The sequence below is a fragment of the Apodemus sylvaticus genome, chromosome 13, assembly GCF_947179515.1.
Source record: "Apodemus sylvaticus chromosome 13, mApoSyl1.1, whole genome shotgun sequence".
Taxonomy (NCBI): domain Eukaryota; kingdom Metazoa; phylum Chordata; class Mammalia; order Rodentia; family Muridae; genus Apodemus; species Apodemus sylvaticus.
The window spans coordinates 73,742,883-73,812,587 of record NC_067484.1 but is presented as its reverse complement, the minus strand read 5'-3'; the positions used below and the strand labels follow the sequence as shown (position 1 = coordinate 73,812,587).

Below are 69,705 nucleotides of genomic sequence, written 5' to 3'. Positions count from 1 at the left end.
TTCTGGCTGTCCTTGAACTTTCTCTGTAGACCAGGCTGGCCTCAGACTCAGAGATCTGCCTGCCTCTGCCTCCTGAGTGCAGGGATCAAAGGTGTGCACCACCATGCCTAGCTGTTCATCTTTAAATATAGGTAAAATAAAACAGTAAATCCACCACCCTGTCCTGGGCCTTATTGTTTTAAGTGCAATAGTCTTAACCTCACTGCTTGCTATAGATCTGTTTATGTTATTTATATCTTCCTGCTTTAATTTGTTAGATCACATGTGTCTAGAAATTTGTCTGGTTTTGTAAACTTCAAATATATTGAAATATGCACTTTAAAGTATTCTTTACACTGCTCTTCCAGACGTCCTGAGTTCAATGTCCTGTAGCCACATGGTGGCTCACAACCATCTGTAATGGAATCCAATGCCTTCTTCTGTGTGTCTGAAGACAGATACAATGTACTCATGTACATTATATATATTTTTTTTAAAAAAGCATGTGATATTAAAGTATCCTTTAATGCTCCTCTGTATTTCAGTAGCATTTATTATAATATCCCTTTCCATCTCAGATTTCATTAAGTTGGGTCTGCTCTTTCTTTGGTTAGTTTGACTAAGTTTTTTATCAATTTTGCTATGATGTGGGATTTACTGAGAGAACTGGATCATGTGACTACAGAAGCTCATCAGGGGTTGGAGCAATGGCTCATCAGTTAAGAATGCTGGCTGCTCTTGCAGAGGACCCAGGTTTGACTCCCAGTACCCACATGGCAGCTAACAACCACCTCTAACTTCAGTCCCAAAGGATCTTATGCCCTCTCTGACCTCCACAGGATATACATGCAGGCAAAATATTCATACAAAAAATTAAAAATAAGTAACAAGTTTTTGTTTAGTGTTCAAAACAGGGCTTCCCTGTGTAGCCTTGGCCATCCTGGGACTTGCTCTGTACATCAGTCTGGCCTCGAACTCGGAAATTTGCCTGCCTCTGCCTCCCTAGTGCTGGGATTAAAGGCCTGTGCCACCAGTGCCCAGCCATTTTTTTTTATAAAAGAAACTGATGAAAGCGGAGATACATCTCAACCCATTTGCCAGCTAGAGACCCTGAGGTGCTTAATAAGCTGTCTTATGCCACAAAGTCCTCAGAACCAGAGAAGTTGATGGCATAATGTTCACACTAACGCAAAATTTGGGAAACTTGGGGATTCTAAATGCAAATCTTAGAGTCCAAGGCTGGTCAACCTGGAGGTCTGATCATGTTCAAGGAAGCAGAAAAATTCTACCCCAGGTGTCGCGGAACAGATCTGCTCACCGGCATTTGTTCTTTCTGGGTCTCTGGCCAATTTAATGGGGCTCACCCACATCAGATTCTCCCGTTTTAGGCCCTCCAGCCACATAGTTCTGCAGAAGACACGCTCAGATAAGGCCTTATCAGGGCACAAGGGGGCCCTAAATCAACTGATAAGTAAAATTTCCTGAGATTGCATGTGTATGGGTTCTGGGTAGAGATCAATGTTAGGCCTATCGTAGTCTAAGCCTCTGTTTTTACACTTGCCAAATTTCTGAGACATCCTCCTACATAAGGTTGCGGCAAAAGGTCCTACTCAATTGAGTTGATAGCTTCGTGATGTGTAGCGGCACCTAGGAAAAGCAGAGGCAGGCCAAGTCTTTGAAAGCGGGGGCTTCATTTGTTTCCTCTCATACAGCGCCACCTAGTGGTCAAGTGTAAGAATCGGGGTCAGAATTAAAGATCTTGACTTCTCTGGACTCAGCTAAGGGTACGTGAGTTTTCTTCTTGAACAGGCTTACAGAAAGCTGATGGCTTGCTCCAGGTCACCAAGGAACGCACTCCCAGAAGGAGGCCCAGAACTTTGGGCTGTCTGTCCACAGCTGTAGTTCTGTCCAACTAACCCTTAAGTTTTGTAGCTTGTGTTTCTATGACATGTTCAGCAGGTCACAACGCCCTATGGAACTGTTGAAAAAAACTCTTGTATTCATTAAAGGGATCCAGTTTCTCCATGTTATCAGCTAATAGAGAAAGGCTTCTGGACTGCTGCGAACTGCTTCTGTTCTCTTCATGCTTAGTAATCTGAGTAGTTTTATATGGACTCTTTCCTGCTTTGCCCGCCCGATAATGATCTTTTCTTCTTTGCTATTTGCTTTAGAATGCTCTGGGGTCTTTATGATGACTAATTGCAGGGGCAAATGGACAGCATCGATCCATTCTGAGATCTGTTAACTACTTTGAATAGGTTAGCTCAAGGAAGGCAGACATTCTCTTTGTTTTATATTCCTCTTACTACATATCCATTAGTGTAAATACTAGCCACTTTGTTTTCTGCTGAGGGCATTCCCTAGATAAAGCTGGGAGTTCAGCCAGTTGAGCAGATTTAACTCCTGATTATATCAAGAATTACGCAGTCCCACCTGTTCTCATTTCATAAACAAGAACCATCAGTAGCAAGCCTGGTGGTTCACAGCTTTAATCCCTGCACTCAGGAGATAGAGGCAGGTGGATCTCTACAAATCTGAGACTAGCCTAGTCTACATAGTAGCCTACACACATTACACCCCAGGCTAACAAGGCCTACATACTGAGACTCAGCGTTAATACTGACAAACAAGCAAGCAAGCAAACAAAAACCAGCAGCAAACAAGTTTTATGTTGTTTTGTTTTTTGAGACAGGGTTTCTCTGTGTAGCCCTGGCTGTCCTGGAACTCACTCTGTAGACCAGGCTGGCCTCGATCTCAGAAATCTGCCTGCCTCTGTCTCCCAAGTGCTGGGACTAAAGGCATGCACCACCACTGCCCAGCTGGCATTTTCTTTAAAAACATTTTTGTTTATGTATACATGTATGAATGTATTATATGTATGTGTGGTGTGTGCACATATGCATATACAGGCATGCACATTCAGAGGCCAGAAGAGGACCATTCTCCCACATTCTCCCACGCTCCACCTCCTTCCCTTGAGACAGGGTCTCTCGCTGAACCTACGACTAGGGTGACAAACAGCAAGCCCTTGTGATCCTCCAGCCCTCATGCCCACAAATGCTGGGGTTACAGACATGCACGCAGCCAATCTGGCTGTTTTACACAGGTTCTAGAGGTCTGAGTTGGATCCATCATGCTAGTATAACAAGTACTCTTACCTGCTGAGTATCTGCAGCCCCTAATTCTACATTTTCAGTGGATATTTCTGATTGGCCACTTTTTGTAGAAGGGAAGGTCCTCTAGCTGTTTACCTGTGTTCTCCTGTATTTCTTTAAGGGAGTTATTTATGTCTTTCTTAAAGTCCTCTATCATCATCATGAGATGTGACTTTAAATCAGAGACTTGCTTTTCTGGTGTGTTGGGGTATCCAGGGCTCACTGTGATGGGAGAACTGGGTTCTGATGATGCCAAGTAGCCTTGGTTTCTGTTGCTTATGTTCTTGCCCTTGCCTCTCGCCATCTGGTTATCTCTGGTGTTAGCTGGTCTTGCTGTCTCTGACTGGGGCTTGTCCCTTTTGCAAGCTTGTGTATCAGCACTCCTGGGAGACTGGTTCTCTCTGGGAGGAATTTGGGTATGGAGAGCTATAGCACAGGATCAGCTCAGGGTGCAGATGGAAACTGGAAGGATCCTGTCCCAGAGGTGATCTTTGTCTTAATCTTGGCTTTATCTTTAAGGACAATTTAGAACCATTGTTGGGGCCTTGGTGGGGGATAGTGGGGGCTGGACACTGCTGCTGACCCATTGTCCTTGCCTCAGGCCAGGTCACTGGGCTGCTTCTGATAGCGGGCCAGCCTCTGACTAGCTGCCCAAAGCCTGGGGTTTTTTCCCTAGAAACTGACTTGCCTGGGCCTGTCTGGATTTTCCCAGTTCTTAGGCCCAGTCTCCTGAACTGCTGATTGGAAGCTTGTCATGGAATCAGTCTAATCTTCTCAATCTAAGAGAAGAGATTCTGGCTGTGTCTTTGAGGGAATATCTAGATTAGGTTAATTAAAGCAGGAAGACACACCCTAATTGCCTGATCAAATAGAAAGGAAAAGGGGGTGAGTCCTAGCAGTCATCACTGCTTCTTCACTTTATCTTTTAAACTTTCAAATTAAAATATAATTATGTCATTTTCTTCCCTCCAATTTCTTCAATTCCCTACCCGCATGCTCTCTCTCAAAATCATGGCCTCTTTTCTTTTTTACTGTTACACACATATAAACATATAAATACAACCTGTTCTGTCTGTTTAGTGGTACGTGTGCATGCCAGTTAAAGGCTGACCACTTGGTATAGGATAACCAATTAGGGGAATCATCCCTGGGGAAGATTAATTCTCCCTCCCTCAGCAGCCACTGGATGCTTGCAGATCTGATCGACCAAATCGGTTAAGTTCAGACTCCATTTTAGAGAACTTGAACTCAGGTAAATTAACAGGTCGGTACTTAACAGTTTCCAAGTTACTGTCCCTCTCCCTGACAAGACTCAAGCCTAGCTCTAACCTTAACAAGACCTGCAACTCCAGATTAATCACCCCAACAAATCCAGAGTTTCCAGGTTAATCCCCAACAGGCCCCGCCCCTGCCTGACACCCACCAATGCAAAAGTTTTGTTTTATCCCTAGTAGGGTTCTGGAGGTAGACAGGAACATTTCTCAGGCCATCTTATACAGGAAAACCACACACACACACACACACACACACACACACACACACACACACACACACACACAATGAGCTCAACATAGCTTGGCAGGGTGGTTGGCCCTGACTCAAGCTGTCTTGGCCAGCTGGATAGAATAGTTCTAATTGAACTTTATACTAATTGGTCCTAAGTGGAGTTTATGGTTGTGGGCTTTCTTAGGATTAACAAACTCAGAACATAGAGAACATAACAGGCTATGTGGTCACCCAAACACTTCATCTTCCTCAAAATTGAGTGTGGGGCCAAGCTGTGAAAGGAGTGAGAGAGGAGAGGAGCAAGCAGTGCCTGCACCTTAGGTTCGTGTGTGAACTGGAATCCACATCTGTAGAACCAATAAGGCTGGCAGATTGTTTCATTTTCGTAGACCTTTTGGGTTATACTTTAGGTGACAGATAACAAAGCAGCCTGGGTCCTCATGGAGAAATTCAAGGAACACATGCACAAGGGTAAGGTGTCTGCATCCAGGGCTGAAGAAGGGAGAGCACTGGGAACTTCTTCTTCACTTTATCTTTTAAATTTTCAAATTAAAATATAATTATGTCATTTTCTTCCCTCCAATTTCTTCAATTCCCTACCCGCATGCTCTCTCTCAAAATCATGGCCTCTTTTCTTTTTTACTGTTACACATATATAAGCATATAAATACAACCTGTTCTGTCTGTTTAGTGGTACGTGTGCATGCCAGTTAAAGGCTGACCACTTGGTATAGGATAACCAATTAGGGGGATCATCCCTGGGGAAGATTAATTCTCCCTCCCTCAGCAGCCACTGGATGCTTGCAGATCTGATCGACCAAATCGGTTAAGTTCAGACTCCATTTTAGAGAACTTGAACTCAGGTAAATTAAGGTAAGGGAACTGTGCCTTAGAGCTGCCTCAATGCGATTTGAAAGTCTCTGATGTAAAGCTGAGACTGGCCCCACTTCCCCCACTTGTTCTGTAGACATGGGTCAATGCTCTGAACTGAGGACCCATTCCAGTATAGAGCAGTATAAAGTACTGATTCCCCGGTCTCTGAACTCTCTTCTCAAGGTCACCAGAGACTCATCAGACATGGCACTTCAGTGTCTCTACTGTGTTGTGGGGCATTGTCACCTCAAGGAACATAGTCATTAGCGCGGTGTTATTCCTGAAGGTGAAACTTTAAAAATAAAGGACTTTCATATAAAGTCTACAACAACAACAAAAGAGTTGCCTTGGTCACGGTGTCAGTTCACAGCAGTGAAACCCTGACTAGACATCCTCTAACCTTCCACTTGCATTTATCTATCTGCATTTCTTAATCTCAAAACATCTGTTTAGGCCTTCAAAACTTTTCTTAGATCCTCAGACTTTGTATAAGCTTTCTATTTCTTTATTCAATTATTTATTATGAGACATGTGCAGCTGATTATTGAGAGCAGTTGTTTAAATAAACGAATAAGAAAAAGTTACACTGAGATCTGTTTATCCTTTACCTTGAAGCCTGGGACAGGCAAACCTGTTTAACCCTTTTTAACAAGAGACCTCGTAGTTTTAACTAGCTAATGAATTGACTAACCAACTAACACAGTGATGGATTACTTTGATGTAAGGAGCTCCCTGCCTGTCATTCTCCAGCTGTCAAGCTACAGTTAGCTTAGCTGTCAGTATGATCAGAGACCTGAGAAGGATACATTGTAAATTTAAATGGTTGTGTATCAATTTAAATGGCAGAGACCACCCATACCCCACTACCTAGACAGTCGTCCCGCTTCTCCCATGGCTCCAAGGACAGAGGCAGTCTTTGGCTGTCAGGCCCAGAAGATGGAGAGGCTTTTTCTGTGGAGGAGGAACATGAGAGAGACTGACCTCACCTTGTCTTAAGCAATGTGGGGCAGTCAATTCTCCAGTGTCCTCTGTTTGTCCAAGGTTCAGGCCAGGCCCTGGCAGCAGGCAAGCCATTGGGATAGTTATGCCCAGTGGTTATCAAACCCTAATCCTGGTGGTGGTCTTTTTGTGACCATATCTTCTTGGAGACCTTGGGGGAGGTCACTTTCAGGATTTGGGAGTCTCTGTCTGTCTTGGTAAGTTTAAACATATTAAATTCTATATTCAGCAGATCTCTGACAGGTTTGAGGGCTAGTACCTACCAATTATATCTGAGTTAAACAATCTTTGTCTGTGTTTAGTTATCTACTCCTTACAGAACTGTACCTTACAACCACAAAACAGGAGACTAAATAAAGTAGAATCTTCTAATTAGCTGCACCAGTACTTAGCATGGTTTTAAATATATTTCTGAACATATTAAAATATTGGATTAATTATAAGGTACTGACTATCACTACCCGTTGGTTTTGAGCCTTAAAAAAAATCATAGTTTTGAGTTGAAATTCTTATAGTATCAAAACAAATAATTGTAATCTGTAAACATAGTCCATAAAAAGACTGGGAACTTTTCTGACCTTTATATGGTTTATCATTATAGAACATAACTGTTTCCTGTATGGCTAGGTTTAAGATAAAGGCGGTTTCAGAACAGGAAAGGGTTATCAAGTTGGGGAAAACAGCGAGGACCTTGGCTGAGGGAGCTGATATCACAAGATCATAAATCGTAGCTTATTCGGTAGAATCCAGCTTTAGGAAGGGAGGAGGAGCTGTGCTGGGGTGAAAGGAACAGGCAGCTGGCAGAGCTCAGGCCAACTGAAAGGAAGGTGGGTCGGTTTCGAGAGCCGGTGGTGATTCTCAACCTTTTTGATATTATAGACCTCTAAAACTTTTTTAAATCTCTCACTTATGTTTTTGTAATATCAAAATAAAGTACCTCTATAAGGATGAAGATATAGAATATAACCATAATTTTTAGAAGACAAAACCAATTTCTAACAGTGTAAACAATTTTGTCCTTCTAAAATCAATGTTAAAGTGAATTATCTTGATGTTCTGAAGTTTGGTTGCTAGCAAGAAAAATTCTTGTATGTAAATGCATGGAGTCGGAGTTTAATACCTCATTAAAGAAGCATCGGTTTAAATCCTATCTTTTATAAGTCTGGTTTTTAGGACAGGAATTATATAAAAAATATTATCCCAATTTAAAAGTATCTTTAGAGCCAGGCGGTGGTGGCGCACGCCTGTAATCCCAGCACTTTGGGAGGCAGAGGCAGGTGGATTTCTGAGTTCGAGGCCAGCCTGGTCTACAGAGTGAGTTCCAGGACAGCCAGGGCTACACAGAGAAACCCTGTCTCGGAAAATAAATAAATAAATGAATAAATAAATAAATAGATAGATAGATAGATAGATAAATTTAAAAAAGCATCTTTAGAGATGTTTCCTTTGTCAGCTTAGGCTATGTGTTGCTGCCCAGAATGGTTCCAACCCTATATAACTTGTTTTCAGCCAACTTTCTGTTACAGATGTTACAACATTTTAACTAAACCCAATAACTTATAAGCCAATAATTTATAACCAAGACATGCAGAACATAGCTTACACATTTAAGGCCAGTCAGAAATAAAGATGATGTGGCCACATACATTTATACATTTAAAATAGACAACATTTTCCTTTCTTCTTCTAGCTAAAATTTCAAGGGAGGAGCCCCTGGCTGCCTGCTGGATCCAATTCTTGTGCGCACAGAGGTTTCGGAGCAGAGTGAGCCGTTGGCTTCCTTCCTGGAGAAGCTGAGAAGCTGCTGGTGCCCTGTGAGGGCAGCTTGTACATCTCAAGCTCCCAGCCTGCTGTCAGCGGTCCAGGCAGGAGACAGGACATTAGGGGTTATGTCCGAAGAAGGGTGACACCCCTTCTTCAGAAGTGCCTCTCAATTATAAAATTCTTGTTCCTTTACTCTCAGTCCTAACTCTGAGTCCTAAAAAAAAGAAAGAAAGAAAGAAAGAAAGAACATGGCTCAAATGGCCCAAATCTTTTATTTTTTTAAAGGCATGGGCCACCATGTCTACTCTTAATAAGAACTGGCACACATCATTAATCCCAGCACTTGGGAGGCATAGGCAGGCAGATTTCCATGAATTCAAAGCCAGCATGGTCTACAGAGCAAGTTCCAGGGCAGCCAGAGAAACATAGAGAAAAGGAGGAGGAAGAGGAGGAAGAGAGGGAGGGGAAGGAGGGGGGAGGGGGAGACAAGGATGATCTGCATTCAGAAAGGCCAGCTTGGTATCTTTGAGATAAGGTCTTGGCAACTACAGAGAACCTCCTTGTACTGGTCTCTGAATCCTGTCCTGACTCTTCAATAGAAACAAGCAGCATTGTAGCCATGTACCGTAGGGTCCCAGGGACAGCTGTTGGTTACTGGGGTCGGAAATCGCCAGGCAAACCATGTGTACACCAATCTCAGTTAAGCAAGGATAGTTAATTGAATGTACACAATAATACTGGATTTCCAGGACTGCAAAAAAAATATTCAGGAGCCTAATTACAGTACTAGTCTGCTCTCAGAGTAGACTTTTTATGGAAAAAAGCAGGTTCAAAAGTTCAAAGACAAGCAGTGAATAGTAGAGAAATTTGGCTAACTAGAGAAAGTATTATCAGCCAACCTTTAAGCTGATTGATCCTGAGTGAAGTGAGAGGGGGTGGACAGGTGGTGAACAGAGGGATTTCAGAATATTTCGATAACAGGGTACAAGTGATTCAACCTGTGGTGGTTTGGATATGCTTGGTCCAGGGCGTGGCACTATTAGAGGAGTGGCCTTGTCCAAGTAGGTGTGGCCTTGTTGGAGGAAGTGCATCATTGTGGGCTTTAAGACCCACCTTCTAGCTGCCTGGAAGCCAGTCTTCTTCAGATGAAGAGGTAGAACTCTCAGCTCCTCCTGCACTATGTCTGCCTGGATGCTGCCATGCTCCCACCTTGATGATAATGGATTGAACCTCTGAACCTGTATGCCAGCCCCGATTAAATGCTGTCCTTATAAGAGTTGCCTTGGTCATGGTGTCTGTTCATAACAGTAAAACCCTAACTAAGGCACAATCATAACTTTTTGGCTTATTAGTAGCATTCTTCAGTGTCAGTTAAAGTAAAAACTATGAACTTTATTCTACCTAGTGAGTAACATTGAGTCTAAGTATAAAATGACTACAGTTTTGTTAAAAGGAACAATTGAACATTGTTGTTTATGAGGATCTGCCCCAGCCCTTCCTACAGGACTGATATTGTGCCATTTCTGCCTCCTTGGGTTCCTGGTTTGGGCCCCTTCCCTCCACAGATTACATCTAATTCATTAGCCAGAAACCCCTGGACATCCAGAACTCAGACCAGAAAAAAGCAAGAAATATGAAGAATAATTGAGCTTAAAGGTCTTACAAACCCTGGAAAGCAAAAGTTCGGCCTCAGATGGCTAGCCAACGGCAAGGACCTCCTTCCAAAGGACACCCTCTGCCTGGAGTAAAAACTGCAGACGTTTCTGTCCTCATCCTCACTTTGGATTCCATGTGAAGTCTTTTTTTTTTTTTAATGATTTTATTTTATTTAATGTATGTGAGTGCACTGTTGCTGTAGTTGTCTTCAGAAACACCAGAAGACGGCATCGGATCCCTTTACAGATGGTTGTAAGTCACCATGTGGTTGCTGGGAATTGAATTCAGGACCTCTAGAAGAGCAGCCAGTGCTCTTAACTACTGAGCCATCTCTCCAGCCCCCATATGAAGTCTTGATTCCTCTCTCTGATAATAAAATTCCTCCTCAGAAAAACCAAGCCTGCCAAATGCTAAGATACCCCTTGGATTCCAATGCCCGCCTCCCAAATGCTTGTCCTCATAAACATTAGCCACAAAATACTCTCTAACTTTCTGCCTGACCTAGGAAAAGACTATTGGATCTGCCTGAGAACAAGATAAGTTACATACTTGGGCACAGGCTTAACTATAATCCCTTTAACCCAGGATTCCACATCCAAGCCCCACCACTAGACCTGGTCTGTACAAATGTGGGTACAGCCAATTGTGTGCACTCTCCCTCAACTGTGCCAGGTGAATTTCCCACTTGGTAGTTCCTAATGGCACCCATTTCACATGTCCCAATGGTGCCTCCTCTTGGTAACCTATCAGTTATCCCAGGCACCAAGTTGTATATTTAGTTTCAGGTCTTATAATCATTAAGATTATAAACTTAGGGCTAAAATAAACCACCAGTCTATCATTGTCTGAACCAAAAGGATGACATTAATTTCAACCCTTTTGGGAATAGTGGGGCTGTTGGAAAGGGTGTTATACTCCATCAAGTAACTTGCCCAACAAATCCAGGTTGATATGACACGGGTACAGGATAGCATTGAAAAACTCCAGGTGAACTACCTGGCAGCTATGGTATTACAAAATAGTTGGGGATTAAATCTCATTGTGGCAGAGGAGAGAGGAATCTGTGCTGCGTTGGAGGCAGAATGTTCTTTCTACAGGAATCAGGTGTCTAAGAACAACAGACAGTTAAATACAAAAAACAAAAAACCAGGACCAAAAAAAGAAAAAGAAAAAGATAAAAGAACAGAATCATCACAAGTCCGATACTCCCCCATCAGACTGGACAGGCTTCTGGAGAATTTAGGGAACATGAATAACCCTTTTTATTGAGCCCTTGATACCTCTAATCTTCAATCCCTGCATTTTGAAATTCCCCTCTAAGCTGTTATAACAAGGAGTACAAACCATTCCTGCCTCAAACTATCACTTAAGTCTTCCTGACTGAGGACTAGAAACTGGTTACTCAGAGTATGTAGTTACTTAATCCTTCAATAAGGTTTTGTCAGGGACTGTTTTATTTAAAACAGGGTTTCTCTGTGTAGCTCTGAATGTCCTGAAACTCTCTCTGTAAACCAGGCTGAACTCAACTTCATGATAATCCACCTGCCTCTGCATGTGCCACCAATGCCAGCCTTTTTGAATGGGAACTAAACTTTCAACTTCATAAGTAACTTTTTTTAAGTGGTTTTGCCAAGCCAGAGTTTCTCAGTGTAGGCCTGGCTATCATGGAACTTATTCTGTAGACTAGGTTGGCCTCGAACTTAGAGATCCCCTTACCTTTGTTTCCTGAGTGCTGGGATTAAAGGCCTGCTCCACCACCTCCTTCCTGGCTTGAGGGGCTCTTAAAGATCTGTACTTGTTGACCAAATGTTTTTTCAGTTACAAGTTAGTTATTTTGTAAAGAAAGATCATTAAATGTCTTATAAGGACCAGTCATCTTTATTACTTTATCTTATTTTTAACTTTCTTGGCGAAGGGAATCCAGCCTTTGAACTACAAGTCCCAGAGAACAACTCGCTACTTTCTTTCTAAACTACGCGCGGGAATTGTAACTACAGTTGTTTGGCTGAATGTTAAAATGTAATTTTAGTGGGCTTTCATTTTTCGCAAGAACTAAAATGTTTCTCAAGGCAATCCCGAACTCAGAGCCAAGCGAGTAACATTGCTCCTACTGGAGACGGACCAAACCGGGCCGAGGCCGGCATTTAACTAAAGCCGAACTTCCCGCGTCCACCCCATTCTCCCGGCAGCCTCTCTCCCGACGGAGCCTTGGCGTCCTATTACCATAACACATTCTGATTGGCCGACAGAAGGGTGACGGCGCCTGCGCATTGCATTTCTCTGAGGGCCGTGGGCAGGCGCCATTTTGGCCCCAGAGGTGCTTCTGGGAAGTTGGGCGCGATTCTTCACTTTGCCGGCCGGTGAGGTACGGCCCTGTTGGGTAGCTGGGGTTTCCCGGTCGAAGCGTCGGCGCCCGCCGCTGCCGACTTCCCCGGAGTCTCAGGCGGGGCAGAAGCGCGCCGCTGCGGAGAGAGGTCAGTCCGCCAGGAAGGACGTGACGGGGGCGGCGCGTGGCGCGGACACTCCCCGCCGAGAGCCCGCCTGCCATGGACTCGGAGTACTACAGCGGTGACCAGTCAGGTGGGTCGGGACGCGGAGCACCGCGCTGCGGCTCCAGCCTGGAGAGGAGATCTCCGTCAGGGCCCGGCACCCGGAGCCCGCTGCCAGCCTCCACCCGTGCCCTGGAGGAAAGTCCCCTCCTGCCTCCTCAGGCGCACCGGCGAGGAGGGCGGGACCGGAGCCCGGGCGAGGGAATCTCTTCCGGTCCAAGGAGGATTTTTTTGCTCAAGTTGTCTCTTCTACCTACCGGGGAATAGATCCGTCTCTTAAAGGGAATTGTCCGGAGTTGAGTTTTCTAGTGCGATGCAGGACAGGAATCCTCTCTAGACTCTTTACCAGTGAGGTCTAGTTTAATCTTTCCCGTAATCCTGGCTTCCCGGGAAGAATGGGCGGGGTCTTTTAAGTTTACACACAGATTTTAAAGCAAGGAATGAGTCCCTGGTACTTGGAGTGACATTTCGTGCCTTCTACACTAAATCGGGTCCACTATGCTAGGCACGCTAGACGAAGAGATGACCAAGGCAAGGGCCTGCTGGCAGAAACAGCAGTGTGCCCGTTACTTTTGGATTTTATCAAAAGTACTGTACTAGATAGTTGAGCATTAAGCGGTTTTCTGTTTTGATTTTGACAGCAGTGATAACAGACTCTGTTATCCTGAACTTCAACTGCTCTTTTGCCTAAATACCAAAATGTGTGGGTTTTTTTTTTCAGTTCATTGGCATTTAAAAATTAAGTTCAGAAATAATTCTGTATGAATGGTGGATAGGCTATGCAGAAAGATAACAGTTTCCTAACACACACACACACACACGTTTTGTTTTGTTTTGTTTTTTATACAGTCTTACTTTGTAACGCTGGCTGGCCTCAGACTAACTTTGTAGACCAGGTTGGTCTGGAATCCACAGAGATCAGAGATCAATTTGCCTCTGCCTCCCCAGTGCTAGGATTAAAGGTGCATGCCTAGCTGCTTTTCTGATTTTAATTTTTTTGTTTGTATTCTTAACTTAGGCTCTCTAGTTACGCATTTTTTTTATTTTTTTTATTTTTTATTTTTTGCTATTTTTTTTTTTTTTTTTTTTTTTTTTTTTTTGCCTTTCGGTGTTTCCCCATTATTCCAGAATAATATTTTAGCTCCTTATCTGCCCTCATCTCTCCAGCCAATCAACTGTTTGAAAAAACAATTGTGAAGTCTTTCCAAAACTATATTTTTTATTGTTACTCTAAACTTTTTGAGACAAGGTTTCTTTGTGTAACAGCCCTGGCTGTCATGGAACTCACCCTGTAGATCAGGCTGGTCTCAAACACACAGAGACAGATCCTTTAATCTGCGCACACGTTTAATCCCAGCTCTTGGGAAGCAGAGGCAGGCGGATTTCTAAGTTCGAGGCCAGCCTGCTCTACAGAGTGAGTTCCAGAACAGCCAGGGCTACACAGAAAAACCCTGTCTTGAAAAACAAATTGACAAGGTGGATTGAATATCTCATTATTAAGAAAGTAATTCCATTTTTATACTACCTTTTTGGCTTTCTTGTACTTGACTGTTTCATTTAACTTTAATTTGTTTCTTGAACTGCTAATCAAGTCTTATGTCTTCCAAGACCCCTAAGTACTTCTCAAGGATAATTTTACTTCGTATTTTTAAGGTATTGGCTAAGGTTAGGTGACAATACTACTCATTCTATCAAATTATAGTTTATATACTTAAATGAATTTTTACTATTTCTGAACTGAAATTCTTGTGCTCTCCATTCATAAGCAAGCACTTCCTGTATACCATGCAACAGACAATATTCTGGGATCCAGAGATTTAGTTATGAATCAGAAAACTCCAGAGTAAACAAAATAACCTAAGTCACATAGTGCATTAGAAGATGGTGAATGCCTTAGAAAGATAGACAATAAACAATAGAAACTATAACTTAGATGATTTCTAACTCAGCATTTAGTATTTGTTCTGGGTTTTACCTTTATAAAATATTTGCACTATTATGTGTGCCACATCATGTGGTGGTAGTTGTTAGCATTATATGAGTATTCTGCTGTCAAAGCTTTGCCATCTTAGCTTGGATGCGCATTTTACCTGTAATCATATACACTATTACAGATATTATCTACCTTACACCAAGTGGGCTTTTGTTTTGTTTTTAAGCAGATGATGGTGGTGCCACCCCAGTACAGGACGAGCGGGATTCAGGGTCAGATGGTGAGGATGATGTAAATGAGCAGCACTCCGGATCCGACACTGGAAGTGTAGACCGCCATTCAGAGGTACAGTGTCTTTGGGGAGGCTTTTGCGTGCACTTCTAATGTCCTGAAAGGGTAAACAATGGATGAGTTTTTAAAATGAGTAGGGGTAGTCTGGTCTTCTTATGATCACAGAGAAAAAAGTTCTCTTGGGTTAAATTTCAAATCCCAGGCAGTTTTCACCTATGGCTGTTTATTCAGTGTATGATGTACTAGCGGGCTTCACCATCCCTAAGTAATATTTGCAAGGGCAGTAAGCAGTCAGAAATACTACTTGACATAGTCAGTGAGATATGGTTCATTAAGGTTCATGTCAGGGATTAGCAAGGTCTAGGATTATAACTCGGATGCACTGCTTTGCCCTTTTGTGTTGGTTTGTTGTTGTGTTGCTTGGGATTGAACCCAGGGCCTTGCATCTGCTAGGAAAGTGAACACCTGACCACTGAGATACCTTGTATTTTTATTATATTTATTTGGAGGTCGGGGCTGAGCATGCCATGGTGTACAGGTCAAAGGACAACTTGCAGTAGTTAGTTCTCTCCTTCTACCAAGTAGGTTCTAATGATGGAATTTAAGTGATCAGCTTTAGTGGCAAATGCCTTTACCAATGGAGCCATCTTGCAAGCCTTATTTTTATCATTAAGGCAAAGTCTTGCTAAATTGTCCAGGCTACAGCCTTGAACTCTTTATATAACCCAAGCTAAGCTAGCCTTGAACTTTTTTTTTTTTTTTTTTTTTTTTTTGGTATTTTTCAAGACAGGGTTTCTCTGTGTAGCCCTGGCTGTCCCGGCAGCCTTGAACTTTTGATTCTTCTGCTTTAGCAGATTCCTGAGTAGCTGGAATTGCAGGCATGTATAACGATACTTACGGCAAATGTAGCTTTAAAAGTTGTTTTAGTTTAATAACCAAATGGTAAAATGTATATATAGTCTATTATTTAACATTTGTCCTAAATGTTTTTGAAGCTACTTAATATACTTTCCTAGTCATATAACTTTTCACTATTAATAACATAATACTGTATAATTTTCCAGTAAGTCAACATATATCTTTGATATATACTGAAACAAATAGGAGTGATAAGGGTGATTGGATTTGTGTACGAATTTTATGACTGACATTTTTATTATATAAGCATAGAAGATTGTCCAATTTTAAATAGTAGATATGTCTTAGAAATTATAATGGGCTGGAGAGATGGCTCAGCGGTTAAGAGCCCTTGTTCTTCCAGAGGTCCTGGGTTCAATTCTTAGCATCCACATGGTGGCTCACAGCCATCTACAATGAGATCTAACTTCCTCTTCTGGTATGCAGGTGTACATGCAGATAGAGCACTCATGCACAAGTAAAGAAATAAATCTTTAAAAAAAAAGTTATACTGACTCTGTTATTACAGACGCATTATTTTTTTAGTGTATACATTCACATTCATATACATTGAGCTTATTTGCTGACCACTTGCTGTGGGTCATGCCTTTTTTAACGGTGGTTTGGATATACCGTGACTTAAGAATCAAAATCCCATTGTTGGGTTTATTTTCCAGTAGAAGGAAAAAGACATTACATATATACATGTATGCATATATATAAAATATATGTTTAATAAAAATATATCACATACTGTATATTTTATATTATCACATATGTATACATAAATATATTTATACATAAGAATATATTTAAAATATATGCTAAAATATATATTTATACTTTATATATGTTATGTAATACATATAAGTATATAATATTTAGTATGTTTAAAATATATATCATATGTCCGTATTATATATGATATATAATATATTTTAAATTGTGTAGTCTATTAGAAAGTGACAAATAGAACAAAAATAGAGCAATGTAGGGTACAAAGAAGCTAGTCTTCCATGTTGAGTAGGTCCGTGTGGGCCTTATTACAAAGGGGACATTTAAAGGGGATGGCTGAGGAAGGATGCCAAAGAAATAGCCATCTAGGCATGTGTCTGTAGGGGAAGAACATTCCTGCCAGTGACCTTAAGTGGCAATGTGTTTGAAGTCCTTGAGGAACACCAAGGAGCAAGTGTGGGGATTATAATCTATAAGGGGAATGGGAGATCAGCAAATTGCAGGTTTACAGTGGCTTGTTTAGGTGTTTTGATGTCATCCGGGGTTAGAGTCTCTTAAATAAGTTAAATTCTATTTTTAATTAATGACAGGTAAGAATTATTAGTAGCGTAGGGACTGAGAAAATGATTCAGTAGTTAAAAGTACCTGCTGCTCTTCCAAAGGACCCAAGTTCAGTGTGCAGTACTTATGTCAGGGTTATTTCTAGCTACAAGCAGTCTAGCACTCCTTTCTAACCTCTACAGGAACACACATGTGTGCACACTCGCACATATGGGCATACCGCACATGTGCATGCGCGCACACACAAAAATAATAAAAGTAGGATTTCTTTATATTTTATATGAATGTTTTGCCTCAATATATGTCCATATACCATGTGCATGCCTGGTACCTTCAGAGGCCAGAAAGGGTTATCATGTCCCCTAGAACTGGAGTTAAAGACAATTCAAGTGGCCAAGTGGGTGCTAGGAATTGAACCTAGTCCTCTTGGAAGAGCAGCCTATGCTCTTAACCTCTGAAGCTTCTCTTTATCCCCTAAAAGTAACATGTTAAAACAGAATTATTAATAGTGGAAAATTTTTATCATTTTTTTTTATGTGTGTGTTGAGTGTTTTGCCTACACGTGTTTGTTTACTGTGTATGTGCTTGGTACCTGCAAAGGCCGGAAGAAGATGTCAGATGTCCTGGGAATGGAGTTACAGACACATGTGACCCACTGTGTGGGTGCTGAGAATTGAACCCAGGTCCTCTGAAAGAACTCCCAGTACTCTGGGAGGCAGAGGCAGGCGGATTTCTGAGTTCAAGGCCAGCCTGGTCTACAGAATGAGTTCCAGGACAACCAGGGCTATACAGAGAAACCCTGTCTGGAAAAAAACAAAGCCAAAAAGCCAAAAAAAAAAGAACACCAGTGTGTGTGTCAGCTTAGAACCTATTCAGGTAGCCATCTCATAGCCGCATACTTAGTGGTAAACATGGAAAATTGCTTGTCTGTAACTAATACCTATCCTAAATAAGTAAATGTACATGTGGAAGGAAAACTTGGAAATGAAATCATTTTAAAGAAGGAAATTAAGATCGACATGTTGTCTCAGAAATGGCCTGTACAGATTATTTCTCCTACATGGTCTCCTCCTCCCACATAGAAACTGTACATATCTTTTAAGTTACTTAAGATAAAATGTATATTTTGGGTCTGTATATTATTTTTATCTCTTTGCTTAAAATAACATTAAATATTTCTCCATGTCATTAATAATCTCACTAAGTGTAATTTAATAATTCCATGATATGAATATAACAGAGCAATCACCTCTGTATCCATGAAAATCGATTCCAGGACTCTGCCTCATCCCTGCCATCTAAAACCCAAATCAAGGTTGCTCACTCACATCGTATTCTACACATGACATTGTGTTCTACAAATGACACGAGATGGAGGGTGTAGCTTAGTGAGAGAGTGTTCTTGGCATGTAAAAGCCTTGGGTTGTTACTGCATTTAAAATGGTAAACAAGGCAGAGTGGCTCATGCCTGCAATTCTAGCACTTTGGAAATAGAGTTGCTGAGTTTGAAGGCCAGCCTTGGCTACTAAGTGAGTTCCCATGTCTAAAAACAAACTTTTTTTAAGGTATAGTGCTTGTGTAATAGACGAAATGCTCTCTATATTTTCAGTCATTGCTAGATTACACACCATACCTAGTATACTCAGAATGCTATGTTAATGGGGATAATGACAAATAAAGTTCTGGGCCTAACTACATAGTAACATCCACAAGGTATTTGGTGGTCCCCTCACTATTATTGACTTTTAGATTGTCAGAGCTCCCTTTTTCTTTCACCATACCAGGATAGTGAATTTCCTTGCTGCCCCTTGATTGTACTTGTTTTGAATAATGCATTGTGATTTATATTGCTTTATAAAGTAATCCCATCAAATCCTGGCTCCTTAGAATAAGTAGTTCTAAGAACAGTGTTAACTAGTATTCTAATCCAATCCAAGAATGACTTCTAGCTGTGTTTTTTGTTATTTATGTATGGTGTGTGATTTACCTGTGTGTGTTCATTCCTGGTGTCTGTAGAGCCGGAAGAATGCATCTGATCTCTTGGAACTGGAGTTAGAAACTGTTCTGAACTACTGTGTATGTGCTGGGAATCAAACCCGAGTCCCCCAGTAAGGTCTAGCCCCTCATCCTCATTGCCTTAATCCCTGGTGCTGTCCAGCAAACTAACTCGCCTTTGGTGTAGCCTGTGTCTAGAATCTCTTCCCAAGTGCTTTCTGCAACAATTTCCTTAAATCTGGTTATATGTGAAGTCCATTTCTTTGGGGAAGTGATCAAGAGTGATTTAGCTTAAGCCTGTTTTTTCCAGTGCTCCAGTAGCTGAGCTCTCAGCCAGAGTTGGAACGAGACAGCATCTTGTTACCATATTCTTAGGAAGCTGGAAGAACAGTGTCAGTGTCTGAGATACAGCCTTTGATTAAGGATGGCACAGAAGATGGGGTGCTCTGATCTGGAATGCATTCACTAGTGGATATAGTCTCCACTCTAGTCACGTTAAAGCAGGATATCTTGCTTCCTCCAAAAAGAAAGCTGTCTCAGTGGGGATCAGGATAGAAGGGCCTTGGTTTATGATTGGTCTAGAATAGGATCATTACCTTAGAATCATAAGCTGTGAGACTGGAAGAAAAGTAATCTTGGTTCAGATATTACAGACTTTGCCTCTTCCTGAATTTAGAAGTTTCTCCACTTGCTTTTTGCCGGATTTTGATGAATCTGAAGATTCCTGGCTGAAGATCATTGAACCTCCACTGTCCCATTCTGGAGGGTGAAGGAGGACGACCATGGGTAGTCTGTGTGGCATAGGTACTGCTGTGTGGCAACTCTCACCTCTTGTAGACCCAGTCTTAATGTTTTTCTGACATTTAGTAAGAGCAAATCTTGAACAGAATGGAGACCAGAGTTACTACTGTGCAGAGAGAAAGTTATGAAATATCACATCATGTCTGCCTATTACTCTTGGAAAATGAAATGTAACAAAAACCCATGATATTTTCAAATTGTGTGCTGTCTAGACACTTTGTTTTTGAAACAGAGTCTCAAAATATGGCTAGCCTGGAACTTGTTCTGGGGATCAGGCTTTGTTCAGCTTCTATGAGGCCAGAAGAGTGCATCAGATATCCTCAAATTGGAGTTAGTTATGAGTCACCTTGTGGGTACTGGGAACCGAATGCAGATCCTCTGGAAGAACAATAAGTGCTCTTATCCAGAGTCGCCTTTCTGACTCCCTTGTGTGGGATTTATACAAGTACTTTTCCATGATGTAAAAAATAGGTGTATAGAGAGATGGCTCTATGATGGCTCTTTAAAGCACTTGTTGCTCTGCTAGAGGACACAGGTTCAATTCCTAGGACTCACAGGGTATGGCTCACAACCACCTGTAACTCCAGTTTCAGGGGATCTGATGCTGTCTTCTGGCTCTGCAGGCAACAGGCACACATGCAGTGACATTCACACATACATAAAATTTTCTGTGCAGGCAAAACAATCATGCATATAAAATAAATTAAAAAAATTTTTAATTGGAAAAAGTGGTATTTGATCTTAAGGTCAATATATGATGGAGAAGGTAGAGTCTCTTTTTGGCAATGTAGAAATAGAAGGTGCTGTAGAGTATGAAAAAGTAGCTCTACTGTTACAGGATATGTTGTGCTGTGTTGTGAAAGATTTATGATTAATAATTATAACTAGTAAGGTTTTATTATTAGCAGCTTTTCATACATTTAATGTTTAGAACAACTCTTTAAAGTACAATTACTAGCCAGGCTTTAACCCCAGCACTTGGGATGCGGAAGCAGGAGGATTTCTGAGTTTGAGGCCAGCCTGGTCTACAGAGTGAGTTCCAGGACAGCTGTACAGAGAAACCCTGACTGGAAAAAACGAATGAATGGATGGCAAGGAAGGAAGAAAAGAAAAGTATAATTACTATCCCTGACTGACACATAGTGGAAAAAGAGACTTCGAGGCATTAAATTTTCCTAGGTCACAGGATAAAGTGGCAGGGCTATGGTTTTGACCCCAGGCTGTACTGTGGCTCAAGTTTCAGTTCTTAACTTTCACGTTACATTGCACAGAATCTTTTCTTTCTAGAATGGAAGATGGAAAAGGAAGTCTTCATGTGAGGAATATTCTTGCTAAGCTTTATAGCTGCTGAATTTTATGAAAAGGAAAAAGCAATAAAAAAATAAAGGGCAGAGCATGTGTGAAGGGCATGGAGGTAGCAGTGACATGAAGAGTTCTGTGTCAGGACAGAAGTGACTTAGGGGGAGGCAGGCAGGGTTGTTTTCCTCATAAAACCCGTGGATCTGTGTAAAATCAGTTTTCTAGTCATCAGGACTGCTTTTGTTTTTTAACATTGTAAGGTAGCTTTTGATGGACAGGGGATATTCTAAAATGTAGCTTTGTTTTTTTATGTTTTTATGGTAAAAAATGTTTTAAGACACTGTGATTCTTTCTCTCTGGGAGTTTACATTGTATTGACAGCATTATGCTATTTTACAATTTTTCTTAGCCTCTCCTCTTCTTTCCCCTGTCCTCCCCTCGTATTACAAAGCACTGCTTTACTGCAGTTTGCTCTTCACTTCAGAATGTCAATTGAGGCTAGGAGATGGCTCAGCAGATAAAGGCTGAGGCTACAACCAAAAGGTCAGTTATTTCTGTTATGTGCTATGGACATAGTCTGTAAGAATATGAGTGCTATTTGAATGCTGAAATGAACAAGATCGTTATGATAGATAACCATAGTTATTTATAACTGCAGTATGAATTATTGCAAAGAAAGCTTGAGACACAGGCCCTCAAAGTGCTCAGTCTTTTCTGACCATTCTAACTGGGAATTTTTCGCCTTTAAGAGGATGACATTGGGCTAGGGATGTAGCTCAGTCTATAAGAGTGCTTGCTTAGAATGTTATAAGACCCTGAGTACAGTACCTAGTGCTGTATAAACTAGATGTAGTTGTGCATACCTATAATCCCAGCTTTCGGGAAATAGAAGCAGAAAGGATCAGAAGTTCAAGGTTATCTAGCCTCAGCTACATAGCAAGCCTGAAGCCAATCTGAGATACTTGAGATCCTGTTTGAATAAAAACAGTGTTTCTTAAGAAATTTTGTGACAATTTGTGATTTTTTTTAATACTCATGTCTGATTTCTATTTTAAAAAAAAGTTTAAGTTTTCAGTTTGATTGCTAAAAGTCTAAAATTATAAAATATTTTGATAACTTTTAAATCTTTTAACTACATAGTTTCTGTTTCTAATATAGTCTTCTTAAATTCTGTAATGTCTTTGCCTCCTGCTTGAGTCTGTTGACTAGTTCTTTCTCTTTTTTCTTTTTGGTTTTGTTTGTTTTGGGACAGGGTCTCACTATGTAGCTGCGCTTGGGTTGGGACTTCAGTATTTAGACCAGACTAACCTTGTGCTCTTAGAGATCTAACTGCTTCTGTTTCCCAAGTTCTGAAATTAAAGTTGTGTGCCTACATGCCCGGAACTAGCTCTTTCTTGACTGAAGTGATTGCTGTTTCATCTTTTCATGCCACATAATAGATGAGTGTTTGGATATTTATAAATCTCATTTTAAAAATGATAGGACAGGTGGTGGTTGTGGGCACCTTTAATCCCAGCACATGAGAGGCACAAAGGCAAGAGGATCTCTGAGATGGAGACCAGCCTGATCTACAGAGCGAATTCCAGAGGAGCCAGGCTACATACAGAAATCATGTCTTGAAATATCTCCCACAAGAGGTACTGGGGTAGAGCTGAGTGGTAGAACTTACCTAGCATGTGTGAAGTTCTGAGTTCACTTACCAGTACTAAAAAGAAACAAGAAAAAGTCTAAGAAGTAAAAATAATAAGAGCCAGGTGTTCATGTAGCACACACCTTTGACCCTAGCACTCAAGAGACAGAGGGAGACAGATTTCTCTGTTCAAGGCCAGCCTGGTCTACTGAATGAGTTCCAGTGTAGCTAGGACTATACAGAGAAATCCTGTCTGGGTACCTCTGCCCCCCCCACCACCAAAAACTGTGTGTGTGTACATACATACATAAATACATGCATACATGCATACACACACATTTTCAAAATATCTTGTATACCTTCATGGTGGTGGATCAAATTATTATGTGTTGTCTTGTGTTTCTCTGACTTCTCTTTAGACAAATACTTCCTTAGGGCCAGGACCTGGGAAACATCTACAACTTTGAGCATAGTATTTATTAAATAAATGTTTATTTAATTTTGTATTATCCTTTTAACCCTTTATTATTCATTATTATTATCATTCACCAAATGTGTGTGTACCTGTGCATTAGAGAGCATTCTGTGCTCTAATAGATCTCTGTGGTAAAACAGTTTAAAATGCCTGCCTTTATAGATGACTTTCTGCATCGTTCTTCACCTACACTCTTCTGAAATCAGAAGTGTGCTAAGGAGAAAGCTCATAAGATTGTATGTTCTCCTGCAGTCTCTGAGTCCACTTACTAAATGCCTGCTTCCTCATTGACAAGGAGTCAAGTCGATTGCTTACTGAGAGCTCAAGAAAACATGCCTTTGGGAATTTTAAGAAGCTTGCAATTTTACATTTCCTAAATTTGTTATATTTCAGTGAATATGTGTAGCAGTTATCCTTTCTTTGATACGCTGTGCTGTTGCGATGGTAATAAAATGAAAACCATTTTTTAAGGGCAAATCCAAACTATCTATCCAAGTTTTATGCTAGACTTCTTGGTTTCTTCCTGAGAAATGTATACTCATGCAGCCCTGTAAAGATCCTACTTCTGAACTGGCTGTAGAGATTTCTGTGGGTAACTAGAATTATGTGAGGAATTAAGGCTCCATTTTAAAAAACTGAGACCCCCCCTTACATCTGGAAGTATACTACACAGACTTAATTATACTAGTCTTTGGGGACCAGACTGTGACAATTCATTTCACAGACTGGCCTTAATTTAAAGTGATGCATCTGTATAGGTAGAGGATAAAGAAATCTTTTAGTATCTACAAGTCTACATATAGAAAAAAAAGCTGAAAATTTTTAACGTTTCACTGCTGTTTTTTGACATTGCTAATTTTTTCTAACTTTTTCAGAATGAAACTAGTGATAGAGAAGATGGCTTGACCAAGATACGTAATGGAACAGACTCTGAGAATGATGAGCCCTCCAATGTTAATGCCAGTGACTCTGAAAGTGAGGAGCTTCACAGGCGAAAGGACAGTGACTCTGAATCCGAGGAGCATGCAGAGTCTCCTGCCAGTGATTCTGAAAATGAAGCTGTCAACCAACATGGGAGCGACTCTGAAAATGAAGAGCTTCTTAATGGGCATGCAAGTGACTCTGAAAAGGAAGAGGTTAGAAAGCATGCAGCCAGCGACTCTGAAACAGAGGACACTCTGCAGCCTCAGGTCAGCGAGTCTGACAGCGAAGACCCCCCAAGGCCCCAGGCCAGTGACTCAGAAAACGAGGAGCCTCCCAAACCTCGGATCAGTGACTCGGAAAGCGAGGAGCTCCCCAAACCTCGGATCAGTGACTCAGAAAGTGAGGATCCTCCAAGGCCCCAGGCCAGTGACTCAGAAAGCGAGGAGCTCCCCAAACCTCGGATTAGTGACTCAGAAAGTGAGGACCCCCCAAGGCCCCAGGCCAGTGACTCAGAAAGTGAGGAGCTCCCCAAACCCCGAGTCAGCGACTCAGAAAGTGAGGACCCTCAGAAAGGACCTGCTAGTGATTCTGAAGCTGAGGACGCCTCCAGACACAAAGAAAAGCCAGAATCAGATGACAGTGATGCGGAGAATAAGAGGGAAGATTCTGAAGTGCAGAATGAGTCAGACAGCCATACAGACAGAAAAGGGCTGCACAGCTCTGACAGCGAGGCGGAAGAACCCAAACGGCCCAAAATTGACAGTGATGATGATGAAGAAAAGGAGGGGGCTGAGGAGAAAGTAGCAAAGCGGAAGGCTGCTGTGCTTTCTGATAGTGAGGAGGACGACGACGACACAGCATGTAAGCAATCCTGTGCAACTGTCGCTTTCCTTGTCTCTAGTTAGACCCAAAATAACTTACTGGGTCCTCTTCTGGTATGTTTTATTAGTACATATCAGTTGTAATGTTAATTTCTTCATGACCTTTTCGCTTAAGTACATAATATATTTTAATCATACTTATCCTGGCTTGTCCAACTCCCACTGGTCCTCTCAAACTTTCTCATTTTTTATTTTTGTTTTGTAACCAAATGAGTTTTATTAGGTTACCTTATGGAAGTTGTGTACCTCCCCAGTGGCTCCACTACTGAAGAAAAAATGTTTTCTTTCCTAACAACCATTAACTGAGTATAAATCATCAGGGAGGATGGGGCTTCAGAACTTCATCCCCCTACATGACCATATATTGATGGTTCCAGTCTTGGACACATATTCATAGCTGTTGGTTGGAACAAGCAGGCAACATCCATGAAATGATTGGAAGTTTTCAGTCCTCCCCACCTCCCCACTTCCTCTGACTCTTGGGCTCTCCCTGTTCTTTCTACCTTATTTATTTTCTGAGACTTAGAGGGAGTGACGCAGATGATATAGATGTCTCGTTTATGTTGAGCATTCAGTAGTCACTTGTTCTCAGCACTTTGACTGGCTTTGAATCTCTACAGTTAATGTTAGATGTTAGATCTGTATTGTTTTCCAACATGATAGTTTAGTTGCCTCATTTTTATTTTTTATTCTTTGAAGCTAAGAGTCAAACAAGAGCCTTATGCTTGGTGGTAGGCAGGTGCTGACACTGACTTAAATCCTAACACCTAGCACAATATTCTTAAATATAATGAAAACACTCATTTTCCTCTCCTATCATTGGCTAAATTTCCTAACTTTACTGTAATAACTTCTGTGTGCTTGAATTGATGGTTTAATTTCTAATATAAAAGACTTCCATTTTTCTTTCCTAGAAGAGCTAATATTTTAAAGAAATATGTTCCCATGAAAACTCCTGTCTGTATCTATGGTAGGCTGGGATTCTTTGCAACTGCTAATTCGAATTTCACTTGGACAGGAACTGAAGTCCTTCTCTTTGTTAAATGTTAAAACATTGTTGAGGATCCACACACGAGAAGGCTTAGAGGGTTCTATTTAGAGACCATAGCTCTACAGAGTGTTAGTCTTTACTGCCTCAGACTCCATCTTCACAGGTAATACTTTTTAATACCTTTTTATGCAACTTGTCTTTTTTAGAAAAAAAATACATTCATTTATAATAATAGTTGTTTCAGCAGAAGACAGTGCACTTTAGGTCACATTTCATTTACTAAGGTTTGTTTCTAACAATTTCCCCCTTATCCCTCACCTAAAATCTGTTTTCTTGCTGTTTTTTCTTTTGTGTAGCTGACTTTTCCATTCAGGTTTCTCATCTGTTTTGTAGCCTTTCCCCTGTGTGGTGCTCACTCGCTCTCTGGGGTATGGATCAAATTCATCTTTGTAGCCTTTCAGGTCATTGTTCATTTTATCGGGAAAGTTTTGAAACTTTTGTCTTACATTTTAGCTGTTTCAGTACCTTTGATTTTAATAGTTGAGGAGTCATGTAGCTTTGCCTGTTCACATTTCTTGTATTCCTGTGTGGTGATTTATATACCTCTTGCTTTGAATATCCTTTCTTAATCTGCGGATGGGAGCCATTTTCCTGAGCAGTCTGCTCTTGAAGGCTCAATCCCATATAGTGAGTGAGAAGGAGACAGACTGCTGCAGGAGCAGCAGCAGCATTCAAGGTTTAGGAAGTGCTAAAACTAGCCATTGCCCCTAAGCTACCAGGGCTGGGTGGCTGCACATGGCAGCATTACTGTAGAGGGTGCTGGGAAGTCAGAAACTACCGAGGGCAGGGATGGAAGTAATCAGAAAGGTAAAGGAAGACGGAGGGGAAGGGCAGGAAAAGAGAAACGAGACATACTAGATGAAAGCTGATAATGCTTTAGCAGGGACAGAATAGGCAATTAGAAAAACTTAAAAGGAAAACAATCACTTAAGTAGTAAAAAAAAAAAAATTCAAAAACAAAGTTAGTTAAATGTAAAATTGGGTTCTTTTAAAGACAATAAGGTAAAGCCAGACTAATGGGGCAAGGAAGACAGAGACATAGGGGCCAAACAGAAAAATATAAAACTAAGGAAAAGAAAGATATTGTCCAAGAATGGTAATAAATGGCATAAACAATTTAGGTAAATATATAAAGGAAAATAACCCAAATTAAAAGTTGAATCCAGAGTTGTAGGGTAGTAGTGCATGCCTTTAATTCCAGCACTCAGAAGGCAGAGACAGGCAGATCTCAAGGCCAGCATGAACTACAAAACAAATTCCTGGACAGCCAAGGTTGTTATACAGAGAAACGCTGTCTCAAAAAACCACTTTCAGTACAGTTAAAAAAAAAAAATTGCACTTAAGTGTAGGGGGGAAATTACATAAAAAAGAAGAATGTGAGGTATGGGAATAGTTTTTTTTATGGTTTCTTGAAAATCGGAGATTGCTAGTACTATGCCCCAGAGATGATCAGTTGAATTTTCTGAAGTGTGTTCAGAGGTTTGTCCAGATATCTGATGTATACCAGACTTGTCTTCAGTTTTCTGATTTTGTGTATCAGTGGCCTCTAACTGGCCATGAATGATTGTATTTTCCAACAGCAGCAAAGAAGAGTCGAGTTGTCTCTGATGCTGATGACTCTGATAGTGATGTTGTATCAGACAAATCAGGCAAAAGAGAGAAGACAGTAGCATCTGACAGTGAAGAAGAAGTCGGGAAAGAAGAGTCTTCTGTAAAGAAGAATGAAGAGAAGGATCTGTTTGGGAGTGATAGTGAATCAGGCAATGAAGAAGAGTAAGTGAGAACAAGAGGGTTTTCAAGGGATCTTCAGCAGTAGAGTAATATGGCTTTGGACTTGAGTATTACTCTACTGTATTACTACACAAACTCCAACATTAAAATTATGTTAGCCAGGCAGTGGTAGCGCACGCCTTTAATCCCAGCACATGGGAGGCAGAGGCAGGTGGATTTCTGAGTTCGAGGCCAGCCTGGTCTACAGAGTGAGTTCCAGGACAGCCAAGACTAAGAAACAGAGGAAATCCTGACTCAGAAAAAAAAAAATTACATTGACTGAAGGAGATGAAAGGAGTGTTTTATGGTTCCATTTACATGAAGTTTAAGAACTAGTAAAACACATGGTACTGGGGTCAGTAATTTACCTCTGGATTTTGGTGGTGGAAGGCCAATTTAAAAGAGCTGTCAAGGGCTAGGGATACGACTCATTCAGAGTATTTGAAACAACAAAACAACCTTATCTGTGGGTTCATCACTGCTCAAGTTAGAAACAGCTGTGAGGAAACATACGTGGGGAAATAGGCTACGTGAGTAGAGCACTGGTTACCCAAGTTCGTTGCAACCCACTGAACTAGATGCCTAAGGCTGCATGCACATTTTACTATCCCTAAATTATACCATGTTTGTAAAAATACATATGCAAATGTAAGAAAGCAGATGAATCTTCTTATATTTTCCTTTGTAGAAATCTTATTGCAGATATATTTGGAGAATCTGGTGATGAAGAAGAAGAGGAATTTACGGTAAGTATAAGATGGGACTGCTCGTTTTAAGTATGTGTTGTTTTATTTCTGTGCAGCAGTTCTATAGTACTTACAGTGAAATAGTACAAAGCCTTACAAAGAATGGAAGTATTTTAGGTTGTAGAATTTGGCAAGTACAGGACAGTATCCCCTACCCACTATGAATAGTGTGCTGACATATGTAATAAAAGGAGACAGTAGAGCATGAAAGTGCTCATACAGATATAGATGTTTCTGGAACAAAAAAAAATTCCCCAGGTTAGAGGTTAAGGAGGGAGCTTTTGTTACATCCTTTTTGATACCTATTCAGTATTCTTTGTCTTTTGTGAATATATTTAACATGAGAAGTTGGGAGTTGTTTGTAAAAGGAAATCTATAAGATGGTTATGATGGGCTAACTCACTGTGCCTTCAGGGTTTTAACCAAGAAGATTTGGAGGAAGAGAAAAATGAAACACAGCTAAAAGAAGCAGAAGATTCTGATTCCGATGATAACATAAAGAGAGGAAAGCAGTAAGTGGTTTTGTTGTTATGAGAAAAGTGATGGTAGAGACTGTTGAGGTTTCCTGTTTCTCATCTAGGTTTCCAGAATTGGAAGAGTGTGTTTCTTTTTCTTCCTTTTTTTCTCTCCTTCATCGCCTCTATATATTATTAGTGAATCCTTTCCTGCTATTTGCTCTGTGATCAGATGTCTTAAATTTATACCATTACATGACACTCCTGATTTATTTTTTACAAGATAAACTCTACTGAAAAATAACCTAATGTGAAAAAAATGTGAAGGGGTGGGATGCTCATTTTGAGAGGCAGGGGAAATAAATCTAAAGGCAACACTAAAATATTTCTTAATTATACTTTCCTTACTTTTGTTAAAATGGTTGCAAACCATGTCCACAAAATGATGATGGGGGGCAGGGGGGGGGGGCATGGACTGAACACTGTTCACAGTTTTAAAGATTATGCTTTAGCAAAGAGAGTTTCTCTTTAATGATGTGCAAGAATTAAGCAGCAACATTTGGGTGCTGATTTCAGAGTTTTGGATTTATTAGCATGAGGAGTGGCAGAGTGAGGTAGCACCCGCTTGGATCTAAGTGAGAATGGCTATAAAGGCAGGCACTTAGCATGCCTACAGTCACTGTGGTTTCAGCTGTGCTCCTCAGTACTAAAAAGTAGCAGTTAATTTTTTTCTAGTCATAATTCATAAGACAAAAATGTTCAAATAATGGAACATTTCCTATTCCTAAAAAGACAATACACCTAAATTGACTGTGCTCTTGATTGAGGACTTGAGATATTCTTTCTCAAGCTAATAGATGACAGATGTGAGTGTTGCATATGAAAAACTTAGGCCTTATTGTGATTAATGTTTACAGTGGGTAGAATAAGAAATGACATAAGGTTCTCTTTTTGTGGTAGGAAGTTATGCATATGTACGCTTTAAAATATGTAGCTGGGTGGTGGTGACTCGTGCTTTTAATCCTAACACTTGGAAGGCAGAGGCAGATACATCTCTGAGTTTGAGGCCAGCCTGGTCTATGTAGTAAGTTCTAGGACAACCAAAACTACACAAAGAAACTGTCTTAAACATCAGGGCTGGAGAGATGGCTCAGGGGTTAAGAGCACCATATGCTCTTCCAGAGGTCGTGAGTTCAATTCCCAGCAACCACATGGTGGCTCACAACCATCTGTAATGAGATCTGATGCCCTCTTCTGAGTGTCTGAAGACAGTGACATTGTACTCACATATATAAAATAAATAAATCTTTAAAAAAAACAAACAAAAAATAACAGTTCTTTGACTAAAGATTAGACAATTTGATGTTCTTTTTGTTTTTGGAGACAGGATTTCTTTGTGTAGCCCTGGCTGTCCTGGAATTTGATCTGTAGACCAGACTGGACTAGAACTCTAAGAGATCTACCTACCTCTACCTCTGCCTCCCAAGCACTGGGATTGAACTTATGTGCTACCGTTGCCTGGCTAATTTGGTGTTCTTAATTTGATTAAAGAAGGTGTGTGATTAAAGAGCTTGATTTTGTGTTGCTGCCTAGTATGGACTTTCTGTCAGACTTTGAGATGATGTTACAACGAAAAAAGAGCATGTGTGGCAAACGCAGACGAAATCGAGATGGGGGCACTTTTATTAGTGATGCCGATGATGTTGTGAGTGCCATGATTGTCAAGATGAATGAAGCAGCTGAGGTACGAGTCTTTTCTAAATTCCCTTTTCTTCCCTCCCACCCCCAACCAATAGATGTTGTGGCTGCTTCTTCTTTAAATGTTTAAGCTTAGACTACCATAAAAAGTTCCTTGCTTTCTGTAATAAAGTGTGCTTCCTAAATTTTAATTCTGTAAATAATCTTAACTCTAAAGATTCAGGTTAGGAAATGAAATCATAAGTAAAATTGAATCGTTTTTTAAGTGGATGGAAAGTTTGTTTTCAAAGCTATCTGGTTAACGAACACAGTTGATGTCTTTTGAAATATAAAGTGTATAAAAAGTAGAAATTATTCAGATAAATATTTTTGGTAATAGGTCATACTTTACTATCCTTCCTCATAGAGAGATAATTCTTGAAAAGAAACCAAAATTTCCCAGCTATATTTTGTTACTAGAATAAACTCCAAAAAGGTGAAAACTTGTCAGTACTGAAAGTGACATTGTGCCTCTCGGTTCTGTTGGTTAAAAAACGATGTAAAAGTTTTATGGGTTTGATTGATTAAACAAGTAAGGAGTTTGGCTTTGTGCAAACAGCTTATGCTTTCTTTTAGAACATAATTTTCTATTTTAAGGTTCAGAATTGTAGTGGTTATAATTGTCTATTAAGAGTTAATGTTGCTTTATTTTGAACTTTTTTTTGGGGGGGGGGGATTCTGTTTTCTGAATAGGAAGACAGGCAATTGAATAATCAAAAAAAGCCAGCTCTGAAAAAATTAACCTTACTGCCTACCGTGGTTATGCACCTTAAAAAGTAAGTATTTTGTTTTCTTGGAAAATTTTCTTCTTTTAATAAAATAATATTCAAACCATACATTGTTCTAAAAGTATTAAATAATTCTGTCCTTCTATTGGGCTGTAGAAATCAGGGATGAGTAAATTTTCCTCAGTTACTGTTCTTCATACATTGGGGGGGGTGGTTGTTTTTGTGAGACAAGGTCTTCTATGTAACTCTGGCTGTCCTAAAAGTTCCAGACTGGCCTTGAACTCAAAGAGACCTGCCTGCCTCTCTGCCTACCAAGTGCTAGGATTAAAGACATGTGCCATGATGCCTGGTTCATAAGTTTTTTTTTTAAAAAACCTTAATGCATCTTGTAAACAGAAAACTAGTAATATTAAAGAAAACCTGGAAATTTACTGATTTTATTCTTTATAGACCATTGAGACCTTCATTGCTCTTCCTTTAATGAAGCTCTTACTAAATCCATGTTGGGGAATTCTCTCATTAGTTTGCTGTAGTCAGGACCAACTTTGTTTTTTCTTTGAATAAAGTGACGACCTATTTTTTGTTAGTTGAAGAAATGGCGTAGCACACCAGTGAGTCAACTGGAACTGCTTTCTCCACTGCGGCAGGCAAAGCTATTTGGCACATTTCACATAGATTGCATTTTCTATTTTATTCCTCAATGTAAAGCAGAATTTAAATATTGGTGTTCAATTGATATTATCCCCACTGTGAAACTATTCTAATAGTTTTTTCTTTTCTAGTTGTTTTTTCTTTTCTATTTTTTTTTTAGTAATAATTGGGCTTCATTTTTTTTTCTGTCTGTATCATTAATACTGTATTAATCTGTTTTGTAAAACTTGCATATCTTAGCAAGTTACCTTTGTCAAGTCTGTACAGTTCTGGAAGCTAACTTTTATATTGCCTTTGAAACTAGAATAGAGGTTGAGTAAGCAGTAAGTATAAATAAACTTTCTTTAAAAGCAGTTTGAGATGTCACTGTGTAAATAAAGACAGGGTGATAGACTTGGCGTGGCTACTGTGTTCATCGTTATTATCATTACTGTTGTAGGCAGGACCTTAAAGAAACATTTATTGACAGTGGTGTGATGTCTGCCATTAAAGAATGGCTCTCACCTCTACCAGATAGGAGTTTGCCTGCACTGAAGATTCGGGAGGAATTGTTAAAGATTCTGCAAGAGGTTAGCCACAGATAATTTGTAATTTATTAAGTATCTGATATAGTTTCTGTAGTCAAGGCTTGTATTTTGTACTATTTACTTACACATTTTGTTCTGCTACAGCATGCCTGAAAAGGGGTTTGGGAAAAGTGACCATACCTAATAAAATGAGCATTAAAAACAAACAACAAACAACCTTATAAAACTTGACTAATGACAGTTTTCAAAGAAAGGGTTCTTAGTGCAGCCAATGGTTTCTTAGAAGAGCAGTCCAGTCGTGATGATATTGTAGAGAGGCACTTGAAGTAGAAAGTGCACTGCATTGAGAGACATAAACTTCAGTTGAATCTCTAGTTGGGTTCCCTTTGGATGATTAGGACACCCAAGACAAATTGCTTAACATCTGAAGAAACTTGGAAGAAGCTTCTGTGTACAAAACACTGTGCTAGGTGCTTTGAATATTAGCTTATTGGTCTTTTACAAAAAAACTTGTAAAGTTAGGCATACTGCCTCTATTTTATAGATGAGGAAACTAAGACAAGTTAAAGCCATGTAGCTAGCAGGCCTAGGTTTGCTGCTTTCCAGAGCCTGGGCTGAGCTGCTGTCCTCTTTAAGTATGTGTAGTTCATATTTCTTCACATTGTCAGATTTTACTTCACTAATACTCAAATCTCGACTTTTGATGTCAGCACAAAGGATGTTCCGTATCTTCGTAGATCCTGAAATGGAATTTTGTATTAGTTCTAATGTGGGTGAAAGAGGGTTTGAAGATCTCTAGATTAACATTCCCCCAGTTTATGATGAAGTGATATGCATGCATGTGTTTGTGTCCCCAGCTACCTAGTGTGAGCCAGGAGACCCTGAAGCACAGTGGGATTGGCCGGGCGGTGATGTACCTGTACAAGCACCCTAAGGAGTCCAGGTCCAACAAGGACATGGCAGGGAAATTGATCAGTATGTGACATTTGCTTCTATTTGTTTAATGTCTAGAGAGAGGGGGGATTGTATTTTTACCAATGTTTGTTTAAATGGTTCAGTAAAGTAGAATAGAAGAATTTTAGTGCCTTCACACAGGTATTAACTTTTTTCTCTTATGCTTAAAATGCTTTTAAGTCTATTTAGATGTGTTTTCCAGTATTAACTACAACAATTATAACATGTCTTCTAGCTGTGGACCAAGAACATGGAGAGTGGGTGGAATGCAGGCCCTGGAGTTAGCCATGCCTAGACTATAGTATTGACTCCATCACCTTCCTGCAAATCCTCAGCTAGTAACCTAAGCTTCAGATTTGGTCTCCACCTCTTTAATAGATAGTAATAATTCTTTGGGTTTTGGGGCTATTCTAAAGATTAAATGAGAGGCTATATATAGAGAGAGCACTACTATCAAGAAAATTAGCCATAGTTGCTCTTGCCAACCTTTACAACCTTTCATGTGCTTCTTTGCTTATGACAGAAAAATCTAGATCCTAATTGGAGTACAGATTGATTGTAAGCTCTAGGTATGTTTTCATTCTTCCCATGCACCACATTTAAAAAGAAATGCTCTCTGGGCAGTGGTGGCGCACGCCTTTGATCCTAGCACCTGAGAAGCAGAGGCAGGCGGATTTCTGAGTTCAAGGACAGCCTGGTCTACAGAGTGAGTTCCAGGACATCAAGGGCTATACAGAGAAACCCTGCTTCGAAAAGACAAAAACAAAAACAAAAAAAAAAAAAAACGAACAAAAGAAATACTCTATAAATGCTTATAATACTGCCCAGTATTAGGTTATGGTTATTTAAAAGCCTGGGAGAAAATGCTATTTTGTGAACTAAATACTTATTATTTTCCCTTTTTGCAGATGAGTGGTCTCGACCCATATTTGGTCTTACCTCAAACTATAAAGGAATGACAAGAGAAGAAAGGGAGCAGAGAGATCTAGAACAAATGCCACAGCGACGAAGAATGAGCAGGTATGAGGGAACAGGTATGAATACACAAGTGTAGTTTAATGGCGTTTAGGGAAGACCTTTCTGGGACAGCTGAATGCAATATGCTATCCCAGTGCTGGAGTGCTGGAGACTATAGTGTTCTCGCCATTTGCAGAAAACAACCTCCCAATTCTAAAACCATAGGAGGAAAAAAAAAGTTCTTGGGTCAGTTTATCAGTATTCTGGATATATCCTGGAAGGGCAGGATATCAGTTCTACATATGGTTTGAGTATGTCACCCAGAATGAAACCTTCTGCACAAATGTGGTATTGTGACATTCTCTCCCATAGTTCTAAGAATTTGAGATTACTGGTATCTCACTGTTTGCTCTTTTTCAGCACTGGTGGTCAGACACCACGAAGAGACCTGGAGAAGGTACTAACAGGAGAGGAAAAGTAAGAGTTCTGTCTTGGTCTTTCTTAGTATATAGAGAAGATTTTGTTTATTACTTCATTATAAGCACAATATTAAATAATGTGCTCCCATTGACAAAGGCTAATTTTTTTCAATTTAGTGTTTATTGAATAATTGTAAAATAGTATATTGTGTGCCCTGAAGAATTAAGAGGATAATTCATTTAACAAGTATTTTGTTGTTGATTGGTGTTAGAATCCTTTTAAGTCTAAAGCTTAAAGAATACAAAAGAATTTTAAAATTTTCCCATGCTGTCAAGTAGTTTCGTGGAAGGAGGTAGGCCAACCAAGTAAGCAGTGTGTGTGTTTCTTCCTTCCCTCAGGGCTCTTAGACCTGGAGATCCTGGCTTCTGTGCCCGTGCGAGAGTCCCAATGCCGTCAAACAAGGACTATGTGGTCAGGCCCAAGTGGAATGTAGAGATGGAGTCATCCAGGGTGAGTGAGCGGAGGAAGAGCAGGACCACATTTCGAATTGTTTTCCCTTCTTTGTGTTTAATAATGTTTACAGCAGCTAGGGTTTGCTTCACAGAGATCTGTTTTGGGATCTCTTAGGTATTCATTCACTTAAAGGATTATGAGAAAGAATTCACCTACTTTTCTAGGATCCTCACCTCCCTTTCTCTCCATCTGCTTAAATATTTCTATTGTGAAATTGTTACAATAGACACTTTCCCTGTTATCAATGAAGATATTACACAAATGTTTTTTGGTAATATTTTTCTCCCATCAAACCATTCTTTCTAGCTTGGTATTCTTAAAAAGGGCCTAAGTCGATTGGAAAAGCATAAGAGGCGGTTTGCAGAACAGAAGAGGCTCAGCAAAACGCACCGTGCTGTCAAGTTCAGCATTGAAGGCAACAGGATGCCCCTGTAGCCCTGGCCTTCCAGATTGTGTGTAAGAGATATTCCCAAGGAAGCATGAGCTGTGCATGGGCTTGGATTGCCAGCAGAGTAGAAACAAGTATGTGCTTTCCTAGGCACAAAAAAAGCCGGACCTGAAATCAGCTTCTGAAACAAATAATCCTGCCCAGCATCATGAGTCACTAAGGCTTCTGAATCTTAGGAATTGACATTGAGGTCCCCTTCTATGTCAATAATAATAGAGTCAGTGACATGATAGCATTCATCAAGAACTCATTAACACCTTCTACTGGATATGAAGATATATTCAATAGGTATTCATTAGCTGGTGTTATAAGCCAGTGACATTGAGATCGAGAGTAACACCTCACTGCTGGGCACAGTATCTTGCTGTCTTTTGTGCTTTTCTGCTTCCTTCAATTCCTTTATGTTCTTGCTATGATGTGCTTGCTCTTAACTACTGAAAACTGAGTAAAGGAGATGGGCTTTATGTAGATCATATTTCCTCCACACAGACTTCCTTTTTTCTGGTTCCATACCTAAACTGATGGCCACTTCTCCTTGCTATTCCTTCTTATTCTTTTTTTAACCTCCTTATATTTTTTCACATATCCTCCCTTATTTTAGCCACCTTATTTATATTCCTTTCCTAATATTTTGTTTTTGAAAGTTGGAAATGATAATGCAGCCACAAAAATGTAATAAAAATTTGTTGGCCAGTCTGCTCTAGAAGCACAGTCCATGTTTCTAGGGCCCATGTGCCTATTGTCTGTTGTGGCTTATTATGAACGCATATCCTTGTAGGTGGAGTGGTCAGGAGAGCTGTGTATTCTCTTCCTCCAGTGTGAAGGAGAGCTCCCTTCCCGCGTTTCCAATCATAATTTGCTGATATTTATCTAGGCTGCCAAAATTTAACTCTTACCAATCAGACTGGTATATCATTTTGTTCATTTTTCCTCATTAATCTTCATGGGAGATTTATTTTTAAGGGATATGTAATAGTCTTTGTGATTAATGTGAATATATACTTATTTGCTTATTTCTGATTTAAAAAAAAAAAAACTTTATTTTGGGAATGAAGAGATGACTCAGTGGTTAAGAGCACTCTTCTTTCAGAGGTCCTGAGTTCAATTCCCAGCAACCACATGGTGGCTCACAACCATCTGTAATGGAATCCAATGCCCTCTTCTAGTGTGTTTGAGGAGAGAGGCAACAGTGTACTCACATACATAATATAAGTAAATAAGTCTTAAAAAAATAAAATCAAATTTTTTTTGTTTTGACAGACAATATTTTGGCTGGCCCAAACCTTGCTATGGCCTCAAACTCATAGAGATCCATCTCTTTGAATGATGGGGCTTTTTTAAAAAAGTAATAGTAAAATGGTGGCAGCAATGTATAGTTTTTTAAAAATATGCATATTTTTATATAAAGTTTTAGAATACAGGCATTACAGATAAAATTAATACAATATACACTCTCGCTATAAGTTAACATTTTGGATTACAGCTTTTTGCTCCTTTTTATGCATGCATGAATGTTAATCTTTTAAAAATTTTTGGTCTATAATATGATTATATTCTTTTCTAACTTGAGTTTGAGGGTTTGGTTTTAATTTAATATGGCAAAATTCCATCTGACTTCCATTCTTAATGATTTACTATGTGTTGCCATGTAGTAGCTGTGCCCCCCCCCCTTTTTTTTTTTTTAAGCAAATGTTCTTTACTAGTTTTCTAAAGGCTTTTTTTCCCTCGTGATAAAACATTGTGGCTTTTCTAATATCCAAAGGAATGTTACAGAGTTGATGAATCAGAAAATGAAGATCATTGGACTTGGCATGTTTGGTACTAGGTGACTGTGGTAAAATTTCAATCATTGAGAAATTTGTGAACTAGTTATATGCCATGAGCAGGAGCAGCCTGGCACTAGCCTGGGTGTGTTCCTGGTGCTAATGCCAAACAGATCCTGGAGGATTCAGACTACTAAGGGAAGATCCGAGGAGTGAACAAAGAGACGCCCAGCCTGATATGGGCCTTCAGGGAGTTGGGTAATTGTCAGAGATTTAAGCAGTAAGGTTTCCACCAGCTCCTTGTACAAAATGAAAGGAAGGCTTAGGAATGGTATGCTAGGACAAAACTTCCTCACCTGACAGTGAATTTTTATGCTGAGACTACTAGTGCCAAGTTTGGAATTGGGATATTCCTAGAAAACTTGAAGAATGTCATAGAAAGTTTGTTCCTTGCCTAATGATTTAACTTGCTTCATATTAGGGTGAGGCTAAGTCTGAATGGACTAAGAAGGCTCACAGTAGTTCTAGAGAGTCTTGCTGACCTTCTTAGTGTTTCTGAGGTTATAGCTTTGGAGGGAATTCAGTAGTAAATATTTGGAGAGAAGTAAAAGAAAAGCACCTGTCTTCTCTAATCTGTCTTTTTTTTTTTTTTTAGTCTTTTATTTATTTATTTTTGTTTTTGTTTTGTTTTGTTTGTTTTTGTTTTAGAGACAGGGTATCTCTGTGTAGCCCTGGCTGTCCTGGAACTCACTCTGTAGACCAGGCTGACCTCGAACTCAGAAATCCGCCTGCCTCTGCCTCCCAGAGTGCTGGGATTACAGGTGTGCGCCACCACTGCCCGGCTAGTCTTTTATTTTTTGACAATTATGTGTGTGTGTGCAGTATAGCTTGGTCCTGTCTGCCCACCCCCAGTATCTCCTCCCTTATCCTTCTGGATACCCATGTACTTTTTCTACCTTCATATTTCTCCTTATGTAGCTTCTTGGTTTTGATTTTTTTATTTACATGTATTTCTGCATGTGCTTATGTATCTCTGAATTTGTGTGCCATGGTGCACCTGGTTTTGGGAATGGAACTCAGGTTGTCAGGCTTGACAGAAAGTACCTTAACTCACCGAGCCATCTCACTGTCTCCTATTTATATATAGTTTTTGTAATTCACTGAATCCAGTTTATGCTGTCTGCTGGAGTGTCAGGTAGGTAGTAACCATAGCTGCCGTGAGCCTGTGAGCACAACTACAGCATTCCCCAGTATTACTCCCCATCCCTTGGCTATTAGTTTTCCAGCCCCTCTTTCTCTATATTCCCTGAGCCTTGGGTGTTGATACAGATTTCCCATTTAAGGCTGACAGCTGAACAATCACTTATTCTTGATGTTTTGACTAATTATGACTCACTACACTAACTGCTACCCACTATGGAAAGAAGCTTCTCTGACCAAGGCTTAGAATAGGGCTAATACATGAGTAGAACCACGACTACTGTGCAGCAACACAACAGTAATAGGGTCCTAGTGCTTATAACCTCCCAAGCTATGGCTTTCGGTCAGTACCAAGCACGAATTCTCTCCTGTAGAGGTCATAGCTCTGCAAGGCCACACCTCCTAATCCTTATAATTCTTTCAAACAGTTCCACTCCCTGGTGACTAAGCATTCACATACATAAGACTATAGTCTCTCATTCAAGCTGTCACAGCCATCATTCTTAATGTAGTCAGCAAGAACTCCCACTGGAATTGACATCAGCAGCAGACTTTTTCAGATTTATTTTATAAAAACTGTCAGTTCCTCTGAAACCACATCTTTGTAAGGCATTCATTATTTGAAATATTTTTAAATATTTGTTTTAAACAAAGCACAACAACTAGAACAAAAAACCCAACTAAGCCTTTAATTGTAAAAGGAAGTGAAAATATCCTGACAGTAGTAGTGACCACAGGTATAGTTTGCACAGGATTCTTGATACTGCTGAAGCAGAGTAGGGAAACTCACCCCAAGGCTGAATCTAGAACTTCAGCACGTCACAGTTTGCTGGGGTTGGTTATATATAAAGTCTTTCTCTAATAACTTGTCTTTGGTTTTTGTTTTTTAATACCAGAATTGTTTAAAATTGTATAACTAGCCCATATAGTCAGATGTCCTTGTGAAGATTATACTTTCTGTATTTCCCCCTTCTATCATTTGGGAAGTTTCTATGGATTGTGGCAAAATTAAAAGTAAAGCACAGACAATAACCTGTTAATCGTCACTGAGAGTTCAATAGTTTTTTCCTAACACTTTGTTCTTGTCACCAAAGCATGTTCTGGTTATTGTTAAGTTCCAGAGTCTTCTGACTGCTAGGTTTGCTTATTTCAATAATCTGTTCTTCAATTTTCCCCAATCTTAGTTTCAGGCAACCTCCAAGAAAGGTATCAGTCGACTGGATAAACAGATGCGAAAGTTCACAGATATCAGGAAAAAAAGCAGATCTGCACATGCAGTGAAAATCAGCATCGAGGGCAATAAAATGCCATTGTGACCTTGCCTGGGACGTGTCCCCATCTCTAAAAAAATGCACAGTGGACTATCATGAAAGAAGATACTTTTAAATGTTTTAGTGTGTCTCTAAATGGTTCCATTTGTATCATCTGTTGTTGTAGGACTAACATTTCTTTCCGTTGTATTTAAGACCAGTTGTCTGCTTTGTACAGAAGAGTACTTACTACTCCTACTTCTATCAACTGTACGTAATAAAATTTCATTATGGTTTTGGGGGGTTGTCTCATCATTGTCTTAGAGACTATTCCCTATGAGATCAAAAGTGAGTCCTTTTCAGTACATAAGTATGATATGAGGAATTTGGCCTTTGTCCCTGGTTCCTGACAAGAAATATCTCAAGCCTTTAGAATTCTTGAACTATCTTTGATTTGGCTCATTGTAGGGCCCTAAGTTCGCTCTAAGACTAGTCAACAGACATATGCTTGGCCTAGTCACATTGCCTCTTGGATTAATCAGTCATACCTTTGTATTGATGCCCCGTAAAGAAAAGAACTCTAGACAAGCCAGGTGCCTTGACACCTATAATCCCAACATTTGGGAGACAGATGTCGAAATAAGAGGACCATGAGTTTGAGGCTAGCCTGGATTGCATGGCAAGACTCTTAAATGCTCTGGATACTGCAACTGTGTTGATGTGCCAGGAGAACAGTGGCACAGGAGCTCTGCAAACCCTCTATACTACTGAACCTTCATTGACCTGGTTGGCCTAATTTGCATTTTTCCTAAGACCAGTCATAACTATACTCTTTTATTGAAAGACCTAGTGCTTTTCCAAGTTCTGTGAGTCATTCAGCAAATTTTGGTTTTCATTCAGCAAATTTTTAAACCAAGAAATTCTTGGGGAACTTGCCTCTTTATAGCTACCCTGGAATTTCCATAATCTAAAGATATCACTTGCAGCCCATGTCTGAAGTTGGGACAGTCTCGTGGAGGAAATCCAATCCCTAGAACTGTCAAGTCTTAAACTACCACTGAATTGAGTTGTATACCACTGTATATGCCTATAATCTCAGCACTTTGGATTCCTGCAGAGGCAGGAATATTGGGAGCTCTCCCAACAGCCTGAGTTACTCAGAAAGACTCCAAATAAAGATGGTATCTCAATAGAGTATGAAATACAAGAAGCATACTTTTGTATTTCTCTTGTTAGAGATGCTTTGGGAGTTAAGCTGTGGGGAGAAAAGGTTAAGAAACTCTTAAGAAAATACAGATAAAATTGAAAATTACTCAGTTATATATAGCAATTGGACAAATAGAAAATGAGAAACTATAGTTTCTTATTCAGTTTTGAGAATTCTTAAAAATCATAAGAGATTTCCGTAGATCAAGAAAGTTTTATCAGTAATTCATTAATTACTTAAATCCTCTTCTGGTACAAACTGGAGTCTTGATTTTAAAAGTAGAGTATTATTGGCCACAATGGCTTTTGGACAATTGAAGGCATGTGGACTTCATGGACTAGAACACTATAAGAACCTCTCAAGCCTGGTGTGGTGACACACACCTTTAATCCCAGCACTTGGGAGACAGAAGGTTGATCTCTAAGTTTGTGGCCAGCCTGGTCTACAGAGTGAGTTCCAGGACAGCCAGAGCTATACAGAGAAACCCTGTCTTTAAAAAAGAGAGAGAGAAGGAAAAGAAAAGAGCCTCTTAAAGCCTATCAGTACACTCAGCAGTCAAGAGGAAATGGAGTGTGAAGCAGAAATACCTTACAAGGCAACACTTCAGCACTAGGTGGTGGTGGCAAACTACCTCTGGCTTTGTTTAATTTCATTAACTAAAAACAATAAAAGTATCTAATGAATTCAAAACGGTTCTGAACATGAAAAGTTTTTAATAGTTATTTTGGTGTCTTGGGATGAACTCCACTTAGCACCGTGTTTATGCAAGTAAATATAACCAGCAGGTGATAAACCCATAACCTGGAATTCAAGGAGATGGGAGCTTCTGCAATCTTTAAAGGGAAAAAATGCTAAATTCTTTATAAATTACCTTTGCTGTGTGGATTCTGGGGGCGACATCCCAAGTTTGACCCATTCATTGCCTTCATAATTTCTAATTTCCAGAATACTAAAATTAGCTCCCATGTACCCTTCAACATTTCCCAGTGTGTCACATTATGTTCTATATGCAAGATTTCTTTTGCAGAGCATGTGAGTATAGTTAATCAACAACCTTTCTTAAGCTCCATATCTAAGCATATTTCTTTTAAACCTGTTTGGTGGCCGGCAGTGCACACCGTTAGTTCCTGCACTCGGAGCAGAGGCAGGTGGATTTTGAGTGGAGGCCATCCTGCTTTACTGATTGGGTTTTAGGTCAGCCAGGGCTACACAGAGAAACCCTGTCTGAGAATACAAACAAAAACCCATGGTTTTTAGGGGCTGGATAATGCAGCTCTGTTGGTAGAGTGCTTGCCTAGCATGTACTAAGTCTGGCTTCCATCCCCAGTACCACAAATATCTGGCCTGTTGCCTTGCCAACCTGGCCTGGCTGCATGGCAAGTACAAAGCCAACCTGGGCCACTTGAGACAGTTCAACCTCTTGTATGGAATGCTGGGTAGTCACTTAAGTTTGTTTGGTTTTTTTTGTAAAATGCTTTCATTTTAACAAAAGATTTGTATAGTAACCACTTTTACTATACAGTATAGGTGCATTGGCTGGCTTCACATTGTATAAACCATCTTCATCTTACAAAATTTAGCTGTACTGGGCACAGTTGTGAACGTTTTTAATCTCAGCACTAAGCAGACAGAAGCAGGACAATTTCTGAGTTCAAAGTTATCCTAGTCTATATAGAGCTTCAGGCTGGCTAAGACTTCATAGGTCCTGCCTCAGACAAGAAATAGCTCCTTCCGCCAGTTCTTGACAATTTCATTCTGCTTTCTGACTCTGATTTAGACTATTCTAGGAACCTACTTTTTAATTTACTGGGGGGTGGGGGACATGTGTACGTGGCAAGAATTTTGACCACTTCAGCTGTCTCATCAGCCTGATTCTCTGTATAAGTGTTTTTAAAAAGCCTTGTGCTTTTTAAAAATGAATTTTGTAACTTTGGCCCTATGTGTTAAGTCTCATCCATTTTGAGATAATTGTATGTTGTAAAAAGTCTACTTTTATTCTTGTACATATTGATATTCTTACATCATTGTTGAAAGTCTGACCCTTTCTCATTGCTATTGGATCCCTTATCAAAATGTATTTGATGGTGTGAGGGTTTATTTCTGAATTTTGTTCCAGTCCTTTAGTTTGTTTGGGTTTTTTTCTAGCCTCATTATCCTGTTTCTGCTACTGGTGCTTTATGGTAATGTGAAGTCAAGTAGTATGATTTATTCACTCTTCAGTATTGTTTTGGTTGTTGGAATTCCTTGAAATTAAGGGGGAAAGTGTGTATGAATATGTGCATGCATGCCCCACAACTGCATGTGGAAGTCAGAGGACAACTTTGAGGAATAGGTTATTCTTCCCCCTGAGTTCTGTGGCTTGAACTCAAGTCATCAGGCTTGTACTGCACATACTTTTACCTGAAGAAGCATCCTGCTGGTCCCCTCCACTTTTCCATTCAATATTGTTTTGGCTCGCTGGGCTTGAGGTTTTTGTATGACTTGTCTGTAGCTGTCAGTGGATTTTCAGCAGAGATTGTGTTACATCTGCCATTTAAGGAAGTACTGAGTTTTAACAATGTTAAGTATTATAGTTCTTAGAACTGTCTTTCCATTTAGATACCTTAGTTGAATTTATTTCTAAGTATATTAATTCCTTGCAATGCTGCTATAAATTGTTTTATTTTCTTAATTTCCATTTAGGATCATTGTTCATGAATAGATGCAACTGGTAATTTTACCTCTTCCTTTCCATTTGGATACCTCTCACTTCCTCCTCTTGCCTGATTGTTAAATTTCTACTAGTGGGTTGAATACTAGTGATGAAATGGGCATCCTGGTCTTATTCTTGGGACTAAAGAAAGAGCTTTGTCTTTCTTCACTGAGTACAATGTGAGACCTTCATGTATGGCTTTTCTGTTGTTGACTTTCCTTCTACTTTTAATTTATTGAGTTTTTATTATGACAGAGTATTGAATTTTATGAAATGATTTTTCTGTATCATTTAAAATCACTGGTTTTTCTTCATCTTGATAGTATATATTTCACTGATGTATGTATGCGTTTTTTTAAAATTATATGGATGTACATATGCATGAATGTCTGTTGGTGCATACATGCACATACATTGGTATGGAGGTCAAAGGACAACCCTGAGGCTCATTTCTTTTTTTTTTTTTTTTTTTTTGGATTTGGTTTTTTCGAGACAGGGTTTCTCTGTGTAGCCCTGACTGTCCTGGAGCTCACTCTGTAGACCAGGCTGGCCTCCAACTCAGAAATTCGCCTGCCTCTGCCTCCCAGAGTGCTGGGATTATAGGCGTGTACCACCACCGCCTGGCCTGAGGCTCATTTCTTCAGGCATCTTCCACCTTGTTTTTAGAGTCAGGGCCTTTGACTGTCCTGGAACTCTCCAATAGGCTTTCTTCTTCAAATGTACACCATCACACATGAGTTTCCATAGATCCTGGGACGTAAACACAGTCTTCCTGCTTGCAAGGCAATCTTACTTTTACCAACTAAGCTCTAACCTATCAGAGTTTGTCATTGTTACTGTTAAGTCATCCTAACATTCTGTCAGTAAATCCTTCTTGATCATGACTTAGTATCTAATACTTTTTGAATTAGATACTTTCAGAAAAGCTTTATTTTATTTTATATGTGTGAATGTTTACCTATATATACATATATGTATGTATGTATGTATGTATGCATGCGCACCACATGTGTGCCTGGTACCCATAGAGACCATCAGAAGGCATTGGTCCCCTGGAACTAGAGTTAACAGGATGCTTGTCAACTGCTATGCGGGTGCTAGGAACTGAACCTAGGATCCTCTGCAAGAACAACCAATGTTCTTAACCACTGAGCTGTCCCTCCGACTCTACGTAATCCTTTTAAAGTATTGTTGAATTCTCTTTGCTAGTAGTTTTGTGTGTTTGTGTATTAGAGGACACCTTGAGTCAGTTCTACCATGTAGGTTTTGAGGATCAAATTCAGGTTGTCAGGCTTGGCAGCTAAGCTTGCCAACCTTGGCCCATGTTAGGCTTTTTAGTTGTCCTGTTGCAATGATTTCATTTTATTTTAAAGGGTTTTTGTGGCAGTGTAACCTTTGATTGTAGGCTTGTTTGGTTTCGGTATAAGGGTAATGCTGGTATTTTGGAAATGTTCCCTCCTTAAGTTTTCAGAATAATTTGTCAGAATTAATTTTAATTTGGCCAGGCATGGTGATATATCCCTTTAATCCCAACATTAGGGAGGCAGGAGGATTTCTGAGTTGGAGGCCAACCTGGTCTGTGTAGCAGCTCCAAGTCACCCAAGTCTACATGGTGAGAACCTGTCTCAAAAAAGGGGGGGTGGAGAGACAGGGGCGGGGAAATAGTGTTAGTTATTTAGATGGTTGGTAGAATATACTGTTAAAGCTACCTGGACTGGGCTTTCCTTTGCTGAGAAGGTTTGGATAGTAGATGCAATCTCACTAGTTAGAGGTCTACCTATTTAGATTTATAATTCTTCATGAATCAAAGTTGGAGGTTTTTCTATTTTGTCTATTACCTAATGGTTATATTGATGCGGTACAGTTTATAGTGCTTTGTACTTTTCATTCTTGCAAAACTAGCCATGATATCTCCAACCCATTTAAAGGTACATCACTGTGTATTTATAGTTGCTTGTGTGCATGTGTATGTGGGGGGGGGGGTGAAGTTAAGGTCTCATCTTTTATCTCTATTGAATCAATCTCTCAGTTTAATACAGAACTCCTGACTGGCTAGTCATGTTGCCCTAGGACTCCCCCACCTCTGCCTTTTAGAAGTCCTGGGGTTTACAGAGACCCCCCACCCCTGCCTAGCCTTTTCACTTTCCTGGTGAAGTTCTGGGGATCTGATCTCTGGTTTCCTGCTGCATAGGGAGTACTTTTATCTACTGAGCCGTTTCCCCAACCCATTGTTCCCATTTTGATTGTTTCCCCCTTTCTTAGCCTATCTACCGGAAAGGTTTATCAGTTTTGTGATTTGAAAGACAAAGTCTTTTGGGTTCTGGGTTTGTTTGTGGTTTTGGTTTTTTGTTTCCTCTGCTCTAATCTATCTACTTGTTCTTTTCCTTGTTCTTGAAGACTGAGATAAGGCTGTTGAAGACTGCTATATAGCTGTGAATTTGAGCATTGCTTTTGTCATATCACAATACTTCTGGTATTTTGTATTTTTTTTTTCATTTGTTTCAGGGAGTGTTCCAATTTTCCTGGTGATTTCTTCCCTCAACTATTAGTTGTTTAAAAATGTCCTATTTATTTTAGACATATTTATGGGTTTTGTAATTTCCCTTAATATGTTAAGGCTCTTTGTGGCTTTGATGCATCCCTAAAAGTGTTCCATGTGCACTTGAGAAAAATGTATATTCTGCTTATTGGGTAATATGTGTGTTATGAAGTCCAAATAGTATGTGGTGGTGTTCAAGTGTTCTTTTTCCTTGTTGGTCTGCCTTACTTCTACCGGTAACCTTAGAACAGTCTTATTTCTCCCATAGTTCTATGTCAGTATTTCCTTCATATACCTAGCAATTTTAGTTGGCATATCTTTGTTGATAATTGCTATTTCTAATTGATGAATTAACCTTTATTTCAATACATAATATCCTTTGTCTCTTACCTGTGTGCTACTTCCCACTTTGAGTTACTATAGTTGCATGGGACATGTTTTTCATTCTATCAGTTTAGTGTATTTAGTTCTAAAATGAGTCTCTTGTATACAATTATATAGTTGAACCTTAAGTTTTAAATGTATTCTTCTAAGCTGTCTGTTCTATTAGGGTATTAAATCCTTTGACAAAGTGACTACTGTAACTGTTAAAGGAAAGAGTTCTCTTGCCATTTTGTTGTTTTCTATGTCTTACAGGTTTTGGTCCTTCATTTCTTCTTTTACTATTGGCATATGGTTTATTTATAGTGGCTTGTGTGATTTGCTTTAATTTCCTTTTGTCTATATTGTTTATGTGGTTTTTATGAAGCTTACATGAAACATCCTAAAGTTTCAAGAATATAAACTAATCATTTCAATCACATACAAAGCATCTTTATAGCTGTATTCCTCTTTTTTACATTATTAATGTCACAAATAACATGTGTGTCCAATAACAAGTTTATACCTTTTTATGCTTTTCTATTTTAAATACTGTTGAATAAAAAACAGTTGTGAACCAAAATTACACTAATGCTGGGTTTTTTGTTTGTGTGATTATTCTTAATAGGAAAATTGTATGTTCTTATATGGCTTCGATATGTCTAGTATTCTTTCTTTACAATTTGAAGGATTCTCTCTGCATTTCTTACAAGGTAGTAATGAACAGGCTTCCCCTACTTTCTTCATTTATCCCTCATTAAAAAAAATACATTATTGCACATGTATGTTGTGTATGTATGTGTACACAAGGGTGCTGCATTACATATGTAAAGGTCAGAGGACAACTTTGGAGAATCGGTTCTCTCCTCCCTTCACATGGATTCTAGGGATTGAACTTATTTTGTCAGGCTTGCACAGTAAACACATTACTTGCTCAGCCCAGCAGTATTTCACTGCTCTGTTTCAACACTCCACATTTTTTGAAGACCAGTTATTGTGTAACAGAATTTTCCTGGGGAGATGCAACATGTCTACTCACCACAGGCAGGGAGCCAACAACAGACCAGAAAATAAGGATACCATTCAAGTCCAGCTTAGTAAACCAATGAGTTTTATTGGTGTTAATTACTGCAGGAAAATCAATTCAAAGACAGCTGCATCATCACAGCCCACCCCAACATGGATGACAGCTCACAAAAGCTGGAAACTTACCAGGCTAGAGAGTGTCCTGAGATACCTCAGTTGGTCTAAGGCCCTTCCAGGCAGTTCAGTCAATCACTACTTCCTCAAAGCAGCTGATTTGGTTTCAGAGTCTTCATCTTGGCTTGTCTGAGTCACCTTTGCTCATGGGAGAGCTATGCTCAGCCTACTGACGGTAAGGCTGAAATGGAGGGCCCTAGTGAGTCTGGTCAACGTCAGGGACGTCCTGAAGCTATTTTGAGTTATTTTAAGGAACTTCCATGGGAGATGGAATGTGTCAATCTCCGAGGAAACTAATACACTCTACCCATTAAGTCTAGGGATTTAAGTACTTGGTCTGCCATTGGTGGCTGTTGATAGAAAATTAAGGATTATGACCTTGCTGGAAATACATTACTGGAAGTGGTCTTTGAGATTTCAAAAGACTCATGCCATTTAGATTGATCACCGTCTGTTTCCTGCTTGTGGTTCAAGATGTGCGCTTTCAGCTGCTGCTCCTGTTTGCCACCTGCTACCTTCACTATGCCAATGTGGACTCCAACCCTCTGAAACCGTAAGCCCAAATAAACCTCCTATAAGTTGCTTGGGTTATGGTGTTTCATCACAGCAATAGAAAAGTAACTAATACAGAAGTTTGCTACCATGAGTGGGTTATTAGCTGTGAAAAACCTGACTGTGTGGTTTGGGGGAACAATGTAGAAGGCTTTGGAACTTTGAACTAGAAAAGCTGTTGAACACTGTAAGCAGAGCTTAATGGGCCATTCTAGTAGGAGCTTGCAAGACTGTTCTAAGAGCAGCATGGACTATGGAGTATGGAGGCCCAACTCAAGAGTTTTCAGAGGGAAACAATATAAGCAAATGCCCTGGAGATCATTGGTACAATATTTGTCAGAGAATATGGTGGCTTTCTGCCCTTTTCTTAAGAATTTCCCTGAGGTTAAATTTAAAACTAGTAAACTAACTTCTTTGGCTGAGAAGATTTCAAGCCAGCCTAATACTAAGTCTGTTGTGTAGTTATTAGGCATTATTCATTTTATTTTATTTTTGCAGGTCTACAATGAAGAAAAGCAAATAGGACAGAAAGAAATACAAAATGTAGAGTTTGAACAGGAAAAGGACACTGGCAAGGTTAATGTTAAAGCCATGATTTGTGCTGGAAGAGAGACTATAACTGTTGAGGCCAGATCTGCATTGAAATGAACAAACAGATGGATGCCCTCAGGGCAAGAGTTTTCACCCAACTGAAGTTCCAGCTTGTGAAAAAGGAAAGGAAAAGGCCTAAGGAATTAACAAAAACTTAGGAAAAATGACTAGAGAGAAGCAGGAGTCATGCCAGTTGGTAGCTGAACTTTGACAATGTCGTCCAACCAGTTCTGACTTTAGAGTCATAATAGATGAACGTGTAAAGGGATTGTGGAATCTACCTCTACAGTAAAGGAAGCCATGGAAGCCAGGCATGTGGCAGTAAATTCTGGGATCCACTGAAGCCTCCAAAATGTTAGAGGTGCCAGAGCCCTGGGCTATCTGCCAAGGAGAGCTGCATACATGAAATGGAACTACCCTGAGAGAAAGAGACAGGAGAGAGAAAAATAGGTTGATCGATCTATCTTACATGCAGCAAAGCCAAAAGGGGAGGGCCATCTGAGCCTCTGACCTCAGACACGGAGCTTCAGGATTTGGAGGTTTGCCCTGCTGTGTGTTGGCCTTGTATTAGTACAGTATTGACTCACTGTGCTTAGATTCCTCAATTTTGGAATGGCAATGTATATTCTGTGCCATTTATGTTGGAAGTATGTAACTTGCTTTTGATTTTACAGGATCTTCCAATGAAAAGATTGCCTTGAGTGTCAGAAAGTTTGGATTCTATTAAGCTGTAATGAGACTGGAAGACAGTGGGGACTTTTGAAGTTGGACTAAATACATTTTAAATTGTGATATGGCCATAAGTCTATGTGAGCCAGGGAATGTGGTTTGAATGAGATGTCCCCTGCTAAGTTTAAGGCATTTGGATATTTGGTCCCCAGTTGGTGCCTATCTCTGGTCGGGTTAGGTTAAGACGGGTGTGGCCTTCCTGGAAGAAGTATAGTACTAGGGAGTGGGCTTTGAGGTTTCGAAAGATTCATGCCACTGTGAATTATCTCTCTCTTTCCTGCTTGCAGATCAAGATGTGATCCCTCAGCTGCTGCTCCTGTTTGTCACCTGCCACCTTTACTCTGCCACTGTGACTTTAACCCTCTGGAGCTGTAAGCCCCAAATAAACTCTTGGCCTTTATCACATCGATAAAAAAAAGCAATGATATAGACACCAATTATCAGTTAACAATGAGGATTTCTCATGATATAGAATTCAGTACTCCTGGTTTGAGCGTGAAGAAAGGGATTATCAACCTGCCCTTTGAGTTTGCAGGAAGCATGATTTCTAATTCTCTTGGTGCACATTTCATAAGCTGCAAGAAGGGTTTTGATTAGAAATAATGTGGAAATAAAGTTTCTTCAGAAAAGTTTTATACTAAGACCATCAGAGGCTAGTGGATCAGTAAGCACTGGTCTTTTGGATAGTATCCAGTGTAGTCATACACAACTATGCTAAAACTTTTTTGAAATCCAAGTCAGGGAAGAAGCCAGGCCAGACCAGAAGAATTTGCTCCTGGCTGTCCTGGAACACACTATATGGACCAGGCTAGCCTCAAACTGAGATCCTTCTGCTTCTGCCTTTAGCTTCTGAGTGCTAAAGTTAAAGGCATGTACCACAATGTGTGAGTGACAATTCTTATTTGAAAACCTATTTCATATAAGACCTATAGCATACACCACTGGACCCAGCAGTACAAATCCCTAAGTCTGATCCCCAGCACTGTATAAAACAGGGAATTAAAAGTTTGTTTTAAGCTAGTCATGGTGATGTACACCAATTCCAGCACTCAGGAGGCAAAGGCAGGTTCAAGGCCAGTCTGGTCTACAAAGAGAGTTCAGGACAGCCAGGGCAATATAGAGAAACCCTGTCTCAAGAAAAACAACAGTTTGCTTTAGCCTGGTGATGGTAGTACATGTTTTTAATCCCAGTACTCCGGAGAAAGAGGCAGGCATATCTGAATTCTAGGTCAGTCTACAGAAGTGAGTTCTAAGATAGCCAGAGCTACACAAAGAAACCCTGCCTTGAAAAACAAAGAGTTTGTTTTATGTTGTGGATTTCCTAAAGCTCCAGATCTAGCTGTGTGAGAATGGTCTCTCATCAGGGTGTGCTCAGCCTTAGCTGGGGAATAGCAGGATGAAGCTTGAGATGGAGTTAGCTAAAACTAGGACAAAATGAAGTTATTTGGGCAGTTTAACTTACAGTTGTCCATTAGCCCAGCAGTTTTCATAACAAATTGAAGTTATCAAAAGAATGTGTGTAAGTTCATGTAAGTAATAAAAACATTTAAACTGTCAGTTCTTGGAAGCACTAATAAATTCCACTGGAGAATTAATTTAAAGCATTTGGTGTTTTTATTAGCATATATTAGTTATACATAATTGGTCATTATGACATTTCACAAATGTATATAATGTGTTTGATCATATTCACTTTTATCCTTTTTACTTCCCCACTCTTCTAGTCTCATTCCATTTTGATAAACACCATATTTATAAATTCGGTAACAAAATTTGGCCTAAAACTTACAAGAAGCTTATAAATAACCTATACATAGGAATTTTAATTTGCTATAACATACTATATATGTGATTCAGCTCTGGTGTAGAACTTGGATTCGACTCTTGCTTTAAAAAAAAATAGATCATCTAGGAAAGCATGATTTAAATTGCAGCTGTATGACTTACCTCCATCTTGGCTGATGACCTCAGCAAGATGTAAGCAGCCACATGACTGGCAGTCATTTTTACTAAGGTTAAAGGGCACATGCCATGTGACTTCACTATCTTTAAAATGACCATTTGGCATGAAGTAACAATTGTAAAATGTCTCAGTCCTACTGATCCCTTAGTTTATTATTGTGTATCTTTTTAGACTAAGGAAGTAATAAGTCTCTAAATATTTTAGAATTTTTGCATGATGCTAAAAATGTAAGGTTATAAAAGTCTACTCAGATTAACAAAAACTGATTTTAGATGCATGTTTGACACTAGGCAGTGGTGGTGCATGCCTGTAATCCCAGCACATGGGAAGCAGAGGCAGGCGGATTTCTGAGTTTGAGGCCAGCCTGGTCTACAGAGTGAGTTCCGGGACAGCCAGGGCTATACAGAGAAACCCTGTCTCAATAAAACCCAAAAAAAGATGTATGTTTGACTACTTATGTCTTTGCTAACTGTTCAAGCTTTTAGAAAATTTAGATAAATAACATATGTTTGATTAATAAGGTATATTTGATAAGATTTTTAAATTCCTACGGTCTAATCAGGTTCACAGTAGTCAAGCTAAGTACTGATGTAAATAATTTCTGGAATAAGCTTTATTTAGCCTCCTGTACATGTTCTCAAAGTTAAGCCTAAAACAAGTTCCTAGAAACAAGCAAAGTTTGTTAGTTATATACTTGATAGAGAATGGTCCTCAAAACTTTGAGGAATCTGCTGAACTTAGCATTTAAAATGTTTAATGGAAAAAAAACTCACTGTGACAGGCAGAGACCCCAGCTCCTAGCAGTTACCCCAAGGTTTCCAGAGAGGATGATGGGGGCACAGAAGAGCTAACTCCATCTAGAGCTTGCTTTAAATGTGGCAAAGCCGGACACTGGGTCAAAAACTGCTTTTTACCTTACCCACTGCAAGGACCCTGTCCAAACTGTGGACAAGCAGGACACTGGAGAGTTGATCACCCCACTTAGCATTGACAAGTAGGCCAGTCCCCCAAGTTCCTATTCCATGGGAAAATCTGTCTTCTGGGTCTGGTAGCTGAGGGCTGATGCTGCCCTGGGACCTCTGCCCTAGTGAAGTCCAGACTATTACAGAGGAGCTGCAGGGTGGTTGTCTAGGTAGCTGGTAAACTTGTCATTTTTAATTGATTCAGGAGCTATTTGGTCTGTACTTCCTGCTTACTCTGAAATTTGTCCTTCTCAGATCTCTGATGGAGTTGATGTCTGGGCTAGTGACAGATTTGTTAGTTTAACAACAGCAGCAAAGGCTTCATTTGTCGTCTCAGTTCTCTTCATATGTAAGAATCAGGCCTCGGACCACACTTTCCTAGACCTCCATCTGAGAACCTTGCCACCAGACTCTAAAAAAGAAATAAACTCACAAAACAGGTTTTAAAGTAACTTCTTACTATCCCTTTATTTAAGGAACCTGCCTTACAATGACTGCTGTCAGTAATCAACTACCTGTTTCTTATGGTAAATAATTGGATAAAAAATGTACAGTTTATATAAGGTCTGAGGATATGAAAGCTTAAGTAACTTGTAAGGTCTAGAAAGTGTTTTAAGATATGTAAATATAAGTCATAAGGTCTAAGAAAGTGTGTGTAAATGTAATTTGTAAAGGTATAAGAAAGCATTTAAGATTCATGTGAAAATGAAAAATGTTTCAGATTTCTTTCCCTCTCTATGGTATTTTATATTAAGACTTCAAAAGTTTAGAATTTTAATATTAACCAATGGAATGCTAATAAGCTTCTAATCTAGCTGTGGTAAATGCTGACTAGCATTATAGTCACAAGCTCAAGAATTTAAATTTTCTTTGGTTGTCTTCTAAATAAAGACTTAAAAGTACTTTCCATTGTGCTTTAAAAAAATTATTTACTCTATATACACCCAGTGTTCTGGATAAAGGAAAGAGTGCTAATACTTCCCCAAATCACTTTGGGTCCCAAGCTTTTTCACTATGTCTTAAAGGTGTGAATCTGCTGTTCTTTCTACAATGTGAATTTCAGCTCATATTACAAATAGTAGTAATGCTAATATATCAAAAACTTAATCCTCTTATGTAAACTTAAAAACTTCTTGTAAGCTTCAGAGTATAAATCTGGATCCACTTCTCACAGGTCAGATGGACTTCAGATAAGTACTATCAAGCAGCCTGTTTCCCTGCCTGCTCATTTCTGAGGGTGGGATCTCTTCCCCTTTCTCTGGTTTTGGGATTCCCCTCCCCCAACTACCAGGACCATGGGCCTAAAAGTTTTAATTATACACCTAAGAAAAATTTCCCCCAAACTCCCTTAACTTTACCTTCTGTTCCTAATGTATATCTGTTTCAGCAGATTTCCAATCAATGGAAGACTGTAAACTGCCTCACCTGCTCTCTTCATGTCCCTAGTCCCAGATGGTCCTGCAGCATACACAGCAAGGGAAACAGCCTGCTCTTCCTGGACTTGGCCAACATTCCAGTTTTTTTGGGTCCCCAACAACAATGTCCCAATGTGAGGAAAAGGTAGTCATAAATTATTATGTTGTCCCTTATTAGATTATTATAAAAAAAAAAAAGACTGCGATGTTAAGTTTCAAACCCAGGACAAGCAGCTGAGGTGTCTATTTAACATTTCAAAGCAGGTCTGGACTCCAGGTTCTCTCAGCATCCCTTAGTTCATACCTGTTACAGGGCATGGCTGACATACCCGACCATCTACCCTGAACTCTCTCCCAGAGGCTGTTCCCTATATAATTTGTTGTGAATGGGCCTCTGGTGCTGTTTATGTGAAACAATCCCCTAATGAATAAAGGAGACAATTACTGGGCAAGTAGGCAAGAGTTAAGGTTGGACCGGAAGAAAAGAAGAAGCAAATTAAGAAGAGAGTTAGGTCTCTTTGGAACTGGGACAGCACAGGGGTAAGATGTAGCTGCTAGAGTTTCCCAGTATCATGGCAGATCCACAAAGATTCGCCACCAAAGAAGTCAGATTTTAATAAGATTTACAAGATTGGCTTTTAGTTGTTGTGCCCAGAGATTGAGTTACCATTGTTTTTGAACCAAGTTTGTATTGTTTTCCTTCACACAATGGCTCGTCTGGGTTCAAGAGAGGAAGGTATGGCGGCAAAGCATGGGTTTGCCAGATGTGCACCTCAAAGGCTGTGGGGGATTTGAAGCATGGGTTTGGCATGGTAGTGACCTGCCACTGGGAACCTAGCGAGCTGGGTGGAGACATTTCAGGAGATCCGGGCCAGTGAATCTCCTCAAATCTCCAGTGCATGGCCAGCCAGGCCACAGGGGCAGAGAGTTAGTGCGGGAAGTGCGGGAACATGCCGGTTCTATTTTTTAAATATTTCACTCAACATAATTCAGACATGTTGGTTGCCCACTCATTTCTTTTACTTCTTTTGTACCTTTGGCCTCCTGGCTTCTGTACTTGGTTCCCCTCTTTCCCTGTTTCTCCCCCTCTTTCCCACATGATTGAGGGTCATGACCACTCTGGACTCTCCCAGCTGTGTCTACCTCTGGCTGTGCTCTCTCACATATCTATAATAAACTTTCTCTTCCTCTATACCTAGGAGCAGTCATGTCCTTTCCTTTTTATTTATGTTTTTCATTCACTGACCACAGGACAAATAAATGCCAGCCAATGCATCTAGTACCAGACAAAATCACTTCCAGGTCACACAGGTTGGTAATATTTTTATGTAACTTAACCCATTTATTGCAAGCTAGGCAAGTCTCAGATGACAGCACTTCTACTGGTCTTTCAGTTCCTTGAGTCCTCTGATGGCAGGCTTCATTGTGATGGCAAAATGGTGGGGTAGGTCCAGGCCCTGCAAGACACTCTTCATGTAGGAACTTCAGTGCTAGGTGACGACAGCTCGTCTCTTCATCTTGATCTTGCCAAAGAAGGAGCAAGAGTACTTGGCAGGCTGGCTGATTTCAATGTTCTTAACCATTTTTCAGTTAAGATACCATAGCAGGACCCATATTTCCCTATGATCCCTATATTCTTTGTGCCTTTAGCCATGTCTCAGGAATGGAAGCCCAAGCCCCAAAAGGAAGCTTTGGGGAAGAGACACAATGTACATGCACTAGTTATTCTTATTGACAACTAACCTTTGCCAATTGGGAAAGAAAAATTATATTCAAATGAGGAAAGGCTGAAAAATAAACATGTTGCTCTGGCTTTAAATCTGATTTGTTTTCTTATCAATAAGAAAACTTTTTTTAAATCAATAAAGTATATATTTTCTCCACATTTTCTACTTGGGGAGTGTCTGTTCTCTGGTTGGATTCAGGGGCTGACAAATATGAAACCATTTCACTATACTGAAGCATAGGAGAACTAATCCATCCTGGAGTGATGGGCAGTCTGTGCTCCTTTCATTTAGGCTATAGGAAGAGGATGGGATAGAAATGCCTGGATGAAATAAGATAGGCATGGTGGTCAGATTCAAATGCTTTAAAGAACATGGACAAGGGCTAAAGACATGACTCAGCAGTTAAGAGCACTTGCTCTTGCAGAGAACCTGGGTTGGGATCCTAGTGCTCATACGGCAGCTCAATGACTGCCTGTAATCTGCCAAATTCAGGCCTTGAATTTGGATTTCTGCACCCATGTCTGGCAGCACAAGACTCCTTGAAACTCCAGTTTTAAGAGATCTAATGCCACTGGCATATCCTCACTGGTGTGTGTGTATATACACACACAAATCTTTTTTTTTTTTTTTTTTTGAGATGGTCTCACTATGTCATCTTGGTAGCCTGTAATTTGCTGTGTACATTGAGCTGGCCTTGAGGTCAAAGTGCTTTATCAGCCTTTGCCTCTTGAGGGTCGGAATTAAAGGCATGCAACATCATATTTTGCTGAAGCCTTTAAAAACTTACTACTATATGAATATATGATGCATATGTACAATCAGAGAGCTGATTCCACCCTTTACTTGGGTTCTGGGGAGCAAATTTTGTTAGGCTTAACCTCTTGACTCATCTTGAAGCATCTCTCAGACCCAAAAGTTTTGTTGTGTGAGACAGCCTCACTATGGAGTCCTGGCCAGCCTGGAATTCACCATGAAGATGAGGATGGACTTGAACCCAGAGATCTTTCTCTGCCTTCTGATTGCTATAATTAAAGATATGTACGACCAAGACAGCTAATGAAAGGGACTATTTTATCAAGAAAGACCCGGAGAACTGGCCCTGTGTGTAAAACTCTTGCTGTGGAAGGATGAGAACCAAAGTTCAGAGTTCAGCTCCTTTAGGAACTGGGCTACATGCCATTAACCTCTGGCCTCTGCATACACATGCACACAGTGGCATGTGTGCACCCAGACATCCTAGTACACATACACACTCAGTACTGTTCCCTTTGCTACTGAACTATTGAAACAATGGACTCCCAAAGAATTAAGATTTTTTTCAGGTGTCCCATGGTGAAGAATGGGAAAAGCTAAAAACACTAAGTACTGGCCAGAGGAAGAACTTGCCTGCCTGCTAGGAATTTTGTCCAGTTCTGGCAACATTCCTTGCAGAGCAGAACTGAGCTGAAACTGAGCTGAGCAGAACTGATGGACCAGCCTGACTCCATCTTAAAATTAAAATCTACCTGGTTACAAGGTAAAATAAGTTCATTCCTGTTTCCTATAAAACTTGAGTTTGACCACATCTTGACTAATCTGGAATTTGACATCTCCCACGCCCTATATCCCAACCTTTATCCTGATGTATTCAGAAAATTATTTTTGAAATGTTCTGCCAAGTTCCTACATAACCAAAAACCCTTGAAAACCCCGTAGCCTTGCAGTTTGGGGGCTAATATAAGCCCTATCTCAACATTTGATGCTGTTTTCTCAATTCCTGCTTTAGGGAGATAGGCCTGTCTGATAGAAAATAAAGCCTCCGGTGGAACCCACAAGGGTACTGTGACAAAAGCATCTTATAGCAATGATCTTTCCAGGTGTCTTAGTCAGGGTTTCTGTTCCTGCACAAACATCATGACCAAGAAGCAAGTTAGGGAGGAAAGGGTTTATTCAGCTTACACTTCCACACTGCTGTTGATCACCAAAGGAAGTCTGGACTGGAACTCAAGCAGGTCAGGAAGCAGGAGCTGATGCAGAGGCCATGGAGGGATGTTTCTTACTGGCTTGCTTCCCCTTGCTCAGCCTACTCTCTTATAGAACCCAAGAGCACCAGCCCAGAAATGGCACCACCCACAAGGGGCCCTCCCCACTTGATCACTAATTGAGAAAATGCCCACAACTGGATCTCATGGAGTCACTTCCCTAACTGAAGCTCCTTTCTCTGTGATAACTCCAGCCTATGTCAAGTTGACACACAAAACCAGCCTGTACACCGGGTATCGATATCTACTTTTAGAATGATTTTTGTGTTTTTGCAGTGGGTTCTCATGTAGCCAAGGCTGACCTTGAGCTTTCTTTGCTGCTAAAGCTGGGCTTAAACTCCTGGTCCTTCTCCTCCTATCTCCTGAGCATGGGGATTACAAACATGTGCCCACCATGCCTGGCAAATTCTGTTTTAAAAGGTTTTATTTTAAGAAATGGTGTGTTTATCTGTGCTGTAAGTGCAGATGCTCATGGAAACCAGAAGAGTACATAAATTCCTCCGGAGCTGGTGTTACAGGCACTAAGGACCTGCCTAAGGTAGATATTGAAATTGAACTCAGGGCCTCTGGAAGAACAGCACACACTCCACCCCTGAGCCATTTCTCTAGCCCCCTAAGTATGCTTTTAGATGAAAATATAGCATGTTGATAACCCAGGATGCAAAGATTTCTTAAATGGGACACAAAAAGGTCTATGAAGAAAACCCAAACCTGCTAATAAGAATTCTGCTCATGAAAATCCACAGAATGGGATTAGGTTAGAGGAAAAAATCTGCATGTAGCATAGATTTTCAAAGGTCCTATTGATGATTTTTAAAAATATATAAAACTATACAATTTTATAGTCTCTAAGGGGAGAGATGCTCATCTTGTTATGATTAACATAATATTTAAAATTTACACTTACTATGCTTGGAAGCTCAAAAAGAAGAAAGAACTAAAGCCTCCAACATGGAAGCTCCCAGCTTGTGCAGGCTGAATTCTAGCAGCTTTTTTCTTTCTTTTTTCTTTTCTTTTCTTTTCTTTTCTTTTCTTTTCTTTTCTTTTTTGTTTTGTTTTGTTTTGTTTTGTTTTTGAGACAGGGTTTCTTTGTGTAGCCCTGGAACTCACTCTGTAGACCAGGCTGGCCTCAAACTTAGAAATCCACCTGCCTCTGCCTCCCAGAGTGCTGGGATTACAGGCGTGAGCCACCACCACCGGCTCTAGCAGCTTTTTTCCCCCAAAGACTACTCTTAAATTGACTGATCTTGTAAATTTTGCTGTTCTTGCAAGATAATAGGTCCTAAGATTGCTATTTCTGCTTTTGTAATCAAATTTGCTTACTCTGCCTAATGATTAGGATAACTCCAAGACATATATGTTAAAAATAGACCCTATCTACATGTAGGCAGAAAAAAATGTAATTTCATGATTTTTACTTTATAAGCCTTGGGCTGATAATATACCAGGCGCTATATCAGATCTGTTGCCATGACAGCAATGGAGTCTTCTGCCCTGTTTACTTCAACAGGGGACTCTGGGTGATAAAATGCTCAGGTCCGTTACCATGACAGCAGTGGATGCTCTGTAATCAGCAATTCAGGTCTGTTGCCATGGCAGTAGGTAACACTGGGTAATCAAGTATAGCTAGGGGCTAAGGCTAGGGAGTGCTCTCAGGGGCAGACCTGGCCCCAATCAATCTGAATGCCAGTATCTAGTTAAAAACAAAAAGCTTCCTCTTATTAAAAGTTATTTCTGTTCATGGTGAATCTCTGAGTGAACCCAGACACATAATAATCTTTTTTTTTAAAGTTTTTTGAGACAGAGGCTATGTACATAACCTGGCTGTTCTGAAACAATATGTAGAGCAAGGTGGCCTTGAACTCACAGAGATCTGTTCGTTGCTGTCTCCCTAATTGAGACTGTTTTACTTTGGCAAACATAAGAGACTCCTGAGAATTCTGCCTGACATCCTTGTTAGCCCAGGCTTTGGTTTAGTTGTGTGCAGTATCACTCTTAGGTCATATCTGCATATCCCTGGTAGCCCATCAAGATGTGTACTCCCTGGGCTTGATGCTTAATGGTGCCTGCTTTTAAAACCAGGATTCACAGAGATGTGTTTGTTGCTTCCTCCCTAATCCTGACCAGGATGGTCCTACACTACAGGTCTCCTCCAGGTGGACCTAGAACCTGCCTTTTCCAGAAACCTCCTGAGGGCTGGTCTTTTGCTTTCATGCTCCTATTCATGGTGGTTGTACAGTATTTCTGTGACAGGGTGTTCCAGACCTTCTGTTCATTGTGCAGTGTGTTCAAGGAGGGCTTCCCATGCTACCAACACTTAAGTGGCAGGCTACAGGGAAGGGAGGATGGGACCTCATATCCCATCTGAATATCCCTGCCTGTCCTGCTTATCTGATGGGTCAAACAAGATCACTCAGAACGATCTCATTCTGCCCTGCATTGCCTACAAGCACAACTTGTGTGAGTGGGGCTGCCTGAAGGGTGGGGCACGGGGGTTAACCTCATTGGCTTGGCGGGGGAGAGAGATTGAGGATGAGTCTGTGTTGTGTTTGCTGCAGGTAGGGAAACAGGAGAAGAGAAGATGTGTGTGGACATTTGCTGGCTAGAGTTGGCGATAGCCCAGACTTTTGTAAGTGTCATCCAGTACTCACACTGAGTTGGTCTAGACAGTGTTTGGATCAGGAGTCAGCCCTCAGATTCCCATCTGCACAGTTCTTATTTCTCTTTTGAATATCTTAGAGGCTTACCCTCCCAGATGTTACCTGTGTTGTCACCGGGTATCCCCATGACACTAAACTATCAAATGAACACTCCTATTTAGGCCCAACCTGTCTTAGGGTACAGTCCAGATTTCCCAGAGTGGACTCTGAGTTCCTACAGAGCGAAGGCATGTTTTCCAAGTGTTCTCCGCCTATGCCTCCTGCCTGCCGCAGGCCCTCTACCGGGTTGTTCACATGACTGCTGAACCCGAAACACACACATACTCAATGTATTAGACAAAAAAGTCCAAGATGAAGGACTGTCACAGAACGCTTTCCAACTTCTCTTCAAAGTGGTTCCCTCCCCTCTCCACGAGTCAGATTTCTTTCTTTTTCTTTTTTTCTTTTCTTTTAGATTTATTTATGTATTTTATGTATATGAGTACACTGTAGCTGTACAGATGGTTGTGAACTGACATGTGATTGCTGGGAATTGAACTCAGGACCTCTGCTTGCTCCAGCCCTGCTTGCTCCGGTCCAAAGATTTATTTATTATTATATGTAAGTACACTGGAGCTATCTTCAGACACACCAGAAGAAGGCGTCAGATCTCATTATGGATGGTTGTGAGATACCATGTAGTTGCTGGGATTTGAACTCAGGACCTCTGGAAGAGCAGTCAGTGCTCTTAACCACTGATCCATCTTTCCAGCCCATGATGTGCTTTCTTACCTGGTTCTTACCATTTAGCCCAAGAGGAGTGGTTTGGGGAAGAAAGGGGCTGTGGAAAGCTGAAGGCCAGAGCTTTAGGCTAAGTGTGAACCTGGTCTCTTGGATACAAGCAGCCCTGGACTTCACTGATCCCTTTAGAACGATTCTGAGAGCTCACCCTCCTAGTAGAAGACCGTCAGCACATGTAACTGCCATGGAGCCTGGTCCTTGAATCAAGGCTGATGACAGGACTGGTTGGGGCTCAGGACCTGGTGTGGAAGTGTGCTTTTCTTTTTTCTTTTTCTTTTTTTTTTTTTTTTGGTTTTTCGAGACAGGGTTTCTCTGTGTAGCCTGGCAGTCCTGGAACTCACTCTGTAGACCAGGCTGGCCTTGAACTCAGAAATCCACCTGCCTCTGCCTCCCAAGTGCTGGGATTAAAGGCCGTGCGCCACCACCACCCAGCATGAAGTGTTCTTTTCTACCTAGGGAGTGATTGGAGCCAGCCTGACTTTTCTGGCTTTCCTGGATCTACAAATGCTCACCAATATTTTACTGGTTCGCTGACTGAACTGACTGCTGGGTTGTCTTCCAACATGTCCCCTTCTCCTGCCAGAGTCTCACTCAGTGTGTAAACCCAGAGTGCCTACGATCCCTGCAGACAGGGGTTGGCAAGGTCTATTAGAGTGGGCAGGAAATTATTACTCAAGGAATCAATAACACTGCAGGCAGGGGAAGATGGCAGTAAGAAGGGAGCTTCAGAGGTTTTTGAAACTAGAACAAGGAGATTTATTCCATATGGCCAAATTGGGACGAATGCTATAGACAAATAGCCAAGCCTCTCTCTGTCTTTTCTCCCCTCTCCACCTTGTCTCATAATAAAAAGGTAAAGGTTAAGAGATAATAATACAGCCGGGCGGTGGTGGCGCACGTCTGTAATCCCAGCACTCTGGGAGGCAGAGGCAGGCAGATTTCTGAGTTCGGCTACACAGAGAAACCCTGTCTCGAAAAAACCAAATCCAAAAAAAAAAAAAAGCCCAAAAAAGAGATAATAATACTAGAACAACAACAACAACAACAACAATAATAATGTTAAAATAATTTAGATAGACTCACTCCCAGCAGCACTCAGGAAGAAGTCCTGAGAGAGGCTGTGGCATGAGACCATGGCTCTGGTGCCCGGAGGGGGAGGGAGGTGGACCAATCCATTGGCTTACTGGATACCATATAAAATTAAACCAAATGAAAAAAAAAAAAAAGTGAAGGATACTGAATAAGCTAAAAGACACATGAGCTTGGAGTTCCCTCAAAAATCTGAAAAAGGCTAAGTGTGGAAAGCAGTCATAGAAGCAGCCACTCTGAGCACACCTGCTCTGCTTGTTTCCAGTTCCTGAGTGCTGGGGTTACAAAGGGCCAGCATAGTGAGTTTATGAGGTACAGAGGATGGAGTCCAGAGCTCCAGGTATTAGCCAGGCCCCAGCCCTGCCTCCCCTTGTTTCTTTCTTTGTTTTATTCCAAGTTCATTATATTTATTTATTTATTTTCCTATTTGCTTATTAGTTGGGTCAGGGGCCTCTCTACATAGCCCTGGAAATCACTACATAGACCTGCCTTCAACTCAGAGTTCCACCTGCCTCTCCTTCCCCAAGTGATGGGTTTAATGGCCTGTATGACCTTACCTGACTTCCAATTATTTCTTTAACCCCAGGAAGGTTTTGTGTTCATATATTTGCTTTTACATGTCTTGTTTTGTTACTTTATTAAACATTGACCTCACCAAGATGGAGGCAATCATGTAGGTGGCAGACATCTTCGCTGGTAACCTCACCAAGATGGAAGCAATCATATGAGTTCACCACCATCTAGGCTGGTATAACATACACTAGAAGGGCTGCCCCATAGTATAACACTCACTACACAGTACTCTCTACATAAGAAAAACACTACAAGCTTTTATCATGCTTACTTCCTATCTGGGGTGTGAGAGAGTAGGGGGATGGGAGGGACAAAGAGAGGGGGGGGGGAAGAAGAGAAGGAGGGAGCTAGGAATGTAGATTTGTAAAACAAAACAAACAAAAACAGAGGTCAGGGAGACCCTACGGCAGAGCGGCAACTTACTCCTGTGTTTATTGTTGAGGCTACTATCTATATTTAGGTCCCATGTACAAAAAAATAAACAAGCAATGACAATAAAATCCCAACTTTTAGCTGGCAGTGGCCACTCAGACCTGTGTTCTCAGCATTCTGAGGACTGAGGCCAAGAGTTCAAGGCCCACCAGGGCTACAGAGTGAGTTCCAGGACAGCCAAACCCTGTATCAAAAGAAAGTGGGTGGGGAGGAGGAGGAGAAGAAGTAAAGGGAAAGGAAGGGAGGGAGGAGAGAGAGACAGAGACAGAGACAGAGAGACAAAGACAGACAAAGACAGAGTCAGTAGCAGGCTTCTACTCACTGTACCCTAAGTCCCAACAAGTAGCAGAATTGCTGTGTATACTGTGTATACTGTGTATACTGTGGCAACACCCAGGTTATGAACTGCTGAGGGGAGAACCCGGGCTCTGGGCACCTGGAGCAGTTCAGCTTCCCAACCTAGTGCCTGACAGATGGTTCATCCCATCCATAGCCCAAGGACCTTTGCTCTCATTCTGTCTTTTTAATGCCAGGGTAATTGTTTTAAGTTTAATTTATATGACTTTTAAATGTGTACATGTTATGTGTGTGGATATTCTCATGATAGCGCAGGAGAGCAGAGGCACTGGATTCCCTGAAGTGGGAAGGCATGAGAGATAGATAGACAGATAGATAGATAGATAGATAGATAGATAGATAGATAGACAAAGTAAAAGTAAATGTAAATAAATAAATAAATAAATAAACAAATAAATAAATAAAAAAATAAACACAAATGTGATGAACTAGGAATAAAACCAAGAGTCAGCACTGCTGGGGTCTGACTGGTGAGGGAGCTGGGAACCTTGGCCTAGGATGCCGGAAGCCCTGGCTCCATCCTGTCCTCTCATCCTGGAGAACTGCATACAGTGGGGGTGCCGGCCCATGCCTGCAATCCCAGATTCAGGAGCTGGAAACAGGATCAGAAGGCCATCTTCAGCAACATAGCAAGTAGGAGCCACCCTGGGCTAAAAGAGGCCCTCTACAAAAATAAAAACAATTCTTTTCTTTTCTCACTGACACAAATGGGAATGTTTAACTCTTCCACTGCTGTTCTGATGTTCTCTATCCTTGCTGGTTTAGTCTCATGTCACTAGGAGACTCCACTCAGAAACACTAATAGGGATGCTTATGAATCACCTGTTTGTGCTCCCACTTGTGAACTTGGTGAATGTAAAGAGATACAGAAAGCCCATCTGTCCCTGGTATTGATAGGTCACTGCCAAACATTGTTACCTTCTGATTTGTTTGGTTACAGTTTTCGTGTATTCAGGGATGTGTATTGTCTGATAGTGCAGACATGTGTGATATGTGTGTGTGTGGGGGGGGGAGGGAGCGGTGAGCAGGTGGCATCCAAGCTTGGTGTTAGGTGAAGGGCCTTCCAAACAGCAGTTCCATGACATTCAGGTCTTGTTTTTATTTCATTCATTCATTCATTCATCCATTCATTCATTCATTCATTCATCTGTTTATCTATTTACTGATTACTTATTCATTTGTTCCCTCATTGATTTATGGTTTTGTTTTGTTGTTGTTGTTGTTGTTGTTGTTTTGAGACAGGTCTTCTCTGTGTAGCCCTCACTGTTCTGGAACTTGAAAGCTGGTCCACAAGCCTCCAGACAGGATAGGAGGAGAAGAAAGAGGAAGAGGAGGAGAAGAAAGAGGAGGAAGAGAAAGAGGAGGAGGAAGAGGAAGAGGAGGGGAAGGAGGATGATCAGGAGGAAAAGAGAGCATTAGAGAAAGGGCCAGAGCAGCGAATGCTCAGGGACCCCATTGTCACACAAATTACTTGTCACTACCAGCACATCAGCACACACTGTTGCATAAACATCCCCAGTACCATTGAGTAAAGCCATACTGTTGCCAGGGTTGTTCGTGAATAACCATTGCAGCACCAATGAGAGTGGAGAGAGCCGTCACCCGTGGACCGAAGCCAGGAGACCGCCTGAAAGGCTTCAATCCTGGGTCCAGCGTGTGTTCTTATTTTTGCTTTAAAACTGTAAGATGAAGCAGGCAAGCAAGTGAGGGCTAACAGAATGGCGTGTGGCAGTCAGCATGTGCTTAAGGGCAAGCACCTCTCAGCTTTCTCCAGGTCATTCTGTTCCAAGCAGCAAGTGACGTCATGCCTGGCAAACAGCGCAAGCAGGGCTTTAAGTAAATCACCAGGTAGATCAGAAAGTCGGTAACTAATAATAGGTCTTTTCTACTTTATTCTACTTCAATATGAACAAACCAGTAAAAATTTGTTTTACTATTACATATGTATGGTGAGCTAAATAAATCTCTTTTCTGTATAAAGTTGGCCTGCCTCAAGCCTTGTATTATAGTAGCCAAGACTAGACCGACACGCCTGCTAACTGATTGATTATTGCCTAATCCAGTCAAAACTAACCATCACAACCAGAGAAGAAAAAAACATTAACCCAATTCAGAACCACAGGGAGCTGGACTAATTTTAAAACTTCTGATCGATTATTTCAGCTTTTTTTCCATGTAAATCCTGTCTCACCTAATTATGCCTTTTGGGGGCCAGCGAGATGATGGCTCAGCGGGTGAGGGTGTTTGCCGCCAAGCTGACAAGCTGAATTTGACCATGTTGAAAGGAGAGAAGTGACTCCCAAAAGTTGTCATCTAACCTCCACCCCTGTGACATGCCAAGCACATGTCCTCTATCCCGAAATAATTAATAGATGAAAAAAAAAAAACAGAGCCATGCCAGATGTGCAAAAGATCAAGCCAACCAGCATTCCAGCCTGGAGTGGAGAGAGGTTCCCATGGCCCCATCTGTCCTTGAGGAGTTATTTGAATCTGGTGAGTGCTGGAGAAGGGAGAGACAGTTCCCTCAGGGGTGGACTCTGGAGGTTGTCCATGCCCCAGTGGCCATCTTCCATGGATGCAAGATGGGCTGCAATAGTTAGACTCTGTGATGGTTTCTATATGCTCAGCCCAGGGACTGGCATAATTAGGAGGTGTGGCCCTGTTGGAGTAGGTGTGGCACTGGATGTGGGCTTTAAGACCCTCATCCGAGCTGGCTGGAAGTTGGTATTCTGTTAGCAGCCTTCAGATGAAGATGTAGAATTCTCAGCATCTCCTGCACCATGCCTGCCTGGATGCTGCCATGTTTCTGCCTTGATAATAATGGACTGAACCTCTGAACATGTAAGCCAGCCCAAATGTTGCCTTTTATACAACTTGCATTGGTCACGGTGTCTGTTCACAGCAGTAAAACCCTAAAATGGACTCCCTTCCGCTTCCCCTTCTCTCCCGTTCCTCCTCCATGTTACCTCTCCCTTCTTACTTCTCTTTTGTTCTTTTGTTTGTTTGTTTTTCAAGACAGGGTTTCTCTGTGTAGCCCTGGCTGTCCTGGAACTCACTCTGTAGACCAGGCTGACCTTGAACTCAGAAATCCCCTGCCTCTGCCTCCCAAGTGCTGGGAAGTGCTCGGAAGTGTGCCACCAACGCCCAGCTCTTTTGTTCTTTTTAAGGGAAGGGATTTTGTTGTGTTGCCCAGGCTGTCCCCACCTCTCGGGCTGCAGCAATCCTGCCTCAGGGTCGGGGACTACAGGTGCTGCCCACATACCCAGCTTCATTATTAAACAGAGTCCTTGACAAAACTGGAAGGTCATTGTGAGGAGGACCTTCTGGGGATCCGGTTACTTCCCTGGTGGGCTGCTGATCTCTGCCTGCACTGTCAAAGCCAGGGTGGGCTGGGGTTTGCTGGCCAGGCAGCCTAGCCTACTGGGTAGATTTCAGAACAGTGGGAGACCTTGTGTCACAAACAAACAAACAAACAAATAAAAAAGTGGATGGTGCTTGAGCATCACGTGATCAAACAGCATGTGAAGTTGTCCTCTGGTCTCCAAACATACATATAACACACACACACACACACACACACACACACACACATGCACACACCCAGGGATAATCGAAAAGAGAAGCAGTTTAATTTGGAAGTGTGACCTTGGTTTGAATCCTGGCCTCAACACACAGCCATTCTGAGCCTTACCGGCCACTGGTCATTGGCAAAGCTTTTCTGATGTAACTAGCACAGGCTCTTTCCGAGGCCCTGAGAAAGGCTCTATTAGTCTCTTGAAGTAATTTTTAGAAAAACAAAAAAGCTTCCTTTCTATAAAACCATCTCCCCCACACCACCCTCCAGAAATGATATCAGCTCAGATCCCACTAGAACTTCTACACAACTACTTTGGGAGTTAAGCAGGTTCTTCTTTTCATATGCTTGGTATATAGTAAGTGCTCAATTAATAATGTTACTGTCCTCCAGAATAGCCCATAACAAGGATGAAAAGATAGACAGGTACTCAGGTAGGTATGTTTGTTGCATGCCCCTTTAATGTCCTCTGTCTTGGTATTCACTAGCCCAACCTTAAAATAGAGTGACTCCTGGGCTCCAGAGATGAGCAGGGAGGGGTGCTATAGATTCTGACTCTTAAGGGAGGCATCCTTTTCCCCGATGTAGCTGTGGATCCATTTGAGGTAGCTGCCCACTTTGGTATAGACGCCATAGTTGTTGAGGTGCCCGCAGCCCTCACCCCAGCTCACCAGGCCCACCAGGAACCAGGTATCCCGAAAGAAGACCACCATGGGCCCCCCACTGTCACCATCACAGGCATCTCTCGTGTCGCCAATGATGCCTGCACACAGCATGTTCTCTGAGACCACATTGTTCATGACCTCCACACACTCATTTCGAGCGACCAAAGGGATGCGGATGAAGGTGAGGATGAAGGTGCGGTTCCTTCTGCCATCCTTGATTCTGTCGCTTTGGTAGCCCCAGCCTGTCACCACCGTCTCCTGGCCAGCCTGAGTGAGCTCCTGCGCCAGGCCGCTGTCCGGCAGGCAGATGGGCACTATGGTCCTGGAGAGAGTGGCTGGCTGGGCCAGGCGGAGCAGTGCGATGTCATTGTCACTGCTGCTCCGGGTGTAGTTAGGGTGGACGAGGACCTCCTTGATGTCCAGGTCCAATTCCCAGTGGTCCCTGCGTCGCAGGTCATACTCACCTGCAAGGGAAGGGTGCTATCAGAGGAGCCCGGGGCAGCCTGCAGGGCCCTGGGGTTCTGCTGTCCTGAACCAAGTCCCTGGGCCTCAGAACCCTACCAGACATGAGAGCTCCTGCCAAAAGCATGAGTAGGTAGGCCCTAGGGCATCAGTTGCTAAGAGGCAGGGGCTGGCCTGGCCCCAAACTTCACAGGTAGAACAGCAAAAGTAAGTTAGAAACAGCGGGGAAGCCAGAGACTCCTGTACATCCGAGACCAAGCAGAGACAGGAAGGGAGCAAAGAGCAACATTACTGAAGAGACCGTCTCCAGGGCAGCAAGACCTAAAGGGGAGCACCAGCAAGGCCAAGGAGGACCACCAGCAAGGCAAAGGAAGAGCACCAGCAAGGCCCAAAGAGGAGCATCAGCAAGGCCCAAGGGGGAGCACCAGCAAGGCCCAAGGGGGAGCACCAGCAAGGCCCAAGGGGGAGCACCAGCAAGGCCCAAGGGGAGCATCAGCCAGGCCCAAGGGGGAGCACCAGCAAGGCCCAAGGAGGACCACCAGCAAGGCCCAAGGGGGAGCACCAGCAAGGCCCAAGGGGGAGCATCAACAAGGCCCAAGGGGAACATCAGCCAGGCCCAAGGGGGAGTACCAGCAAGGCCCAGGCACTGCTAGGAAGAATGATCTGGACCACAGAAAAGAGGCAGGTGACGGCTCCGGGATGTGGGGCCACAGGCCATTGCCCACACTGAATAGATGTACCACACATCAGTTCTGTCATCCTCAGGGCATCCTTTCTTTGGTTATGTATGTGATTGTGTTGGTGGAGTGTGCTTGTGTGTGAGGGCGCACATGCAGGTGCGACAGTGTATGCAGAGGCCAAGTCGACGGCCAGGTCGACGTCTGCTTTCTTCCCGCATTGCTCTCCACCTTGTGTTTGAGGCAGAACTTACCGAAGCCAACGCTCACAGAGTCCCTGGCTGGCCAGCAGGCCCCAGGGACTCCCTTGTTTCTGCGTCTCCAGCACTGGGATTAACCGGTCTGGAGATAAATACCAAGTCTGGATTCTACATGGGCACTTGGGATTAAGCTAAGAATTCACTT

At 41.1% G+C, this 69,705-nt stretch overlaps 2 protein-coding genes across 4 annotated transcripts in view; one reads left to right on the top strand and one right to left on the bottom strand.

Annotated features, from left to right (window-relative positions):
* The first annotated feature begins 12,205 nt into the window (after positions 1-12,205).
* Iws1 (interacts with SUPT6H, CTD assembly factor 1) lies at positions 12,206-40,373 on the top strand. 3 transcript variants are annotated; one of them, XM_052156067.1, is made up of 14 exons: positions 12,206-12,512; positions 14,644-14,759; positions 23,974-24,883; positions 27,538-27,727; positions 28,413-28,470; positions 28,885-28,982; positions 30,519-30,669; positions 31,356-31,438; positions 32,481-32,610; positions 33,426-33,543; positions 34,431-34,542; positions 34,900-34,956; positions 35,298-35,409; positions 40,008-40,373. In XM_052156067.1, the coding sequence occupies exons 1-14, from the start codon at positions 12,479-12,481 to the stop codon at positions 40,137-40,139; spliced, it is 2,301 nt and encodes a 766-aa protein (XP_052012027.1). In that variant the 5' UTR covers positions 12,206-12,478; the 3' UTR covers positions 40,140-40,373. The 3 variants fall into 3 exon arrangements, with proteins under 3 accessions (XP_052012027.1, XP_052012026.1, XP_052012028.1); XM_052156066.1 differs by having other exon boundaries at positions 27,535-27,727; XM_052156068.1 differs by lacking the exon at positions 40,008-40,373 and adding an exon at positions 35,719-37,329 and having other exon boundaries at positions 27,535-27,727.
* A 27,630-nt stretch (positions 40,374-68,003) lies between these two features.
* Positions 68,004-69,705, bottom strand: part of Proc (protein C, inactivator of coagulation factors Va and VIIIa) — a 15,359-nt gene continuing 13,657 nt past the window's right edge. Inside the window, exon 9 of the mRNA XM_052156077.1 lies at positions 68,004-68,625. Coding sequence (XP_052012037.1) covers positions 68,039-68,625 — 587 coding nt within the window. The 3' untranslated portion in view covers positions 68,004-68,038. The remainder of the gene's footprint in view (positions 68,626-69,705) is intronic.

What these genes read in the sequence shown, in the direction of transcription:
- Iws1 (XM_052156066.1), top strand. Translation starts at nt 12,479, where the DNA reads ATGGACTCGGAGTACTACAGCGGTGACCAGTCAG. An exon ending in AGATGAATGAAGCAGCTGAG is followed by an intron (nt 30,670 to 31,355) that starts GTACGAGTCTTT and finishes TTTTCTGAATAG; the next exon opens with GAAGACAGGCAATTGAATAA. An exon ending in TGTTAAAGATTCTGCAAGAG is followed by an intron (nt 32,611 to 33,425) that starts GTTAGCCACAGA and finishes TTGTGTCCCCAG; the next exon opens with CTACCTAGTGTGAGCCAGGA.